At 30.9% G+C, this 72,089-nt stretch overlaps 3 protein-coding genes and 1 pseudogene across 11 annotated transcripts; 3 read left to right on the top strand and 1 right to left on the bottom strand.

The window, feature by feature from the left end:
• The first annotated feature begins 3,882 nt into the window (after positions 1–3,882).
• On the top strand, positions 3,883–4,284 carry LOC134722490 (complement C1q tumor necrosis factor-related protein 3-like). The gene has a single exon (XM_063586148.1). The coding sequence runs from the start codon at positions 3,883–3,885 to the stop codon at positions 4,282–4,284; it is 402 nt and encodes a 133-aa protein (XP_063442218.1).
• Positions 4,285–11,633: 7,349 nt separating this feature from the next.
• LOC134708318 (complement C1q-like protein 3) lies at positions 11,634–14,753 on the top strand (annotated as a pseudogene).
• Positions 14,754–19,550: 4,797 nt separating this feature from the next.
• On the bottom strand, positions 19,551–37,748 carry LOC134726133 (protein bicaudal D homolog 1-like). Of its 8 annotated transcripts, none has more exons than XR_010108623.1 (5): positions 37,412–37,748; positions 29,620–31,850; positions 28,297–28,332; positions 25,045–25,087; positions 19,551–21,919 (listed from the first exon to the last, which is right to left on the bottom strand). XR_010108623.1 is itself a non-coding variant. In XM_063590551.1 (5 exons), exons 1-4 carry the CDS (start codon positions 37,625–37,627, stop codon positions 25,076–25,078), a joined length of 2,406 nt encoding a protein of 801 aa, XP_063446621.1. In that variant the 5' UTR covers positions 37,628–37,748; the 3' UTR covers positions 19,551–21,919; positions 25,045–25,075. The 8 variants fall into 8 exon arrangements, 6 of the variants coding, with proteins under 6 accessions (XP_063446621.1, XP_063446628.1, XP_063446603.1 ...); XM_063590551.1 differs by having other exon boundaries at positions 29,709–31,850; XM_063590558.1 differs by lacking the exon at positions 28,297–28,332 and adding an exon at positions 27,158–27,197 and having other exon boundaries at positions 29,709–31,850.
• A 2,561-nt stretch (positions 37,749–40,309) lies between these two features.
• On the top strand, positions 40,310–69,229 carry LOC134726119 (lysine-specific demethylase 7B-like). 2 transcript variants are annotated; one of them, XM_063590518.1, is made up of 21 exons: positions 40,310–40,450; positions 42,025–42,110; positions 42,957–43,015; positions 43,748–43,806; positions 44,191–44,354; positions 46,344–46,485; positions 46,933–47,131; positions 47,918–48,168; positions 51,977–52,083; positions 52,258–52,352; positions 53,821–53,838; positions 57,290–57,385; positions 58,022–58,186; positions 59,104–59,261; positions 59,753–59,946; positions 60,399–60,618; positions 61,086–61,255; positions 61,853–61,936; positions 66,320–66,432; positions 67,058–67,217; positions 67,710–69,229. In XM_063590518.1, exons 1-21 carry the CDS (start codon positions 40,350–40,352, stop codon positions 67,790–67,792), a joined length of 2,724 nt encoding a protein of 907 aa, XP_063446588.1. In that variant the 5' UTR covers positions 40,310–40,349; the 3' UTR covers positions 67,793–69,229. The 2 variants fall into 2 exon arrangements, with proteins under 2 accessions (XP_063446588.1, XP_063446594.1); XM_063590524.1 differs by lacking the exon at positions 53,821–53,838.
• The last annotated feature ends 2,860 nt before the right edge of the window (positions 69,230–72,089 follow it).

Genomic DNA, 72,089 nt, shown 5'->3' with positions numbered 1-72,089 from the left:
TGTTAGTCTTGTATTATTTAAATTTTAGTTTCTTGTGTACAATTTGGAAATTAGTATGGCGTTCATTATCACTGAACTAGTATATATTTGTTTAGGGGCCAGCTGAAGGACGCCTCCGGGTGCGGGAATTTCTCGCTACATTAAAGACCTGTTGGTGACCTTCTGCTGTTGTTTTTTTATTTGGTCGGGTTGTTGTCTCTTTGACAAATTCCCCATTTCCATTCTCAATTTTATTAACTGTAAAAAAACCGACATTCCCTTATTAGCTACCGTTAATGCATTAATTATGCCCATTTGATTTAAATATAAAGTTCACCTTTCTCCGTCTTACCTGACTGCTTATTGATCATATTTGAAATATCTTCTTATGTTTCATGTGGGGCATAGCTGTCTTAACAACCACACAAACAAATCAACTGACTGTATGATTTATATATCAACTTTACTAGTAATTTATTGAAAAAATCACTTAAAAGACATGACCTACGTATTATTATTTATAAATGCCGTTGTTATTGCATTGATGGCATTGTACGTATACGTAAACGAAACTGAAAGTGGAATAGGGAACAATTCAGTCAAGCTTGATATAACAGGTAATGTTAACCAATTTCAAGACAAACAGTCAAGTGTGCATATGTTCAACTTATTAAAGAAAAATACATATAACTTTAATGAAGCACTTGGAATATCAAACATAACTATTATTAAAAGTATATGAAAATCACTGATGATAAAAAAAAATACATCTTAATATCGTTTTAATTTAAACTTAAGTCATTAAAATACGTCATGCAATTCTTGTATGTGTTAATGCAAGACTGACTTTGACATACATGAATCTATTTGTGGACACATTTTTTTTATTTTGACGTTTGGTTGCTGTTTGAATAATGTGTATTCAACAGTTCAGTTTTTTTTTTATAAACTTTGCCTTTGCAACTTGCTGCTTCGAATTCAGCTGTTGGCAATTTTTTTTTTTTTTTAATGAACGATATTTACTCTTCTTCTAATATTATATATAAGTAAACAGTGATTTGTGCTCGAGTGACGGTTATACATTCATTCAATTTTGTCACTGAGTATCAATTTTATTTGGACTCACTGCAAATATCATGCGAAATCATAAGACAAAAGAAAAAACCCTTTGCGTGGAGGGTAGGGAGCAAAGAAAGATAAACACACTGAAAGTAAGACGGACGGAATGTTTGACAACATGATGTCTTGTATCTTTATACAACTGATACTTCCATATTCGAAAACCTGTAGGTTTTAACCGTTTTTTAGATTTTGACCCTTTGTGTGTAACAAGTACAGGTCAACTTTACCCCACCTCTTTTGTCTGGCATTTAACAATGAGAAAACTTTTTACCCAGCTATAAAGACCCGAATATGTGAAACATTAAATGTAGAAAACTAAAGGCATAATTTATACAAGACAATCTACGAAAAACCATAATGACAGAAATGAAACAACCACAACCTCTGAATTACAGGCTCATGACTTGGGACAGGCATATTATTCTTTTGCTGGGTTTAAGGAAGCTGGCTTGTCATGTTTTGGAAATTTGGTCATAATTTCGGAGTCCTCTGGTTTTATCCATTGGAATGCATAAACAAATTTTGCCCGGTGACCCCCATTTTTCTTTTTATAATTCTTTTACATGTATAATTTTAAGCTGTCTGTTAAAGTCTTTTAAAATTTTAATTACTTTCTAATAGTTTTTGAGGACTTTAACTTGTCAATGATAAAGCTATGAAAAGTCAAGAGAGAATATTTTCCCGCCAAAATTTCAATGGCTTAAATATCGAAAACGAGCACGGCGACCTATATATCATTTTTGCTCTATGAATTCCTTTATTAATCCTCTTTCAATATAAACTTGTCTTTTGAAAAGTTAATTACTTTGAAACTGAGAAGCGAACTCCCTTAAAAGGAAAATAACTCCTTTCAGGGGAAACATAAACGGTTTCAATGATTTCAACCATTTTAATTCATTTTACTTTTAGCAATATCAGCCATGTTTGTTGTAGCACTGATGGCCATGTACGTATACGAGGATGAAAGCAAAATGTGGACAATTTCAGCCAAGCGCGATTTGACAGGTATATTGTAATTAGGTGTAATACAATTCAGGGATAAATAATAAATCGTAAAAGTATTACACTTCTTTTAAAGGCTGTGGGTTTTTTTTTATAAACAAAACATATACGAAACGATCGCGAGGGAACCAAAGTTTACAAGGACACAAATGTATAAATTGTGGAAATATATGGATATCACTGATGATAAAAGGAAATATATATAAACATCTTGAACATATTTAGTCATGAACATATGTCAAACAATGATTTTGTTGTGTTTGATACAAGGATTTGACTTAAGTATACAGATATACTTTGGTGGATACATACTTTTTGGTTTTTTCGTTGCGTTGGGTTGATATCTCAATAATGTATATCGTACCGTGTTTTGTATTTATAATATTGAAGAGGTGAAATGTCAATGTATAGCTGATAGAATACCCAATTTAACAACAAATGGCAGATCACTCATTATGCCCAATATCTTATTTCTTATTATCATATATATTAATTGATTACATCATTTATTACTATATAAAAAAAGAAAATAACAATTTATAAATTTCAACCTTTCAATGCGCTTTTCTGGGTTAACTTTTATCAGGAAAGCTCGAAGCCGAATATTTGGATACCAAGGATGTATGCATAAACAAAGACACATGTGAGATTTAATATTAGACCATTAAACCTTCATTTTTTTAACATTATTTTATTGGCATTACGAGTCTCATGGATTAAAACCTTTTCAGTTGGCTACATTGGATATTGAATTGCAAACAATAAACCTAAAAAAATTAACTTTCAATGAACAAAACCTACTAAATCGTGCAGTGTCAGTTACTCTGTATTTAACAAATAAAAAGATATGAGAATCAAGGAATAACAAAACGGTTTACTGGAGAATAGAAATTTGGCTACATATTGATTGCTCCCATCCGTCAATAAAACTCAGAACAAAAGAGACGTTCTTTTAACTGTTAGGGATGTATAAATACGGAGCTAAGTCCAGTCGGAAAGTATACGTAAAATGCGAAGCCTCGTGTAGCATGACCTCCTCTGCACGATTATGATCGCTTGCAAACAAGTTGAGGGGTCATTACGTTGCCTGCTTCGGTACAAAATTTCTTCTCCTATTCGTCTTGTCCGTTTTTTCCAATAGCTTTCAGAGTGTCCATCTTTCATCCCGGTCGAATATAAAGGCAAAATCTATCTATGTTGTTATCATCCTGAATAAACATGAAATGTTGAACGCAAAGCAAGCAACAATCAATCAAAAATGTAAGAAAAACATTTTCCGGTGGTCACAAAAACGTTCTCAAATTATGAACTGAATCGTAGGGAGTGTAAACATTAAGACATTGTTATTAATTCGGATGTCTCCATGGTGTAGAGGGGACACTACTTGAAAACCCATTTTCAAAACAATTTGCTGTAACGACCTAATAATTTACATATATAAATTAAACAGAAAACCACTTTCTTACTTCTGATGTGTATTGATGTTAAATGGAAAAAAACATGGTTACAAAAAAAAACTCACATCAAGCGCTTACCAATTTGCAGTCAACGTTTTTAACGTTTTGTTAGAACAATAAGGTGTTTTGAGAAAAACAATTGAAATAATAGTACTGTAATTACATTCCAAATAAACGTATTTTGTAATGTTTACTATGTAGTCTTGCTAATTTTGTTTTGTAAAAACTCATACTGCATGACAGATCCTTTCATCAGGGAATTGGATGAAAATACTTCTAAAGATCAAAAGATTCGTTAAGTCGGAGACGACCAAATTATCATATGAGGAATGATTTCTTTACCGGGACAAATCCAGCATTTTTCGCAACAGAAAAAGAACATATCAATTTAGGCAGTAATACGATCGTCAAGTTTGATACAGTGAAGACTAACATTGATAATGGTTATGACGTAATAACTGGAGTTTTTACCGCTCCACGTGCAGGAACGTATGAATTTTCCGAGAATTTCATCTCTGGTAATACTAATTTTCTTGAACTTAACTTGATGAAGAACAATGAATTTATTGTAAGAGGACACGCGGCACAAGCTATGTCAACGGCTGGTTCCCTTCGAGCTATCGTCGAATTAAATGACGGAGACCGGATATACATAAAACATCCTCGAAGTTCAGGAGTCCTTCATGGTGATCATTATTCAATGTTTTCAGGACATCTTATTTAGCACAAATGCAAGAACAGAAAATCATGAATTGATTTAATTCAGCAGTTAATCAATGCTAAAACGCCAATAAATGAATGTCGTTACGCACATCACATACTAAAGCATGTTTATCTATTGTCATAAAAAATCATAATATATCAAATAAAAATTAGTAGATTTAGCTAACCGAGTCCTTACATTTGAATAAAGTAGCATTCATTTTAGTGGAAAATTGTTTTAACGTTAATTTAGGTCTAAAAACAAATTGTTTGCTAGATCCTCTTTGCGATTAATGTAAGATAACTCTGGTTAATTTTCCCAACATTTAATCATTATTGGGAGGTAACATAATTTGGTTTTCATTTATATTCTTTTTCAAAAAGATTAAAATGATTTATGAAGGTTGCAATCGTAGTTTCTTACTAGAGTTTGAAGTTTCTGAAATAACATGGTGCTAATGGTGTTCTGTTTTTGTGTTTGTGCGCATGTGTATCTTCATTTGAATGTCTGCTTCATTTGAATTATGAAATAATTATTTACCCATATTACAACAATAAATGCCTTATACCATTATGCGGCTTAAAAAATAAACAATTACAGGAAAATATTGATGGATATTTCATTCCACTCTGGGCGCTTTTTGTCTTCTACTTTCTCGAAATTTCAGATATCTCATGGTCATCTAATTGTGATTTTTTCAATAATGTTTGGTCCCAATCATCTACTTAGTATCACAAAGTCTTGAATTTTCATTGGTTCTCTACTTGCATTAATCTGTCTGTTTATGGTTACAGCTCTTATTTGATTTAATGGGCTGCATTGGATAATTGCAATCTCCTTGCTGTCGTCGTCAATATTGTGTGCATCATTATGTGTATGTTGGTTCAGACAGGATGTACAAGGTACTCGGGATAGGACATCTGCATTAGTATGTTTCAGGCCAAAGCGGTGAATAACATTCAGATCATAGATACCTAGCTCCTGTAGCCTTGCAGTCCCTCCTGTATGTTTTCAGCCAACGGTCTGCAGCATTGTCTGTTCTTAAAAGTACATTTTGATCGTATAGATATGAATGACAATGTTTTAAAGCTAAAATGGCTACAATGAGTTCTAGTTATACAATAAGATTGTTCATGCCTTGATAAAGCATTACTCATGGTGACTGTCACATGTTCCTTTCCTTCGTGTTCTTGTGAAAGTTCAGTACCAACAACTTGTTAACTGGCATCATCGTTTAAAATAAAAATTTTACCTGGTACAGAATAAGCAGGGATGGGTGACGTTGTAAGTACCACTTTCAGGGTCAGAAATAAGTCTTCAAACTTCTCTTTCTTGATCAATTTTACCCCTTTCTCTCATATTTTATTTGATGGGCAGGATAGTTAGGGCAAATCATTCCACAAATCGTCTGTGATATGATGCTAGGCCTAAGAAACTACGAACATATCTGACAGTTTTTGGGACTGACCAGTTTTTTACAGATTCTTCTTTTCCTGGTTCAGTGCTTATAACTTCTTCTGATACAATAATACCGAAGAATTTTGCTTTCTTTTGGAAAATATCTACATTTTGAGGGTTTGAATATAAGATTAACCTATAAAAGGCGTTCAAAAACATGGTCAAGTCGCTTGACACATTCTTCAAATGTGGATCCAGGTACTATAAACTATAAATTCCCTCCATGTGAGACCCCTAAGGACATCTATTAAACGCTGAAAGGTACTTGGGCTGTTGCACAAACCAAATGGCATTACGACGAATTGGTTCAGACCTTGACTGGTTGAGAAAGCTGTTTTCTTTCTGTCGGAATCCAAACGCTCTACCTGCCAAAATCTTGAATTTAAATCCATCAAATCATATAGTTCAGATTTGGATAAAGCCCCAAAACAGTCATCTACTCGTCTTGCTGGGTATGCATCAACTCTGGATAACTGATTTAGGGACCTGAAATTCACACATACTCTTGTAGTTAGATCCGGCTTTGTAATTAGGACTAGAGCAATATGGATGAGACACAAATAGATTATACTTATGAAGTCTACTCCATATTACATACAAGTAGATATACTATAATAAGATTATGAGCAAGCATGTAAAGCGAACAATTTCATTAAAATTAATGCGAACCATAAGTAAACAGGATAAAAGAAAAAGAAGAATAGAAAAGGAGAAAAGAAAAAGAAGCAAATCATATTTTTCTTTGATGATCACTAAGGTTTGATGATCATCATCGTCCGTACCAGTAACAACAGAAGTAGTGATATTATACCTACGGAAATCTCTGCTTTTCTGTATCACTGACATAATTAAAAGACCTAGGCATGTCTGAAATTATAAGGTTTGATAAAGTGTGGACCAATAATGGAAACCAGTATGACCCGAATACAGGGGTTTTTCAAGCACATCTTAATGGTGTGTACCAGTTTTCGTTTACTGTGATGTCCAGGTATGGGAATCATTTGGAGGTACATTTACGGCAGAATGACACTCGTCTTATTGCTGTATATCCGGGCACTGTTTATAACGAAGGGACGGCAAACATGGTGTTGAATCTAAAAAAAAAAAGAGTGACAGAGTTTATGTTCAATGTGGAAAAAAAGTAAAAACACAAAAATATTAAACTTCGAGGAAAATTCAAAAAGAAAAATCAAAAATCAAAAGGCAAAATCAAAAGTCCAAACACATCAAACAAATGGATAACAACTGTCATATTCCTGACTTGGTACAGGTATTTTCTAATGTAGAAAATGGTGGATTGAACCTGGTTTTATAGCTAGCTAAACCTCTCACTTGTATGACAGTCGCATCAAATTCCATTCCATTGTCAACGATGCATGAACAAAACAAACATACTCAAAGAGTAAAAATGTCAAAAATAGGGGTACAGCAGTCAATATTCTGTTATCATCTTAATATCACTAGAACAGCAAGTAGTGCAGTATCCATTTATTCAGGCAATGGTTCCTGGTACAGCATGTTATCTTGTTATCTTATACATGCTTCAAAATAAAACAGTTGTTTGACAAGTGTGTTGCCTATATAACATGGTCTTAAAAAGTATAGGATGTTGTAAGCCATTGTGTTCTTTCCACTAAAACATCAAAATGAGACGTAGGTAAAAAGTGATTATTATCTTTTAATTATTTATAATTGTTACAAATTCGATCCCAGTGTCCAGCTTACCGTCTCTTCTTAAAATTAGCTACAACTTTTATAGACTCTGAGCTATTAAGACCTTTAACGGAGACCGTAAACAATACATCACATGCGGGAAAATTGATTGAATAGGATTATCAGTTTTCTTAACAAAGCTTGTTTGTTCTCTTCGCGGAATTCGGCTTCCTCCATCAATAAAAACTGACCGCCACGAACTCGCACAATAGTGCTGAAAGTGACGCTTAACATCAATCTATCAATCGACATATTAAATGTAAAATATCATTCTTATTTTACATAATTAGAGTAAAGTAGGATATAATGCAACATACGCTGGTTTAAATACTACTCAGTAAGAAAATGTTTTTCTTTAAGCAACTGACACGTTTTATCGAATGTAGGACAGAGAGTCACAGGACAAAAAGTCACGGACAAAAAGTCACAGGACAAAAAGTCACAATATATTTTTTCTAATTATTTTCTTTGAAGAAAAACTGCTTATTTCTACAAAAATTATTTGTATTTTTCTTGAACTATTGTATATAAACCAACTTTGTAAGCAAATTTATCAAAAAAAAATATCAAAGATGATCAAATAATTGTTAAAAAAAAATAATGTCAAAGTGGCTTGGCACTTAAATGGCTTCATGGTGCCAAGAAATATATCGTTTGCATGATTAAAATTAAATAAATCTTGATTTTTCAAGTATAATGACACATTTCCTAAACTTTAATATGAACATATGGATTAAAAAGTAAATGTTTCAAGACATTTCTCTTATATATACAAACAATTGTCAACAAATTATTTGTGACTTTTTGTCCTACTAAATTTGTGACTTTATGTCCTGTGACTTTCTGTCCGTTTACCGTTTAATCTCAACATTTTAGTGTGCGAAAGGTAATTGCTTTCTGAATTCGAGTATTTACTACATCTTGTGCTACTCTTATTAGATACATTGTATTAGAAATGTAATTGATTTATGTAATTTAAATAGGGAGAAAATTGAGAAGTTCCAAAACAAAAAGAGAGTTCTGCCTTTAGTACATTACTGACAAATACAAACGTTCTTGGTGCAACCGAAATTGTAAAATTCGACAAAGTTTTGACAAACTAGGGACACGATTATGACCCGTATACTGGAATATTTCAGACGGCTATTGAAGACGTGTATCGGTTCTCCTTCACAGTAATATCAAGGAGGGAAGAATTTATGTATGTTCTCTGGCAGGATGAAAACCGTTTGGTATCTGTTTATAATGAAAGAACGATTAATATGGTGTTAAATATGAACAGGGTCGAGAGAGTGTACGTCAAAAGTAGCGGAATCGGACATGGGTACATGTAAACAGGCAAAGATTACTGGTACAGCATTTTTCTTGATTTCTTATACTAGTACATACAATTAAATAAATAATTTGTCTAGTAATGAAATTGTGTTGTTGTTTATAGAAAATGGCAGGCTTTATCTAATAATTATTTCTTTATATTTATGTTAATATTAGTTGTCTTTGTCTCCATGCTGATTCTTCTCCGACAATTAATGAAAGTAATTTTTTTTAATTCCACTAATCATTTAAAAGTTATGATAATACTTTGAAATAAATGATAAAAACGAACCAACTTCACAAATAATACACGATTGTTTTAAAGTATATATTCTAAGTTCTGACGTTGTTTATCATCTTAATGCCGTGTTGTAGTGTTTTTTTATTTGTCTTTGTAAATTAGTATATTTACTATTTAGTTTATTTTTGGTAATAATCATTTGACCTGGCTCGATGGATGTGCATTCAATATTTGTGTTTTTGTGCTTTGGCACATTTTGTATTGTTGTCTTTTATTTTTGCAAATGTGCTTTGTCTATTATGCTTTTTGTTTAATTTTTTGTTGTTGTTGATAAATTTGTATGTTTTTTTTATAGTAAGTAAGATTGTGACACAATGTTGTCTGCATTGCACCTGTTTATTGCATTTTTGCCTACTAGTAGTATAGATATAAGAAAATGTGGTATGTCTGTTTGTTTTCTTTAAATGTTGTTGTCAAAGAGATGGAATTTTTTTCGAGTGTCAAACAAGTAAGATGTTTACCTACCTATAAAACCAGGTTTGATTCATAATTTTCTACATTAAAAAAATGGCTGTACATAGTTAGGAATATGACAGTTGTTATCCATTCGTTTAACGTGATTGAGCTTTTGCTACTAGTATGACATTAGGGACTTTCCGTATGGAATTTTTTTCAGAGTTCACTTTTTTTTACTTTTTTTTTTTATTAAACTTCTTATTTGTGCAGTCTACATTAAATGTACTATACCACTTCATTGAAAGTTGGATCCATGTCTTTCAAATACTAAGGTTTTAGCTTTTATGGTGAAAGTAAATCTAGTAAAGCGCTACTGACGCACGAAATTTAATAAAAGTTATTTTCAGTTAAACGGATCGTTATCCGCCGCTTGATAAATTCGGTGGATCACGTATTGTTTATGTATTAAATAGATTAAAATGGAACGTTTTCTACAGTAAAAAAGTGAATAATTAAAATAAAATTGAGAATGGAAATGAGGAATGTGTTAAAGAGACAACAGACCCGACAAAAGAGCAGATAAGAGCCGAAGACCACCAATGGGTCTTCAATGCAGCGAAAAAATCCTGCACCCGGTTGCGTGCTTCAGCTGCCCCTAAAATGAAGTACATTTGAAAAACACGGGAAGCAGAATCTGCTTACCCTTATAAAGCACATAAGATCACCATTAGTTTTTTTTGTGTAGACAAACCCTTCACCAACAATAAGTATTGTGTTTCTATCAGATCCAACGCTGGTTTATTTCAAACATGATTTTGTATTTTTAGGAGCGTTTTAGTTATATTTTGTTTTCTTTTAGTTATAATATAATTACATTAAATGTGTGTGTCATCATAATACTTTAGTTCGATTGGCTAACAGCAATCTTGCGTCATTCTGACATTAATCGTCATGTCAAAATGAACTGTATTTAACATTCATGATGACACACGTTTCCACAATAAAGTGCACAGGTAAACAAAAGAAAAACTTGATAGGAATCATGTGCTTTCATGATCAGGGCAAAAAAATCTAATTATAAATATTTAATGTTTCTTTTATTAATTTCATATGCTTGTAAAAGCGTTGAATGGGTGTACATTTAGAATGAAGCGATTTCTCGGTTCATACAAATTTTACTTCGGTAAGCGCTTTTACACTCAAATGAACTTCCAAAAAAGCATTCAATTCTTAATTCAAACTTGACAAATTCTGCAATTTATTACAGTTTGTGCTGTTTCAATAATCAAACGACAGACAAGACCCAATTATAAAAAGCTCAAATGACACACACGGATCTAATATGTTGTAAATAAATCAACATTGATACCAGGTTTGAAATTTTATATTTACGCAAGAACTGAAAATGGAAATTGGGATAGTATAATTCATGTGGATAATGGTCATACCTACATACAAGTTTTGCGGTTTTGGATATTTGCAATATGAAATATTACAAACTACAACGAATGAATCAGTAGAAAATCTGACATATGCTTTAAGATAGTTATCAAAGGTACCAGGATTATTCGATATTCTATTCGATAAGTTGTTGGTCGGATCGTTTTATACCGAGCGACAACACAAGCAGATAGCCGACCTAAAATCATGTTTCAATTGCTAATAATTGTTATCAGAGAGGAAATGTTCGAAGTAGAGGAATCTACACAGCGTTAGTTATGAAGCGATAATCGAACAGCAGAAAGACAGACATGATTCAATAACGTTGTTGTTAATTAAGGATGATCTTGTTTTAGAAAAAAAGGCGTGTATTTGTTGTTTTTTTGGGTTTTTTTTTGTTGTTGTTGTTTACTTAGGGTTTACAATATAAAGGGTCCGTCTACAAATTTGTTCGTGATTCACTGTAAAATTGGTCAATGGAAAAAAATAGATAAAAATTGCGAGGCGTTAAAAATTCTAAACAAAGGACTTTATGGATGTATTTGAATAGGTCTACCATTGACCAGTTAAGTCATTTCAAAATCTATCAGGAATGAAAGAACTCTACATGCTACCTTCTCATTTTCGTGATGAACCTTTCGTGACAAAAGTATATTAATGATCAAATTACAACAGCTGTGTAAAAAAACCTAGATATAAGTTTACCTAGTATATACTAAACAGTATATTGTGAACACTTGTGTAACCCAGTGGAGGTTTTAGCGTTGCACCATGAAATTGACAATTACTCTGTTTCTATTCGTTGCAGTTTGCCATCTGATATTGGCTGATCATGTTGACGGACGCTGTACTTTTAGTAAGTATAATTTAGATTTTTACTTTTAATTAACTTTATGCTTGTTATCCCTTTATTTCGTGAGTTTATACAAAGCGATTATGTCATACATGATATGGCTCATTCGTTTACCTCATATAAGCTTCTAGAAATATCATTGGTTACTAGCGAACCTGTGGAAACCATGTATATTTAAAATAAGGTCAGTGGGTGTGGTTTATTTGAAATAAACAGTAAGTAGTTGTTTTTGTTTTATAAGATTCTTATTGCTGCATTTGTTTTTGTATAACATATGCAAGTATAAAGTAAAATCACAAAAATACTGAACTCCAAGGAAAATTTAAAAAGGAAAGTCCCCAATCATATGGCAAAAACAAAAGTTTAAACACATCAATCGAATGGATAACAATTGTCATATTCCTGACTTGGTACAGGCATTTTCTTATGCAGAAAATGGTGGATTGAACCTGGTTTTATAGCTAGCTAAACCTCTCACTTGTATGACAGTCGCATCAAATTCCATTATATTGTCACCGATGCGTGAACACAACAAACAGACACAACAGGTAAAAATGTCAAAAATAGGGGTACAGCAGTCAACATTGTGTTATCATCTTAATCACTATAAAAACAACAAATGTAACGAAGAAGCATAAAAAGGCATGCATCAAAATTAACATCCTCATTTTGCTTATACTATTCGATTTTATTTATCTATGTAAAATGCACCCATAAAGGATGGAAGGTTTTAAGTACTGGTGTAAAATTGCGTGTTTGAAATTCGCACAGGTAGAGATTGGACAAAATATGTACTTTAATTGTTTACTTTTGCAACTTGTTACTTGGATGGAGAGTTGTCTCTTTGGCACTTATACCACATCTTCTTATATCTAAGTACATTCGTATTTGAAGAATTGCAAGTTGTTCTCAATCACCATGGTGAAAGTTGACTTCTGATGTAAGTTAATATTGTTACCCAATGACACTTAAAGCCAAAACACATCTTAAGCTTAACATACTTTTAAGCAATAGTTACATATTTTTTTCAAAATGCCAAGCTTATATATATATGCAAAAAGAATAGAAAAAAACCAATGAAAGATCTATCACCTAAAGACAAAAAAACATGTATTTTCATTTAAATGGAACATCGCGAGTTGTGTATCTGATAATTGAAATCACCAATGAAGTGGACGTTCAATTGTTAATAGTTAGTTGTCAACAACCTTAATATCAATTTTTCAATTTTTTGGTTCAATGTTGTTCGCTCACTCGAACTGAAACCTTCGACTAAAGCTAAATACAAATAGTTTTACACGAAACTAACATTGAAATTTGTCATTTGTATCGACAATCTCTATTATGTTTATTCCAGAGTGTTCGTTGATTGAGGATATTGTAGAAAAGATGTTGAAATCTAGAGGATCTGGTAAGTAGTTTTTGACATATTTAAACGAAATGGAATTTAAAAAAATGTTAATTAGATTTAAAATCACACATTCGCGAGTAGGATGAAACAAGAGCTATTTTAATTACCACTCATGTATGCAAGATGAAAAAAGACAAACTAAAATGTTTTATACCAACTCAATTCAACGCAATTTTAATCAATTCACTATTTTATCCAATCAAAATAATGGTTAACAAAAATTTGAAGTACGAAAAAGGACATGCATGAGCGTTCTGGATAAAATTTGAGCATTTATTGGTAAAAATCCACGAGCTTTATAAATGACGAGACTGGTTCGGGGCAAGATATCTTTTCTATTTTGTCCAATCAAGAACATAACTGAAAAAAATTGTGAAGTGTGAATAACAGCATTCATGGTACACTTGCTGATGTTGCAGCAACCTGAATAGTTAATATATAAACATTACCAAACAAATAATAAAGAGCTGTATTACAGTAAATAGGGTTCGAGTCGAATAGTCATTGACTTATAAGAATGCGTGTTCTTGTTTTGATCTATGACTCTTCTTTTAAGTTATTAGAACTAGTAATTGAATTATGTAGCAAGTGAAATAGGGGGAAACGTTAACTTGTTTACCGTACTAAAAAAAATTTTTGTTAGCCTTTTGGTCATGAATGTTTGTCTCTAATATTTAATTAACTGTGTATTTGTATTCAGATATCGCAGATCAAATTTATTCGTTCATTGTGTAATCATACGTTTTTTGATTGAGTTAAGTCTGCCAATTGATATTTTATCGTATGTTTTTATATGTTGTGATGTTATGCTATTGTTTCAGAAAAAGGGAGAAGGTTTGGGCCCATTAAAACGTTTAATCCCGCTGCAAATGTTTGCACCTGTCCTAAGTCAGGAATCTGATGTACAGTAGTTGTCGTTTGTTTATGTAATATATTCGTGTTTCTCGTTTCTCGTTTTGTTTATATAGATTAGACCGTTGGTTTTCCCGTTTGAATGGTTTTACACTAGTAATTTTGGGGCCCTTTATAGCTTGTTGTTCGGTGTGAGCCAAGGCTCCGTGTTGAAGGCCGTACTTTAACCTATAATGGTTTAATTTTTAGATTGTTATTTGGATGGAGAGTTGTCTCATTGGCACTCACACCACATCTTCCTATGTCTAGTCAAGATATTTCTTTTCCAGATAATTGCAGACTTCCAAAACCCAAAGAGATTCCTGCCTTTATTGCTTCACTAACTGATATAAAAGTTCTTGGTGCAACTGAAATTGTAAAGTTCAACAAAGTTTGGACAAACTGGAAACGATTATGACCCGAATACTGGGATATTTCGGGCACCTTTTAAAGGCGTGTATCAATTCTCCTTCACAGTAATGTCAACCATTGGGAAGCAGCTATTGGTTTATCTCTGGCAGAATCAAACCCGTTTGGTATCTGTATATCCTGGTACTGGTTTTAATGAAGGAACAGCTAATATGGTGTTAAATTTGGAAAAAGGCGACAGAGTATACGTCAAATGTGGCGGGAACGGATATGGATATATTCACACCGCCAAAGGCTATTGGTATAGCATGTTTTCTGGATATCTTATACATGCAATTAAATAAGTCTTACGATGAAATATGGTTCTTATTTATCACCGAAAGGCAGACTTTCTACTTCCCACAGACAATGACATTCCTTAAAATAAATGCTCGACTTTTTTCAAACAGTTAAGTCTTGTTTTCCGTTCATATACCTAAGAGAATCCTATATATAGGGTATAAGCAAACTAAACATTTTTGCTCTTGTCCCAAGTCAGAAGCCTCTGGCCTTTGTAAGTCTTGTATTATTTTTGATTTTAGTTTCTTGTTTACAATTTGGAGTTTAGTATGGCGTTCATTATCAATGAACTGGTATGGTCTAGTATATATTTGTTAAGGGGCCAGCTGAACAACGCCTCCGGGTGCGGGAATTTCTCGCTACATTGAAGACCTGTTGGTGACCTTCTGTTGTTGTCTTTTCCATGTTCGGGTTGTTGTCTATTTGACACATTCCCCACTTCCATTTTCAATTTTTTTTTAAATATTAATCAAAATATGATCATAGATCAACTGCAATAGATACTTGTTACGCTATATAACTTTTAATTAACTTTTGCCACAGTGCAACTTTCAAATTTAGTTTTAAAACTTAAGGATCTCAAAATTACTAAAAACGTATTTGTTTGAGTGCATTAATCTTTTAAAAGACTTTTTGGTAATATATGTACACCAATCTCTCTAACCACTTTGTTGTTTGTCTATTTGACATTCTCCGGATACCGTTTTGTTTAAAGTGGTTCTTGATATTGAGCTATAAACTTTCAAAGAGACCAGTTTAATCAAACTCTACTGATTGCCCTTTTTGCAAAATATTTAAGTACATGCCATAGCCATGGGTAAAATGAATTTGCATAAAGTGACAATATGTGGTAAAATCAATATAAAAGTAAAAAAACAAAAACATCGAACTCCAAGGAAAATACAAAAAGGAAAGTCCATAAGCAAATAGCAAAATCAGAAGCTCAAACAATTCAACGAATGGATAACAACTGTCATATTCCTGACATGTTACAGGCATTTTATGTATCTGCATAAAGGGAAAAAGAGAGGCAAAAAATACCAAACAGATCGAAAATAAACTGTCAACGCATGGTCAAAAAACAAAAAGACAAACAGACAACAATAGTACACAAGACACAACACAGAAAAATGAAGAATAAGCACCATGAACCCCACAAAAAGCGGGGGAATCTCATGTGCTCCGGAAGGGTAAGCAGATTCTGCCCCGCTTGTGACAACTTGTGGTAAAATAAGTAAAAAAGTATAATAACAAAAGTACCGAACTCTGAGGAAAATTCTAAGCGAATGGCAAAATCAAAAGCTCAAAAACATCACAGGCATTTTCTTATGTAGAAAATGGTGAATTAGAACTGGTTTTATATCAAGTGAAACCTCTCACTTGTATGTCAGTCGCATTAAATTCCATTATATTGACAATAATGTGTGAATAAAATAAACAGACATAATAGATAAAAATGTCGAAAATAGGGGTACATCAGTCAACATTGTGTTATAATCTTAATCACTATAAAAATTAAAAAAACATATTGATGACGCTCATTAACAAAGACGAAAGACAAGAATACGAAAATTAACCATAGCACAATAAAACAATGATAAAATTTATAAGTACCATGCCACGTCAAATATTGATATTACCATAATAATTTACAGAGACATATAAAAGAATAATATTACACGTTATTTAGATGATCAACAGCAATTTCAGTTCCTAGAATCTAAAAGTATAAAACCATCGTGTATTATTTGTGAAGTTGATACAGAATATTTATCAACACGTTCTAGATATTTTCCGATTATGTTTTTTTTAGAAAATGGACGAGATGTTCTTTGACATACCCCTATCTGGTTCCTCAGCTTTCTGACCAGACACCGATGACTTTAGATTTTCGTATAAATGAATATTTCAACTCTAAAATGACAAGTGCATATGCGGAATTTTTATTTTATTTTAATTTGAGGCAAATGTTTCCCGTTCCTGTAATTGAACAGAATACAAACATTGATGTACAAAGCAATAAAAGTGCTGAAATGTCTCGCCTGTTTTACTGATCACTGAATTCATGTTAAATGTGTTTATGAAGGTTTTATTACTGATACCTGTGAAACAGAATAATCCACAAAATCTTTACAATGACCAATGAACTATGAAAATGAAGTCAAGGTCAAACATGTACACCTTACAATAGTTCCAATCAACAAATATAGTTGACTTATTGCTTATAGTATCTGCTAAACTAACAAAAAGTATGAACTTAAGGTCATATGCACTTTGCAAGATAGACATCATTTAATACACCAAATATAGTTGACCTATTGTTTTAATTTCGTAAAAATTGTTAAACCCTCAGATTCTAAAGGGTCAAAATGGACAATGAAAATGAGGTCAGATTGTACTTGCTAGGACAAGTACACCTTACAATCATTCTAGATCATTCTATACACCTAATATGCTGGCTATTGCCTGTAGTATCTGAGACATAAATCATACAACAAAATCTAAAAATTCTCCAATGAACCATGAAATTTAGAGCAAGGTCAGACGAAACCTGCCAGTCTGACATTTTCATCTTATTATTTATTACATCAAATATGGCTGATAGTATCTGAGATAAGAACTAGACCATGTAAGTTTAACCTTGATCACTGATCCATGAAATGAGGTTTGGGTGCAGTGAACGTAGATCTATATACAAGGAACCCATATACCAAATATAGTTATCCTATTAAAATAAGTGAATTTTAACTTGACAATTTTTTTTTTCAAGCAGTCACTCAACCATAAATATGAGGTGAGGGACAATGACAGACAGAAACTTTGTAGTAAAAGGTAATTGAATAAAAAGAGTAAATCATTCAGGTCTTCTACGTTCCTAAATATGAAGCTTTGTACAAAGAGTTTACTCTGTCTCCACTGCCGCCCAATTATAGTCCCTTTTTATCACATTCTGGGACTTTTGTGGCAGGTGAGACAAAAAAAGTTAACAAGAACCTTCAGTTTCAGGTGTTCTGATGAAGTTCAAATATGGAATCTTAATTTTCTGTTCCTGTCAGAAAAGAAATAAGTGATCTATAAATTAACGGTACCAATTTTCTTGCACCAGATGTGCATTTCAACAATACATGTCTCTTCAGTGATGCTCTTGGCCAAAATATTTGAAATCCAAAGCTTATATAAAAGATGAAGAGCTATAATCCAAAAGGTCCAAAAAGTATAATCAAATCCGTGAAAGGAATCAGAGCTTTGCATGAGGGAGATACATTCCTTAATTTATAATAATTTCTAATATTTTGTAACAGCAAATTTTAACTAGATATCATTGAGATGGAAGCCATCTCTGTGGGCCCCGCTGTCAATAACGTTGGGTAAATAAATATAGTGTGAATCAAAATTGTAAGCGATGGACAGACTTTTGACCTAGGAAGTTGTACATACATCATGACACACCCTCTGGTGTTGGTTAAAATGGATGTCAAGTATAATATTTGAAATCAAAACGGTTCCCAAGATATAGAGCGGACACAATCTTCAACTCAGGACACAGGGTTGTCAACTAAAACCAAAGTTTTTTTTTACCTTGACCTTTGACCTAGGAAGTTGTACATACATCATGACACGCCCTCTGATGGTGGTTAAAATGGATGTCAAGTATAAACTTTGAAATAATAAAGGTTATCCAGATATGGAGTGGACACGATCTTTACCACAGGACACAGGGTTGTCAACTGAAACCAAAGTTTTTGACCTTGACTTTTGACCTAGGCAGTTGTACATACATCATGACACACCCTCTGGTGTTGGTTAATAAACATGTTAAGTATTAAGTATAAAATCAGAACGGTTATCTAGATATGTAGCGGACACGATCTTCATCACAGGACACAGGGTTGTCAACTGAAACCAAAGTTTTTGACCATGACCTTTGACCTAGAAAGTTGTACATACATCATGACACACCCTCTGGTGGTGGTTGATAAACATGTAAAGTATAAAGTATGAAATCATAATGGTTTTCTAGATATGGAGCGGACACAAAATTAAAGGGTTACGGACGGACGGACGGACGGACAGACTGATCACTATAGGGCGACCCGACTAAAAGTACTGGCTACTGGGCTGGTGATACCCTCAGGGACTAATAGTCCACCATCTATAATATGTAGATCAGTTTAATTGAATTATCCCAAAATGGCACTGTACATTAATGAGGCATGATGTGTATTGCTTTTATGTACAAGTGATTTACAATAATGGGTCAAAATCAATGCATCTTTTGTGTTCCTGTTTGAATGGTTTTACACAAGTAATTTTTGGGCACTTTATAGTTTGCTTGGCTTCTTGTTGAAGGCTGTACTTTGACCTATAACTTTTAAAAATCATGACTTGGATGGAGAGTTGTCATAGGCACTCATACCACATCTACTTATATCTATCTGATACTTCTTCTATCACATTTTCAACAAAAACATTATTTATAAATGCCTATGAAATAATTGTCAGTAAATAGGAACAGCCAAAAACAAAGTATGACCTAGCCCATTCTTATATACAATATGATGGTATCTAACCAGGAGTTGAAAAAAGACTTTATAATGCACAAGCAATAATTGACCAACTCACAAAAACCTTTAAGACTAGGCTAAATTTGAATGTAAATGCCTCCTATGTTACTTATCCTTGCTACCAGTATATCAATTAACTGGAGAACTCATATTTTAGCCACCAAAAAAAAACCAACCTTACAACACAACTTATTATTCAGAGAGTAAGATATTTAAATAAGAATGAAGATAAACACATTAAGTTTATATTTTTACTTTATGCATATTCAACATTTGCCCAGCAAAGACAAAACATACAAAACAAAACAAATGAATTATTTCTACATTTGATAAGAAACATGTTATGCATTTTCTTCTTTTTTTAACAAAATCTTATTGAAACTTTTTAATGATACCAAATTAACAAAATTCTGTTATTCATGAACAGATTTCCTTTTTGCATTACTTTGATTTTGGTTTCAAGAGACTTCTATAATAATACAGATATAAATAACAAAATATTTTTTTCAAATATAAAGTAAAGCTTGGTAGAATTCTACCAACTTCTAGTGTTTATCTAATAAAAGTTATATTTACTTTTATGTATATTCTTGTTAGTTCAACAAACAAGTGTTTTATTTCACTTATATTTTTTTTTCCAAATAATTTTTACTCCTAAAAATTGGAATCATTAAAAAGTTTTACTTAAAAAAGTTTTTGTAAGATATGATTCAAAAATGTTTTTTTAAGACATTTTATAAAATGTAATAAAAAACATGATAAAAATGTAAATGGATGATGATAAAATAACGATATAAATTAACATATTGCATTTTTGTATAGCTTTTTTTTGTTCTAAATTTAAACATACAACCTCACATTCTAGCAATCTCTTTCAAACACACAACCAGCATAGTGGTTACCATAGATACACATAGAAAGTATTAACAATATTTTTGAGTATATTAAATTAGTTTTGTGTATAAATACTGGACTAGCTTATAAATACATAATATATATACAATTGCAATAACAGTCAAATTTGTGCCATAAAAACAGATATTATATGTTAAAACTAATTAGCTACATGTTAAAACCAGATAGTTACTAATATAGCCTTGTGTTATAAATATTTTGAAGAAAATTAGATTCAAATATTTTTCAAAAGGATAATTTTCTGCAAAAAGTTCAAATAGTTTTATATGATGTCTTTATACTAATCATTTGCATCATGAGAGGTCAATACAAATGTGTTTTATTTAGGCAAAACTGTTGGTTTAATCTGCCTGCATGAAAATAGTGAAATTAACAATATGAAAGAATGAATAATCAAAGTTGTCTCCCTTTTTACAATCATCACTAGTACAAGCACTGTCAATAATAAGAAAAATTTAAAATGCCCTTTCAAAATATTGCACAGAAAGACATGCTCAATAGTTATTCAATAAAATATTTATCTGTTTTTATGGCACAGTCTATTCTATATGAGGTATTATAAAGTAAAGGTCTTTATTTTGACATGGGTTAGTTAATATCTTTGGTGGCAGCATGGCATTAAAAACAAACCAAGTACCCTTTAGACGACCTTGAACATAAATAAAATAATTTAATTATAAGACATCCCTGATGTCCACAAATTTTCCATTCAATGGAGACAAAATAAAATCTCAAAATTTTAAGCTAATGATATCAGCAATTTGTGCACAATTAAAAGCTTCTTGAATTTTACATCTTTGAGATCTCCCCTTTTAATTCAGCCTAGGAAATGACACACAAAATGCAATAAGCTCTTATATCACAGTGAAAAAAAATCTACATCTTTGGGGAGCATCTCATTACATTTGGAATGAGCCATGAATGGCAAAAAATTGAGTATACACATTAATTAAGTATATTATTTTTGTAATAAATATTTTGTATATTTTTAATACAAATATTGATTTTGCATATAAAATGATTGGTTAATACTGTACAAAATGAACTTTTCCTTCACCTTTTACTAACAAACCATTCCATATAAAAAGAGCATAACTAGAAATTCATACTCAAATAAAATAAACTTGTCATTTTTAAAATCGTGTTTACACTTACAACAAAATTATAGCATGTAAAATTTTAGCCAGATCTATATTGTTCAAAATGTGGTAAGAGTAAATAAAATCTAACAACCATATTGTAATTGTGATATAAAAAATCAATAATAGAATAATAGAATAATTGAAATCACTTTTTTCTTTCATTAAAATTAAAACCCATCTTGATCAAAACCATATAAAAAAATTATACTTTATAAATAAAATATTAAATCTATATGTTTAAAATTTCATTCTTATTAGTAGGCAAACATTATTATGCCAATAATCTGCTGGAATATAAATAAACTTGATCTGTGATCAGTAACATAACAAAATGAAAACATTCAATTATATCTATCCCCATTGAGTCCATATCAAAGGCATCTGTTTTTTATGAAACACAAGAAAGCGTTGACACATCTAACACAGCGCTGTACATCAACAAAATCTTTTCCCACACTACCACTATACACAAGACGGAATACATTCATCCTTTCTATTTCTTTCTTCATTTTTCAGTCTGTCCAATATTGTTATTCCCTTTATCTAGCACTGAAAATATAATAAACAATACTTTGTATTTATTATTTATACAATATATATAAAATTCAAATGCCAAACAAACAACCTTTTACTTTTTCATCACTAAAATATTTTCTAATTGCATCTCATAGTATCTATAAACAGTAAGACATTTTTCCAGTGAAATTAATGATATAACCATTCATTGAATTGAAAACAATTTATAGTTTTTATTTTACCCCTTTTAAAATATAACTTCATGCAATGGTTTATAGTTAGTTTGTTAAAAAGATACGGTGAGAGTGGATGTAAATATAATATCTTGAATATACAACTTTCAGTTCTGAAAATGGATATTATATATATATACTTTTGGTCCATAATAACCATTTCTCAGAAATCTCTTTTTTATCTGTAAATTTTGTTAACACTGAATGACAAAACTTTTCATTTATTTCCATTTATACATTGTTGCACTTTGAAAATCAAAATATATTAAAATACACTTTATATATTTCACTTCTACCCATTAAATAACAGTCCCCCTCTTTTTTAAATCCTTGATATGCCATTGCCCTGGTATTTTTAGAACAGGTTTCATAACATAAACAGCTGCTTAATGTGGTACCTTACAGTACATCTTATAAATAAAGATATTATCAATACAGATCTAGCAGAAACAAAAGATTTTCATGCTTCATGCAATTAATAAATCAGATATAATGTAAGTAAATTGGTAAGACAGTTATTGATGTATGAGATGGTTCTCAAGGGAAACAGAAGGTAGATAACAGTTTTCTTAAAATAACATCCCATACATATATATGTTTAATCTACAAATTATAATATTCCTGTTACAACTGTTTTCCCCAGGTGTTGATGTGTAATATGCAGGTCATGAAATCAAAATAGCAATTTATGATGTGGGACAAAATAAAGTTTGTTAAACAATGTTTTAATTGCATTGGCCATTGTCCTTCTGGATTTTTTTTTATGTATGATCAAATTTATTTTCCTGTTATCTAAATGACAAAATGCAAGTTTATTTAACCACTTAATTTTGTGCCACATCTGGCTAGTCTTTTTGTTATTATATCACTTGTAAATCATCCCAAGTATAAACCAGCGTAAACAAGTACATTTTGTACTATTCTCTTATTAAAGAAAGGGAAGTAACTCATAAAAGAGAATTTAGAATTCAGGAAATTCAGGAAATGACTGCTAAAAAAAGTCACTAGTAAATGTGATTTTTCTTTTATTGAATTAAAAATCTGAATTGTTAAAAAAAGACATTGTTTGAAATCACAATGGAAATATCAAAGAAAATCGTGACACTTTTACAGGAAAGACTTACTAAGAAAAAAAATCAATGACAACATTAGTAAACCCAGAGCAGAGCAACAACAATAGCAACCAAAAAGATAAAAATAAAGACTTTAATTGCTTAATGTTAAAAAAATTATTTTTTTTTAAATATTTTAACAAACCTAGTAGTTAGATGCACATGTTAATGAAAGGACTTTCTTAATGTTGTTTCAATACATGTAATTTTACAATCAAATGACGCCAAGGTACTATAAAGGAAGTTACCATATGTATGTATAAAATAATATATAAGTTGTGACAAACAAATAAAAAATGTGTTTATTTTAAATATGTGAGAAAACACAATATTCAACCAATGTTATGAATACAAATAACCAAGTGATACAAAACATGTAATAATTTCAAAATTATATCTAAAACACACCAATCTGCAAATAGTATGTTAAATGATGTGTATGTTAGGGAAACTGTATAAGTACATATTTAGTAATGCAGGCATATGCTGTCCGGAGATAAAAAATATTATACACATGTATTTCTTTATAGTTTGACCTTTCTGTATCAGACTGTATGAGCATGGCTGAAATGACTGGAAAGTTCAGTTGTTTTATTTGAAAAGTTGATTCTCTGTGAGCCATAATTACTAACAATTGTTCAGAAAAAACTTCAAAGATTATTAAATATTTGTATAAAATTGAAAAGAATTTCAATGAATTACATAAACATCAGAAGAGCTTCAAATCAGGTACATGTAGAATAAATGGAGTAATACATTTGTGGTAAGGTGTAGTATAATATCATTAGATAATAGAATGTAATTGGTTGTTCGATCAGGAACCACTGAACCTGATATCTTCCTTCACAATTTTCTGAAAACAAGTTAGACCAGCTTAATTTTGCACACGCAACATAACAGAAGTTCCAGTTGTAGCAATTATTGTTGAAAACAGATGGTATGAGGTAACTGTAACTGATGACTTCTATTCTAGAGAAGCAGAAAATGCCAAAGGGAAAGTCAAACTGACAATGCCAAGGCAATTAGGGAAAAAAAAACAGTCCACAAAACATAACATAGAAAACTAAAGACTGAGCATCACATATCCCTTACCCACGAGTTTTTTTTTTCCTTAACATTCTTTGAATAAACATTTTTTGACAGCGTTTTTACGCCTGATATGGAGCAACTGGGCCAAGAAACATGTATAAACATTACTTTTACTGTTTACACTGTGACCGTCTAAAACTAGAAATCTATGTATCCTCAAGGATAATTTCGCCCTCAGCTCTGTGGTGCCAAAAGGATAATTTCGGCTCGCGCCCCAGGGTGCCAAAAGAAAAATTTCGGTATGAAAGGGTTAAACAGGCATTGCCAAGATATATGGTGTAGACACAGAAAGTTAAAGGTTCGTAACCTTCCACCTGCTTCCAAATCTTATCTACTTCCTTCTTAAATATTCCCCATTGCTCTTAAAAGTTTCACTCAATTAAACTCTGAAAAAGGGGCTTGAACACTCATAACCATCATTACCCAGTCAGACATTTATATGGAAGTTGTATAGCAAACCACAATGCAATTTCACCTCAAAAACTATACATGTTACATGTTGTGGGCCTATTATGTCAACATTTTCAAGCAGAAGCAACCTAGTCTCTACTGCCACAAAAGCAATAGGAGCAATAATTCTGTTTTCCATCTGTACTCCACATGCATCCTACATCTTTCGGAAAACAAGAAAAAAGAACATGCCATTTGACAAGCAAACTAAACTTCTAGGAGAAACCATTGTTAAAGTAGGCTAAAGGCTTGGATGCGTCAAACAGAGTTATACCTTTTTTTACTTGGATTTTTATTTAGGAATATCAGAATTCATTCTGGAAATAAAGAAGAAATTAGTTAGAGTAAGGAAAATACAAAAAGTAAATAAAAAGAATTCATTTAAACAAATCTGTTTTGTCTTGCAAAAGGTAAAACCAATCTATGCACTTGCATTTCCAACTGTTATTTCTTTAAATTATAAACAATTTCAATAGTGAGAATTCATTTTTTATTTTGTGGTTACCAATTTTCTAGAATTGAGGAAAAGTAGTAATTTTATATTGTGTTTTGTGTATAAGCCTTTAGAAAATTTGTACTTTGAAAATTGATGCAATTCACTCAAATTTGTTTCCTATAAATAATATTATATTCCACACAACATAAATGATTGTTTACACTGATTAATGCACTTCTTAAATGATTTAAAATTGTTCTAGTATCCATGTAGCACATGCAGCCACCCAAAGTTGTAAATAGTCCCTAAAATGCATGGTTAAGTGAAAACTTAACCAATGGTGATGTTACCCATGAGTACTCTGAATGGCCTGCAGATATTTCTTAAAACTCTTTTATCCATAAATATGTTTGTACATGTATTACACATATCTTCATTCATATTTATAGACTTACATATAGTGCATGTACTTATCAAAGCAACAATAAAATAAATGTGTTACCATATGAACTTGTAACTTAATATGCTAATAAAACCATGCAGACAAATTTAAATCTGCTATTAATGTAGGTGGAAAATTTATTTTCAGAGCTTTTTTTTGCTGATTTTACAAAATGACTAATGGAAAAAGTCAAGCCCGTAGAATAATCTCAATCTTACCCTATAATTTTGGATCTCATTAGCTGAACATCAACTTCTAGTGGTAATTTGCAAAAAAAGTATGTTACCAACAGAGTTAACTAAATCCCCTATTACGGACCCCAAAAGAACTACTGTAGCCCCTTTTCTTTAATTTTTATTTGGGAGGGGTAGGGAGAGGGGGGGAGTATGCTTTTCCTTTAATGTTTTTTTTATTAGTTGCATGATGATGCATATAAGATGTATAATGGCTATTTAGACAATAGAATATCTGTTTATAAAATCATTAAATATTACTTAGACACTGAGACATTGACAGACCACAATCAGGTATTGTAAAAAAGCTAATTTGCCTCAATACTGTGTAATTTTTTTTTAAACACATACAACAAAATGAACTGTAAGAAAGTTTAATTTGCATGTTCTTTAAAGAAATATGCACCTGACTGTCACAAGCTGTTACTGCAGACAATTTCTGCTGATCAACTTGGACTGTATACATATATGTATGCTAAAAATATATATATGTAACATACATTCCTATTGAATGAGACGTAGATTAGCTAACTCACTCTACAGGAATCTAATAATATTGATACAAATGATGTGTGCATATTACATACTTAACATCACAAATCAATAATGAATGTTACTTTTTCATTTTTGCTGAATTGGTGATTGACAATATCTTATATTTATATATAAACCCTTTTTTCTCTCTTTAGTTTTGCTGGATTCAATTCTTATTCTTGGGACTTGACCTTTCCTTACTTAGAAATTACATAGGTTTCAAAAATCCAAGCAGCAGACAATGTTGGATAAAGACCAGATGCATGATTGCCTTGGATCTCTAAAATTTCTGAGAGAGGTAACAAACAAAACCCCAAGTTATTTGTTTCTCAACTCAATCATAGTGCAAGGAGATAACATTAGGGACAAAATGAATGACAGACAGACAGACACATAAGCAGACCACCTACCTAGTTTAGATAACATGACAATAGCAACTTAAAAGTGTTACAGTATATATGTGATGATGTCTTTCATTAAAGAGAAATTTAACAAACATTGATCAATGATAACATAACCCTGATAGATGAAATTTGAGTGCACAAATTGTACATTTCATGAAATCAATGAATACAATAAAAACAGCTGTTCAATAAAATAAAAGTCTTGCGTAAATTTCATAGACAAGAAAGGAAAAACAAAAGAATATACACATAAACAGCACATAAACATAATATACTCATGTTAGTGCAGACTGAAGCCACAAAAAAAGCTAAAATATATTATGAAGTTCAGTACATACTGTTATTTCCAGAACATGGATTAGAAAGATTGAAACAGACCTAGAAAAGGGAGATAATTTCACATAGTTTAGCCATACAAATCACCTTTTCACATGTTCATTATGACAATTCTAACTTAAACCTCCTTTTGATACATGTAATTATAATCACATGGGATTGTCTCCAACACATACTGTGGATTCATTTATTTTTGTACGTACCAATTTTTGTGGAAAAATGGTATTTTCGTGGATATTTGATTTCATGGTTTTGCAAAAGTTTGCACCCAAGCATTTGTACTTCGTTGAACATTTTCACCCACATTTTTCGTGGTTCACCCAGCCCTTACCCTTGAAATCCACGAAAAAATTGGTAACCCACTAAAAATAATGCATCCTCATTATTAGCTTTTTTTTGAAAAGTAAACACTACTTTCATACCTTGTTAGAATACAGGGTACTGACAACTGATATAATTAGAAATGATGACTCTTGCATCTTCCCATATCAGTAGGCCAATTTAGGCGGCATTGAACAATTTATCAAAGATCTAAAATATGTGTCCACTGACCCCTGACCTTTGGCTTTAGAGCCAATAAATTCTCATGTTTTGAGGCAATAAAGTCAATAGCTTGCTTATCAGATCAATTATTTCGCATCAGCAATTATTAACCAAGCATTGGCATTTTTATCAGAAAGGAAATTCACAATAATCCTCTTGAAATTTAGAATTTAGAAAACAAAGCCATCTGGAAAGTAGTGTACACATGATAATCCTTGAATACCAAAAACAATGGTCATTGATGACTCAATGTAAGAAGAAAAGAGAAAAAACTCAAATACCCTCGACTTTAGATGATCTGTACCTACAAATTTTATGTTTTCCTGTTGCATTCATATTTGTAGCCTTAATTTCTCTTCCCTTTATTACATTACTGAGACAGAAAAGGGATTTTCTTACAAAAATCCAAATGCTTACCAGGCAACCAGCCGCCAGTCCAGAAACTCATTTTAGATAACAAACTTGGGGAAATTATGAATTGTTGTTAAGCATGCAAACTATTTAAAGCCAAAATCAACAAGTTTAACTTCATAAAACACTAATTAGGACTCCCTTTTTTGGTAAAGCCTTAACATGCTTAAGGAGGCAGCTGACATACCTGTCTCCAAAAACGTTTAGGCCATTCAAAAGAAACCTGTAACACATGAATGATGTGTGCAAGTTATAACAGCCAACAGAATATACAATTTCACTTGCCCCATTTGTGAATTTGCCTTTATTTTCTTACATTTATCAATTTTCTGAATTTCTAAGATAGTCATTATAAACTGTCATATAAAAAGTGATAAATTTTAAAAGGACTTGTTGCAGATTCATCAAATTTCCTGCTATTACTGTGGATGATTCACTTAGAAATGTTTCTTAGAATTGAAGACAGTGTGCAATTGTAGCAGCCAACCTGTTTAACTATGATTAACTCAATATTCATGATATTCAAATGATGTTAGTGACATTACTGCTCATATGCTCATGGATATGCTCATGATGCTGAGGGAATCACTGAAGAACAGGATGATTGAACATTATCATTGTTATAACTCACTTGATTTATAAATGCAATCATGGTATTGACATTTACAGAGAAAGAAACAAAGAGAAATTGAAGAGTGAATCAATAAATACAACTATGAACATTCACAGTGAAATACCACTATTCTGTCAGATTAAATTGATTGAATCACTACATGTACAAGTTTATGTTTGTAAAAAGTCTTGCAACATTTAGGCCTGAGAGTTTTGGACAGGAAAAATTATGTTAAAACCCCAAAATTTACATCAGAATTTCAATCTGGACATCAAACTCTATTTTGACCTAAATATTTACCTACCCATAGTATATTTTAGAATAATAAATATATTGAGGGCTTTCAACAGCCAATTTCAATAATCGTAAGTGTGCATAGTTCAGCCTGAATTATAGTTTGCTCGAGCTCTAGTCTTGATCAGCTTCTAAGTTGTTTTTTTAGACAGAAACACAACTACATACAACAGTATATATATGTCATGTATGTGGATACTAAAATGAAAATGATATTTATGTGTATACAATAACAGTATACATTAATTTTGAACACACTATATCCCAATTGATTGTTAAACTTTACCCAAATTAGTTAAATCTTTTTTATTCATTTGGTTAGTTTTGAAAAGAATTCAATCTTTAAGAACTCCATGCGTGGTTGAGGTATTAATTTAGACTTTTTAAAATATCAAAAACACTTTTCCAAGAGAGCAAAAACACAATTTTTATCAAATTTTTCAATATATTATTTCAGAATTACTTTAGAAATTTTAGATATATTACTTTTATTAGAAAGAAGAGATGGTGTTACAAAGCTTGGTAAAGATATAAAGTGAATTTCTAGCTAGCACCCAGAAACCCGAGGACCATTCTAAAGAGACTAACCCTTTATCAACTTACCCTGGGGCCTAATAATCCCTCCTGCTATGGTATGATCGGCCAGAAGCCCTACCATAATCTTCATAATGTGAGTTGTGGTTGTGACTTACTTTGGAAGTCCCCATTTTATTGCGTCCGCCTTGTCCGCTTCTACGCATATTCCGACGTTCTCTGTCAAATTCCAGATCTTCCAACCTCTGTGTAAGGGTAAGTTTTTGTTGAATTGCCATTCGTAATAATGAATTCAATGTCTTCTTCTCTTCCTCTGCGCTCGCCAACTGTCTCTGCATTTCATCCAGTTGTGTGACATATTCATCACAACGCTGTGCAAACATTGCTCTTAGAGATGCAAATGTGGCTGCATCTTCTTTCAATGCTTTCAGTTCATTTCTCAGCTTCATCATTGTCTCAGTGACAATCACTTTTTCAGTGTCATATTTTTGTTTCAGATTAGCTAAAGCTACTTCAGCAGTTGATTTGTTTGCTTTGAGCACACTTCTCAATGTTGCTATTTGTTCTCGTTTTGTAGACAACATGGCTTTCAATTTAACAACTTGTTCTTGTAATTCCTGAACATCTGTATTCTCGTTATCGCCATTACGTTGTCGTGACACTTCCATCAAATGCTCTACTGCCCTCTTCAAGTATTTAACCTGATCGATGACGGTTTCTGTAAGTTTGTAACATGATATCGGATCACCTTTGATATCATCATAATTCTTCTTAGCTTTTGATTTGGTCTTCCTTGGTGATTTATCACTATTCTTTTTAGGGTTAGGGTCTTCTTTCTCTTCACTACTGCTACGTGAACCATCTCGAGACAACTGTGCCGCAGCTTTGGCATGATCAAGCATAACTCTGCTTGGTGTTTCACCATTCACTTCACATACAAGATGATAAAGCTGTGCCATTTCTTCTGTGGCCTTTACAAGTTCATCTTGAGTTGTATTCAAACTTCCCTGAGCCTCTGAAGCAGCCATTGTCATGGCTTTCAAATCTTTCTCTAAGTCTTTAATTGTATTTTCATACTGATTACACTTATTCCTGAGGTCCTCTAAAGCATGACCGAATTCTTTCTCGTCATATCTGACAGTACCGTGCTGACCTCTAGCTTGAAGGTTGTTAATCTCATCATTAAGGGTACTTATTTCAGAAAGGGCTTTGGAATATTTCCTTTCATTAACACGGAGATTCTTTTTCAGTTCCAGTAACGATTTCTTATCTGGATCAGTTTCATTGGCTATTAATTCATCTAAATCGGTTGAATCATCATCCATGCCAAGCTCCGTCTCTCTTTCCTTTATCACAGAATTTATATGAGATTTCAATTGATCGGCACGTTTCTTTTGTTCTATAAGGTCCTGCTGAGTATCCTCAATCAGCTTTTGAGCCTCATCTAAAGCTTTTTGAAGTTCACCTTTTTCTTGTTCACTTTGATCTAAAAGCTGTTCTAATTTTTTCACCTCGTTCTCTTGAATTTCACTTAGAATGTCATTCACTTTACCAGGACCTGGTTTAACGAGAGATTTTGTATCATCATTTTGGAAGTCTGCCTCTATCCTCCTTAATGCAGGATTATCGTGTTCACCCTGTCCTTCATCAGTATCATCAATAATTTCTGATCTACTATTTGGTAGTCCTTCACTGAGCCCGCTCATGTGAGCTAAATTACTTAAGTTAAACATAGATTCTTGATTAATTCTTTGGTCAAGTTCTTTCTTGAGTGAATGTTTTTGTTCTCGCTCATGTTGTAATGAATTTAATGCTTCTTCTAAATTTTTTTCAACAATTTTTTTCAAACTTGTATTTTCATCCAATTGAATGTTAAGATCGTCAAGTTCTTCATGAAGTCTTCGAATTTCATGTTTCATTCCTTCAAATTCAACCTGACTCTGTTTTAACTGAGAAACTGTTTTTTGGAGTGTAATGTTTTCTTCTTCGAGTTCAGCATAATCAGCCAAATTTCGATTTTCCCGTTTTCTGAACTCGGAAATGTCATTTTTGTATTGTCTTCTTTGATCTTCTAATGTATCAGTTTGTTGTTGTAATTCCAAAACTGCTTGATGTAATCGCTCATTTTCCGCTGAGCTCCGATCGAAGGACTGTTTGAATGATTTTAATTCAGTCTCAAGTTCATTGATTGATGTTTTATAACTTTCTTCCCTTGTAGCTGTTTCCTGTAGGAATGTGTCTTCATGGTGAATTCCACTTTTTTGTTGCTTACGAAATGTGTCCTGATGTTTGTTTAATGCCTACAATGGAAAAAAGAAGATGATTATAATTTATTCTTAATATGCACAAAATACATCAAACAAGCATAAAAATCATTTTATTAAAGCTTAATATTTGCTAAATGTGTAGTACTGTGACTTATACCCATATCTCCAAACTTGAACATTATAAATAATAAAATGTTTTGATACAAAATTATATCCATCAAGTCCTCATGAATTTTTCAAACATACATGTAAATGACTTTCAAGTGACATCAGTGTTCCAAATATTTGAATGTATAACATGTATGCATGTCGAACAGCTGCCAAATGTTAAAATTGTCTTTTTTCATTGGCACTCATACCATATCTTCTTCTATGTTTTTACCAGATTTTGTTCCTTATCATGTTTGTTCTTTTTTCTATGATTCTTTTTCACTTTTAATGCTAAGTAGTGAACATTTCAAATTACCAGGGCCGCATTCAATATCATAGCTGCTACCTAGATTTTGACTATTGAACGTGTAGCTATAGACTAGCTGCTACATAGATATTGTTAGCAGCTATGTAGCCTCTATGTAGCTGCTACCATATTGAACTCAACCCAGTACTGATGGCAATTCAATATACCTACACAAAATTTAAAGGTGATTAAGAGCTAGGTAAATTGCATTATTGAACACTTATCTGGATTGTTACAAACCCTAAGTTAACTTCCTTAAATATCTTTACTATGGTATGTTGTAAGGTTACTGTCTAATTGATGTATAGCCATCATCTCCATTAATTCACATTAACACATTTATAACTTTTCTTTGAACAAATTTGCAGAAAATTAGGAGATATAGATGACTTAATTTTACACTTTTCATCTGGTATTAAACACATTGCACAAAATCTAAGTGAATTTGTATACTGATGAAAGTTTTTCAGATCTCTCTTGATATCTGATTCTATTATTTCTATTGATCAAGATGCAAACTTAAGATTAAATGTTCATCAATCATGTAGTAAGTTTGATACAGGTTTTATGTTCATTCATACAGTAAAAGAAGATACTCTTTTAAAGTCTTTTATCAGGTTTATAGCTTTCTCTTTACATTTGTGGTTGCTACAGTGTATAAAGTAAGGAAAGAGTAAATGGAGAGAAGGTGTCAGTGTTTTCCATTTCATTTTTTTTCTTTTAAGGGTAAATGTTTGTACTCTTTTTATGAGGTGTGGAGGGGTTATATATAAACCCTCTATGGAAAACAGAGTACAAAAAAGTCAAACAGGGAAGTGACAAAACTCCAATCCCTACCCTGTCTGCACCCTCTGCAGTAAGAACTAAATAAGAATGTATCAGTATTACCCCTTATTGTCAACACTATAATTTATGTGATACACTTAAACTGTCATCACTGACATGTTAACTAGTACCTGTACTATACTGGACATTGTACGTATAATCAAATAAATAAACATATTATTTTTGGTGGTTTGCTCAACAGACACAATGACAGACATTTTTTTTTAACATGACATAATGGTTTGATCTAATGTGTTAGTATTTAGTTTATGATATACAGGTTTAAGCTTGTAGCTTATTTCTGTCAGACATTTGTTTATTAGGCATGTTTAGTAAATCAAATAATTCTTTTATCTTTAAATCATTGGGCTTGACCACAATGTGAAAAGTAGTTTCTTTTAGGGTTAGCTATAGATCTAAGGCAAAAATTACTTTTTGTATGTCTACATGGAGATGTAGGAGTTGGTCTAGAATGCTTATATTTGCCAAGCAAAGGAATAAAACCAGAAAAGATGTCATTATACATGTACATGTATGCATGGACCTACATAATAGTCCTTAGACTAGAGTGAGTCATAACCATACAGTACATGTTTAAGTCTCCTAATCTGGAAAAGTTGCAAATAAATCTAACAAAGATAAGTTGATAAACATCTGCCATCATCAGCCAATGTTAAAATGGAATAAAAACTATGATATATATAAACAAAGACTATCCCTGATGAGCATGATGAGGCGTTTAATTTCTCTTGACATATAGGAAATGCAGCGCGCACATACATATGTTTTCAAGAACGAAAATATATATACTTGTTTCCTTCTTCCTGGCAGAGAAAAATATAGGTTAGGTTGTTACAATTAATGTTTAATAATAATTTCATTTTTGACAATTTTTTTTACATATTAACATAATTTATTCTTATAGGGAAATTTTCTGGATAGTACTTAAATAAAAAGGTTGGATTTCAACAGCGCTTTTCTTAAAGTATTCATAAAATGTGTAAAGAGTAGGCATTCAATTTTATAGGTTTGCAAGGCAGGCTGGTACCAAAAGTATATTTTTAGCATTTATTAAAACCATACAAGGGACAATGTATTAGAACATTTATTTTCAAAACAATCAATGAGTACATAATCATACAAGTTGTGTAACACAAGGTGCAGTAATATGCATTAATAAGGTAGCGAAATGTATTTATTGATTGTATGATTTAATCAATAATATTATTAAGCATAATTCCAATAATCATAAAAATGCTATGATCAACCAGATCATATGTTTATATATACATGTTCAAACATTTTAAAATTTATTTAGATTATAATCCTGTATTACTTTCATTTCACTAATGTAATCAAAAGAAATTATATAATATATATTTAAACACATTAAGAAGCCCTCTTGATCTGGACTTGTGAACCATGAAATATCTTATTTTAATATTATATCATTTAAATACAATTTGGTTTAAAGATTTAAAATCAAAGAGATGGGAAAATATTCCAACAATGAATGATCTTCCCTTATTTGGAATAAAATTTCTGAAATGAAATATAATCATGATTTGAATTATGAATACATAAGCTGTTTAGCCCAAACTTATGGTTGGCAGTGCATAAGATATGTATAAATACAAGCAGATACATCCCATTAATAACACATGTGTTACATGTTAAACTACAACACATCAAAAACTACACCCGTAGCCTTATGAGTTAAACAGACATAAAGGTTCATTCATATTTGTTAACACATAACTTTAAAGTTTACCTGAATCTTTAGAAATAAATTAAACAACCAACACCTTCTGCCTACATCTTTTTATTCAGGTCATGTGAAGAAAAAATATTCCATTATATTGCTTATAAGGATAGGTAGATTTAAGATGTAGGTTGCTTAAAATTATAATTATGTCACACATATATCAGTAAATTTACGGAGATGTGGGGTACTTTTAGTACACAACACAATATCTTGCAGAGTTCTAAAATTCTTTTTTCCCTTGTATTCTTAAATAACAAAATTGAGTCGGTCCTTGCAAAATTTTGTTGGCCAAAACCTTGGGGCTACATCTTTTCTAGAACTTGTATTTTGTTATTAAAATCTCACACAAAAACAGGATCTATTGATTATTATTTGCTGAATTTACATTGACAAATATTTCATGCAAACATAGGACATGTTATAATTTAAAACAGAGACATGAGACTGGACATGGCTTCCGGTGATAAGAAAAAGACTTGAGTTTCTAATTCATAATCAATAATAACATTGAAAAGAAAGATAAATGTATAAATGAATTAAAATCTGTGTCCACTGGACACTGACTGGACACTAAATTGCCCCATTTGTCAATATGTAAAAGATAGATTCAGCAATTTTTCAATTCATAACATGACATTCCTCGAGAAAAAGTGAAACCCCAAAATTCTAACTCATCTGTGCTTGGAGGTATTATTAACCATTGTGTACAAGTTTCATGACATTTGGTTGAGACAAACTAAAGTTAAAAATCTGAAACTAATTTAAGAACATACAGACAGGAATAGATGGACAAGGGTAAAACTTAAAGCCTTCTCTGTCATGGTGTGGCCATCACAAAAGGTTTTTATTTAAAAACATTTTAAATCATCTAATATTTTTCCTTTGCCTCACAATGGAACATAACATTACAGGTACCATTGCCAGCTTGTAAATCGTGTTTTTAACATGCACCAAAACAAAGTGTGCTTAAAAATGTATCCAAACAATCAACAATAAACTTATCCCTGTCACCACAAAACCACTGCACGAAAAAACAAATGCACATTTTATAAATGTATTATAATTTATACCCATGCAGGATGATTTAAAAGCTCCTGTAAAATAATATTCATGTATATAAGAACCAACAATTAATAGAGTAATACAAACAATACCAGGGTATATGTGTTCATGAAATGCGTCCAATGACCCTAGCTTGTCTGGCAAAACAGCTGTTAGACAGACTATAGAATCTAAAGCCTTCTTGGTTAATTTCTTCAAAAGTGTACATCAAAATATGTGATTGCTTAACAACGGAAATTCATCCAATGATATAATGCTATTTTCATTTTAGGTACGCACAATAAAATCACCTTTATACCTTTAAGGGCTTTTTTAAAGATTCTGAAACAGACAATTCTCAACAGTAGATGTCAACAAGTGTTTGCTTTTGATCAAGATAGCTGATTGAAAGTCTAAAAGACCCCACTTATTTTTGTCGCATAATCATCAAAGCCATATGATGCAGTGCAAAGCAAAAATTTCAAAAGCATATCAAGAAATTTTCCCTTTCAAAGGGGGACATCTTTTATTTCTTGAATCTTAAAGTCATATGAAACGAGTGACCAGTGAAAAATAATGTTATTCCAATGCATACAAACATCATAAACTTAGTCTTCTGTGCATGATCTTATAATTTTTTTCATAAATTTTGTATAATCGTCAATTTTTTTTTCAATCGGTCAGTGTTGTTGTGAAAATATGGCAGGTAATTAAAGTTCGTATTTTGAAGCCGAAGTTAAACGATTGTCACCTGTTTGTCAACAATCAACAAAAAGCATGGATATTGACCACGTGTTTAACATGTACAATCAGATAATTATAGTTTATTTTAAGGACATCCATGCATATTGCGATCACCGGATTTTTACGAGATGGGTCACACGGAGGTCACTTTGAATACGGAAAATATGTTTGGGAATTGCTTCCTGGAAGGAATTAACATAAAGTAAACTTCTTCTAAATATGAACAAATTAAAGAATTTTCTCCAGAAAAAAGTATATGTACATAAGTTTTATAATAAAAACTCCATTGAGTTAAGCATATGCATTATTTTTTTTAATTTGAGGTTTCTTATGACTTTAAAGTAAATAATTCCATCTAAACCACAGTTTTTTGCCCTGCTTTGTTGTTTTCAAACTCTGATACAAATTTGAATGCAATATTCAATGTTTGGTTTTAGTGGACATTCAATTTCACTAATGATTAATCAAGGAATGTGATTGATTGATCATAAGGATAATCTCAAGGTACATAATCAGTTAAAACGTTTTCTGGTTCAATTCAAACCAATTAATGCTGTTAATGTTTTAAATCTGCTAAAATGCAAGATGATCTGAAGAATCAAAAATATGTAATAGTACGTTTAAATGTCTTCAAATACGACACGCGGAATAGCAAAATTCAATATTCAACTCTGAGATATTCCCCCAACTTGACGACAGCTAGTCATAAGAAGGGCATTGACGCACCCAAATCTCTGTGAAAACAATAAATATAATATTTACCTCTTTAGCTGTGTCTAGTTCTTGCTTTAATGTTTCATATTGTGTCTCTATTTCTTCGATTTGCTGTTGAAGTTGCTGTTTTTCCTCTAACACTGCAAGTCCGTACTCAGCGGCTTGCACCTTTTCTTGTGTCGTCTCGGCAAGTTCTGTCTGCAGTCGCTCGACTTCCCGCCTCAACTCTTCAACAGACTGGTCGGCACTACTTGGATCTGACATTTTTAACCTAAAGAGGACTTAAATTATTCAAATAACACGAAAATTGGAAGAAAGTTTCAAGGGCAGACTCCCCCATACTATACAGTCGCCATCTTATTAATTTATGCAGCTATGTTGTCATGTGACAAGACTTGTCTTTATATGGAAACCCTAATTAACTTTAATGCTAACCGTGTTTATGTTGAGTTTTTAAAAATTAATCCTATTTTATATCGAGATCTGGTCCCCATAATGTACATCAAAAAGAAAAAGATTAAAGTAAATATTAAGACAAGTCACCTATCACCAGTTGTTTACAATATATTGATCTTGGATAATAATGTAAATTATGCAAATTCTTATGGCATTAGGACATTAGGCCCTATGATTTATCATATGATCGGTATACTCACTGGAACATGATACATATATTGACTGGTACTATTTTAACTAACTAATGTTAGTAGAATAGTGCCAAATATTCCCAGGATATGTCAAGGGAAAGAAAACTCGCATTTGTTTTAAAACAAATTAGTACTATCAGAGACATATACTCTATGTATTATATATATGTCTCTGGTCTCTCTGAGATGTCTCTGCTGGTACTATGAATGATTCACTCGAGGATACACTAAAGCATGTTATGTAAAATAAAAGAAACAGGGGCGGATCCAGCCATGTTAAACCGGGGGTGGGGACATCAAAGGATAAAGGGTGTTCATTCAAATGCATTGTACGTCTAAAAAATAATGGAGGGTTCAAAACCTAGGAACCCCTAGATCCGCCACTGAGATAGTCTATATCAAAATTCCATTTTAAATAAGTGATTACCACTAACAGACGTGTCATCAGAAACATATATTCTGGTACATGCAAAACTTGAACAACACATAAAAAAAACATAAAAACTTGTTTTCACTTTGCATCAAAAACCCACATTTTGTAAGTTTTAACTGGGACTATTACACAAGTATGATATATACGAGTCCTAGGTTAATTATAACTAAAAAAAAACTTCGTTCTATCTGAGACTACTATAACAGTAGTCTCAGGTTCTATGACTTATTCTAATTCTATAACAATTTATATGTGATATAGAAATCTCAGGTGAGTTGGAGAAATAAGGGCACGAACAAATATTTTCTTTCTTTTGCTAATATGAGCAAAAATATGTTCCAATATTTGACACATCCGGATGTGTCATCAATATAAATGATTGCTGTTACATTTTTGAGATTTGCAATCAAATCTTCACATTATATTATAATGTCACAGGTTGAACTGAACAAAAAAATAGAATAAGTCGCCTCACCTGGTGATGGTTGTTTCATGAATGCAGGAGTAGAATCTGTTTCGATGTTGAAACGTCGTACTGTCTATAACTTTTTGAAGCAAAAATGTTGTGAAATTATGATTTCTTTGTTAATCAAAGAAATGCATATTCATTTGTGATATTATCTCAATTATGATAACTCTGATTTTAATTAAGTGTCATATAGTTCAATTAACAACTTTTACTAGTTTGATTGTTAAATTTGTTCTTAATTAAAAGATTGTTGTCATTTCTAAAAGCAATTGTCAAATGTCAATATTACTCGAAATAAACATAAAAAAGGAGGAAGAGGAAAGCAAAAAAAATTAGTGTTGATATTTAATCGAAGACATTGAAATGGCATATTGTATGTTTCGCAATTGAATTTGACATTTTGATACAACAAAATCTCTTGATTATTATTTTAATAAATGTTTCATTTTTTTTTACATAATTAAGGCCGTTAGTTTTCTCGTTTGAATTGTTTTACATTGTCTCATCGGGGCCTTTTATAGCTGACTATGCGGTATGGGCTTTGCTCATTGTTGAAGGCCGTACGGTGACCTATAGTTGTTAATGTTTGTGTCATTTTGGTCTTTTGTGGATAGTTGTCTCATCAAAGTTGGCAATCATACCACATCTTCTTTTTTATATGAATGTTATGGATAATCGAATATCATATTTTGAAAATAATTCAGAACTAAATAAAAGAGTACACAAAACGCCTATTTCTAGAATAAGAAATAACCTTTAAGAACTTTGAATGGATAGTCACATGTTATACTATATTTTCGAAGGTAGATAGAAAACGGCGGATAGCAAAAACATATTGCACGGTTATTTTAAGAATATATCTAAACAATCTAATCAAAATATAGATATCTGACTTCGTTATACTACTCATATGAAGTATATTAAACCAGAGACATATAATACATTGTCTCTGGTTTCAGGTAAAAAAAAAGAAGTAAAATCACAAAAATACTGAACTCCGAGGAAAATTCAAAACGGAAAGTCCCTAATCAAATAGCAAAATCAAAGGATATTAGCCTGGTATCCCGGCCCGATATCTAGCTGACAAGATTAGCCAGGACCCCAGGCTAAAAGGATATATATCATTGTATCGACATCATACAAAGGCTATAATTGTATAGTATAGTTTTATATAAAAGTCGAATCAGGAAAGTAATCCTTACAAAATGTTTTTTTTATTATAAACAATCTTTTAAATTTATCTGTGAGAAAAAAACCTTAGATACGACTTTACAAGTGTTTATTTAAATATTCAGTGTACTCTCGTGATTGTCTACACCGTAAACCGGAACTATTTAGTCGCTGTTCCGATAATATTTTTAGCAGGTGCCCGTTTAAAATCCCGATCCAATTAAATTTATTGCGCAGGCGCACAACGATTTCCCGTTCTCAAACAATATGGCCGAAACTGAGACGGTCTATTGTTTATGTCGAAAACCTTATGACGAGTCTGAGTTTATGATAGAATGCGATATTTGCAGAGACTGGTTTCATGGAAGGTTAATCATCTTATAGATTTATATATTTTGCCACGCAATAACAGTCCCTAACTCATAATTTTAGTCGTTGTTTATACATGTCAGTGTTCCTGACAGATGACAGACCCATAATTTTTAAAGTAAAACTATGTATTATTGTTTAAAAGCGGCATTGCTTTTATCAAACCATGCATTATCACACTAGGTGAGAGATAAACCAATTCCAAGGCTGTTTGACGGCACCAGAAGCGACGAAGCAGCGCATCTATTTTGGACGGACAAATATCCACTTTTTGATATGGGACGAGCTCTGACATCCCACGGCCCCAGCTTGTCTGGCAAAACAGCCATTGGACGTCAGAGTAATCATGGACTAGTCTGTGCACAACTAACCACAATTTTTTAAGTGAGCTGGGTTTGTTCTGCTTTAAATCAATGAAGCAATTGAATTTTCAATCAGATCAAATATTTTGTCAGTGCTGGTCTTTTTGTCAAAACAGATTCAAGCAGAGTTTGCAAAATAGTCAGTCCTGACTGCCAAAATAAACCTCTGATCAGTATTACTATTTTGATTGCTAGTGGTGAATCCAGGTCCGTTCGCGCCCAATCACGTTTGCACCCATTCACATGGGCACCCTACATGTACGCACCCAAAGTCAGTTTGCGCCCAAATATTATTTAAACTCTCATATACTATGAAATACAAATCGTACATTGTATCTTCATATCTTTTTTTTTTGGTAAAAAAATTATCCTGATGGAGTAAAAATTTTATTGGTTGTGTGGTTAATAATTTGTAAACGATTTGAAAAGTGAATTGTTATAAATATTTAGCCATCATATTGTCATACTTGTCCAAACACACATGAGATCAAAGGAGACTAGCTGTTAAAAACAATTATCTTTCATGTTTTTATTTAAAATCTTCAACGTTTTAGACAGTCACATACCAAGCTAAATATATGCAGTTAATTAAATCAAAGCATTAGTTAAAAGAATTAAAACAACAATCATGATTTTTAAACCCATTAAAAATAAGACCAAATTAGTCTGTGTATAAATACCAATTAGCAGTAATCATACATAATTAAGATTTTAAAATAATTAATCATCAAATTAAAAAAAAAAATGTATGATAATTCCACAAACTTTATTCAAGAGAATAAAATTATCTGGTATATACATATAAAAAAATATCTAATAATTCAACTGAAATTCTAATACAAATTGGGCGCAAACGTGTAGGGTGCGAACGGACTTCGTGGGCGAACATGTGAGGATGGTATGTGTGGGGTGCGAAAGTATATTGGGAGCGAATGGACCTGATACTGCTGGTGGAAGTCTTGATGACTGATGCTTAAACAGCCATTGCTAATACCTGTCAACTTGTTTAGGTTCTAATCCTTTTATTTACGTGTGATGAAAAATTCTTAGGGTCACCTCATTTCTAAAATTTTCACTCCCTTATTATTGTCTTGTTTCATAGAAATTAATTAAAGTTATGGTAATTTTGAAAATATGGAACAGATAGATATAATAATCAAAAAGGGTATTGTTTTGAATTTTTATGCAAAGTGTTTTCATTTAATTTTTAGCTGTGTAGGTGTGCAAGAACATCAGGCATCAGATATTGAAATATACCATTGTCCAAACTGCCAGCTTACACATGGTCCTCTTCTCTGTAAGTACACACATTACGCCAAAAAAATATATATGCATGTTTCCTGTTACATGTTTGAAAAATACAGGGTGGTTAGGTATGGATTTTTATTTTTATTTTACCATACATTTTTTTTCCATTAAGTCTATGGGCGATACAATCAGACTTTAACAGTGCTTATTGAATTTTTTTTTTTTTAGGGTAGGCTATTTTTTAAATAAAAAAAATTGTCAGGGTAGGTTAATAGAAAACACACATCTTTTTTTAGTTTGGCCTTATATCCAGTTCAAATGACAGTCACACTTCAAAATCCATTGCAAATTCCACCATACATTTTGACCAGATGGAAAATATTTCTTTTTATGAAAGAAATAAAGGCACATTAATTTAGGCAATAACCATGATAACTAATCAACATAAAAAAAAAACATTTTCTCTGAAGTCTTGCCTTTTAAGAAGGGCATTAAAGAATGATTTACACTAAACATTGGAAGTTTGTTTTTTTAAACATTAAATAATAAAAGATTTTAGCAGCCACTCTCACAATTTTCTGAACATGTTTTAGTTTTCATTACTAATATAGACCACATCTGAAACTTCAATTAAAAGTACTACTTAAAGATAAACATTATGCCTAATAAATCCTGTTATGCACTCTAGCATTTTCCATTTGCACATTGGTGAAGCTCATCTTTTTTTAAAATCTGCTATATGGAGCAAATTGATATGATTCATTACTGTGCAAAACCCATTGTGTTTATGGAATATCTGTTTTGCTAGTGAATTCATTTGTCAAAAGATTTCAAAATATAGAATTGTAGCATTATCTTTTTTGACAGCTGTATACATGTATTTTGATTTTTTCAGTGAAAAAGAGACAAAATTTCCACAGACATGATTATTCTGAAGCTGACGTCGCGAATAAGGTATAAATAATAATTTAACAAAAAAATGTACCACATCAATAAACACTCATATACGAATATTTTAATCAAGAAAGATTTCTCAATTTTGAAATAAGGAGATTGGGTATTATTGCCAATGAGACAACTCTCCAACACAGACCAAATGACACAAAAAATAGCCATTAAGGTTACTGTAATGTCTTCATCAATGAGAAAATCTCATACCGCATAGTAACTTAGGAAAGGTAACAAAAAGACAAACTTCAAACCATTCAAGAAGTCTGATAATGTATAAATAGAATTGAGAATGGAAACGGGGAATGTGTCAAAGAGGAAAAACAACTTGTCAAGAGCAGAAAACAACCTTATGACAACACTTTCCTGTACCATGTCAGAAATATGGTAGTTGTTTTCTAATAGTTTGTTTCTATGTATGTTGCATTGTCGTTTAATTTTTGTTGCACTTGGAGTTTTTCTGTTGTTTCGGTTTTTTTTCTTTTTATAGTTGATGTGTTTCCCAGGGTTTTAGTTTGTAACCAGGATTGGTTTTCTCTCAATCAATTTACCGTATGACTTTTGAACATCGGTATACTACTGTCACCTTTATTTACTGTGGTAAAAATTGGGAATTAAAAGAAAACAACAATAACAGCAGGCATCAACATTACATTTGCTGAATTTAAATCAGATAATAATGAAAATATTTAAAATACCCTTGAAAATTTTTTTAAATGATTTTTTTCTTCTTTTCAGGCTGTTCAAACAGGAACTGTTGTATTTATTAAAGAATTAAAAAACAGAACATTTCCCAGGTAATTTGTTTTATGATTTTATTGTACAATTATATTCTGAATCATTTATTTCTGTATATGATAGAAAAGAAACAAAGGCCAGGCTTATACAGTGCAAAAACATAATTGTCTAGGTCAACTTAGCTTTAGGAAATTGCCATCTTAATTTTTTGTTCATCGACTTCATAAATGGCATTAACTTGTAAGTATTCTGTTTCTATTGTTTGGGGATTTGTACTTGAAATTAAGCCAACACAGTGTCAGATGGTATTTTATACTTCAACAATTCATCCATTAATGTTGGACAAATATTTTGATTATTTCCCTTCTATACAACACTGATCATGTTATTATACCAGTGAAGAGAATTTTTCAAGGCTTGTTTATTAACCTTTGTTTTTACAGTGGAGATGAACTTCCTTTATTACGACTGCATGGCAGTGAGCTGATACCAGAGTTCTTTAATAAAAATGGTCTTGATACTCCAATATTGGTAGAAAAAAAAGATGGCATGAATTTAACAGTTCCACCAAGTACATTCACAATTCAGGATGTTGAAAATAATGTTGGTAAGTAAAAGATGCTGATAACATTAAATATGTACCTATATGGTGAAGACCTGGATCTCAATAAATTTGTATGAGTTGTGTCTCTTAAAATAGTTCTATTGCCATAAACTATATAGTAAAAAAAAATGTTTAAAACTTCAAAACAAGATCAGAATAAATTTCTTTACTAAATAGTCAGTTCCTGCTTATATCAAAACTGCTTCACTATGTTTTTTTTTATGATAAAATCTTCAACAAGAAAAAAATCCCAGGGTTGTTCAAGCTTCTGAGGGTGTTTGAATAAAGAATTTTAAACAAAAACTGGGTTACTAAATTATTCTTCTAACTATTACATTCGTGTGTTACCTCAGACAACCTTTTTAAGAAAATCAAGTTTTTCAGTTTTTATACAGTAATGTTTCTGAATTTTTTTACTTATTAGGCCACACCTATTTAATTTCTTGTTCTACGGATTTTTGGACTCCAAAATTTGGGGCGAGCGATTTGAAAATTTAAATAAAAAAAATTATTTTGCAAATTCTTGAGGCGAGCTTGAAAAGTAAAGGCGTGCGATTATAATTTTTTTTTGTAAACATAAAATAGTAGCTTTCGACAATATTAAAACTTGATTTATCACTTGTACTTTGACATTTCTTTAATTTCTGAAGTATTTTTTCCCTGTTCACCAAGAAAGAATTAAATCTTGTCTTTGTATGTGTGACTGACAATGAGACAATTCTCCATCTAAGTCATAGTTTGGGGCAACCCCTTAATGTTATTAATATCCCTTTTTCATGTTTTATGAGTGATCAATGTAAGTTATAATATATTTGTTTGTACAAAAGGGCTCATATTTTCTCATAGAACTATACATCTATCTCGTATTAAATGGTCAAAACATGTCCAAGAATTTTGTAATATTGCTGGACTTTAACCATGTTAACACATTTACTTTAACAGTTTAACATTATTCAAAATAAGTGGACCCCTCTTTTAGAAAAAGTTATTTAAAATATGATGTAACTCTCCTCTTTTTGAGTACAAAATTCTAAGTTTTCAAAGGTTTTCAATAGAAGAACTATACAAATCCTCGGTATTTCTATTTTCTTTTCTACATCAGTAAAATAACCCCTTGTCTGAGGGAGGGTTGTTCTTAACCTGATAATAACAAACACAGGTTAAAAGTACGACCTTTTACACGAGGCTTTGATACAGACCAAACAACAAGCTAAACAGGGCCCCAAAATTATTAGCGTACACAATTCAAACAGGAAAACCAACGATCTAACTTATATATCCAAACGGGAAAATACCAATGAACAACATCAATAAACGATAACTGCTGAACGACAGGCCCTTGAATCAATCAGGACAGGTGCATAAACATGCAGCGGCTATGGATAGTTTTGTTCGCCAGCATACAATATAATTGCCGTTGAAGGCAAATCCTTCAGAAGTTCTTTGTACTTTATTCTAACAACGAACATGTTTTGATAGGGAATATAAGTAAGGGGGAGAGAAACCAATTTTTTGTTCTTTACCGGTATATATTTCCGCTTTCATAAATTTATATCGGGCAACATCTTTGGATAAATAGGTTTCATGCTGAAACAAATATTCTCACAGATATTTAAGAAGTGTGGTGGTGTTCTTTTATGTTTAAAATCGTTATATACAGGTTAGACTGTGATTTTAAAAATAAATGTTGATATATTTTTATAATATTTACAAAAAAAAACGGTGTAGGAAATGGACATGATTACATTTCCGGATGCGGGAAGCGGGAATATAAAAAAATTTAAAAAAATCTGTTTTGAGAAAAATAGGTGCGGGCGGGTCCGTCGAACAAGGAATCCAATTGGTGTGGCCTTATGTTTGAGTAATAAAGTCTTTGAGTATATATTGATGAGATTTTCAAACAAGATGTGATTTTTTTTTTCTGAAATGAATTCTTGAAATACAGTATGTATTGTGTTTCTTTTCACAAATTTATAAATTCTTACATTTCAGGTTCCATGCGAGAAATTGATGTGATTGATGTCTCTAAACAGGAAGATTGTAAAATGTTAATGAGAGAATGGACAGAGTATTACAACAGTCCAAACAGAGCAAAGATATTTAATGTTATTAGTTTAGAATTCTCAAAAACAAAGTAAGCTTAAATTGGTGAAAAGAATGATATATAAAAAGTGTGTTGTTCGAAATATATGTGTGTTTGCTTTTAAAGTTTGTCTTTTTAACAAGTATAGGATAAACAGATCCAAAATAAGAGAAATTTGTTCATAGAGATGTTAGAACAATGCAGGTCTTTATCAAGCAAAACACAGACAATGTCATATAATAATGAATCACACCACAATTCTTCTTGATTGAAAACAAATTGCTTAACTGTCAGAAAAAATACTGCATGCATAATCACTATAAAACTTCTTCTTGTCCGAGTGGTTCCCATAAAGAAAGACCAAAAAGTAGGACTTCAAGGTCAGAATGATACTTTTATTTATATTTAAAACATGAGTTTTTGCAAAACTCATGAAATTTTCTACTACTACTATAACTGTTATATTATTCATCCAAAATTTAAATTATTGTTTTTTAGACTTTCAGAGTTAGTTACACCTCCAGTAATTGTAAGGCAGTTGAGCTGGGTATCAAACTTATGGCCTGACCAATTACCAGAGGATTGTACCTACACACGACCAGAAGTACAGAAATACTGTCTGATGGGCGTGAAAGATAGTTTTACAGACTTCCATATAGACTTTGGTGGGACATCAGTTTGGTATCATGTGTTATGGGTATGTAAAAGATTTGCATGTTTGTTTGTTGCATTAAATTTGGAAAAAAATAAAACTTACACAAAAAATCTAATGGACTGACGTGTATGCTGTAGAAAAAAAACGACAAAAAAACAACAAAAACTTGCATGACATTGTAATACTAATTATAAAGACTGTTTAATTTCCATATATTATAGAGCATTTAAGGGGCCACAGGGAATCTCCACATATCTTTTACTGTAGATCCAAATATATTTTACACTTATATAAGTTTTGTGCCTTTTAAATTGAAAAAAACATCATCAAAGATACCAGGTTGAAACTTTTGTTTGCCAGACACAAACTGTCAAAATAACATTAGAAAGTTTTAAGGTATGGTTTTTTTTTACAATACAAATGAGATGCAAACTTGACCATATAAATGATTTGTATAAATTGAAAAGTGTTGATATCATGAGGGATTTTTGTCTTTCCTTGACAAAGTTACAGAGGGGAGACTAATATACAAATGTAGCATGTTGTTTTTGGCCCCAGCATGAACAATTTGTTTAGGTTTGTGATTAGGTCAGTTTAAGGTGAACTAATAGTAAGTTGATTGTTGAAAGGAGCATAGTAAATAGTAGTCAACTTGTCTTTCAACAAGTGTAGTTACACAATTTGACAATATCAAAGAAGCAAGTAGGGGAGATAATTCAACTTAAATTTTGACTGAAAATTAAAAAAAAAAACTGCAGGACAAGATATCATAGAAAACACTGTGTTCACATGTAAAGAATATAAATGTTGAATGATTTATATTTGCAGGGTGAAAAAGTATTTTACATGATCAGACCAACATCATCAAATGTTTCCTTGTATGAGAGTTGGGTATCTTCATCGAACCAGAGCGAGACATTCTTTGGTGATCAGGTTGATGTATGTTATAAATGTGTAGTTAAACAGGGACAGACATTCTTCATTCCTACAGGATGGATTCATGCTGTCTTAACTCCAATAGATTCATTAGTTTTTGGCGGAAATTTTCTTCATGATTACAACATACCATTACAGTTACAGTAAGTGTTACAACAAATACCATATAAATAAGAAGATGTGGTATGAGTGCCAATGAGACAACTATCCATCCAAGTCACAATGTGTAAAAAGTAAACACTAACTGTAAACACACTTATTTTTTCGCGACTTTCGCGAGTAGAAATATAACGCTTATATAAATCTTCGCGAATATGTCAAACTTTAATCGTTACTTGTTCAACTACTTCAAGTAAATTTGAAAATCGCGAAATGGGATAAAAAGGTCTTAACGCAAAATAAAGTATCTGAGATTTATCAATGTCAAAAAGATACATATAAACCAGGCAACGATATTTTAAGTTGTCAGTTCAATTATATTGAAGGTTATTTAAAAAATTGTTAGATTCCGAATTTTGTACTTCTCATAAATATAAATTAGATGATTGGGGTAACTCAATCATAGATTTACATTGAGTTTAATGTTTGCAGAATTACATTCATCTTTTTGATATTTTTTATGCCACACCTAGGGGCATTATGTTTTTCGGTCTGTGCTTCCGTTCGTCGGTCTGTCCTGCTTCAGGTTAAAGTTTTTGGTCAAGGTAGTTTTTGATGAAGTTGAAGTCCAATCAACTTGAAACTTGATACACATGTTCCCTATGATATGATCTTTCCAATTGAAAACCAAATTAGAGTTTTGACTGCAGATTATGGTCCACTGAACATAGAAAATGATAGTGCCAGTGGGGCATCCATGTACTATGGACCCATTCTTGTTTTTTTGTGGGTTTTTTTAATATATCTTGATATTATTGAAACAGAAGTGATCACTCCCAAAGAAGTTGGTTGACACATCGTTTAAACAATAGATTTTTATGAAATTTGTTTTTCTAAACCAAATTTGGGGGTATAAAAAAATGGGGAAGCTAAACTGAATTGAGCCTGCTGCCCTGATACTATATATATTATAAAAAGCTTTGTTGGCAAATGAGACAACTATCCACCAGAAACCAAATGGCGTAGATTTAACCAACAATAGGTCACTGTACAGCTTCAACAATGAGCAAAACCCATACCGCATAGTATCTATAAAAGGTCCTGACATGACAAAATATAAAACAATTTAAACAAGAAAACCAATGCCTTGATTTATGTACAAAACAATAAACAAAAAAACAAATATGAAATACAGCAACAATAACCACTGGAGTAGGTTTCACCAAAAAAATTACGACTGAGATTGATCATAAGTATACTGTACTGTTCATGACTTACGTTAATCTTATTCGTATGTTTTTTTGTGAAACCGACTTCTGAATTTCAGGTTCCTAATTTTGACAGGCACATTTGGAATAGTATCTATAAAAGGTCCTGACATGACAAAATATAAAACAATTTAAACAAGAAAACCAATGCCTTGATTTATGTACAAAACAATAAACAAAAAAACAAATATGAAATACAGCAACAATAACCACTGGAGTAGGTGTAAAACATGTTTGCTAAACTGGGACAGCAAGAGCTCAACACAAGAACAAACTGTTCAAATCAGTTGAAAAAGGCTTGACTGTTCAGATCAATACAAAGCACCAAAAAAAAACCTGATAAAAAGACTAACAACTGATAACCAATCTAAGAGTTCTCGCAGTTACTGAAATCTAGTCCAAAGCCAATAACAACAAGTAAAAAAATCCTGTTTTCAAGGCAAAAAACTAGATTATACAAATATGAATAAAAAAATACAAATGGTTACTATGTTTTATTGATATGTGTCATACATGATTGTATGTTTTATTGATATATCATAATGTGTCATACATGATTGTATGTTTTATTGATGTATGTCATACATGATTGTATGTTTTATTGATGTATGTCATACATGATTGTATGTTTTATTGATGTATGTCATACATGATTGTATGTTTTATTGATGTATGTCATACATGATTGTATGTTTTATTGATATGTGTCATACATGATTGTATGTTTTATTGATGTATGTCATACATGATTGTATGTTTTATTGATGTATGTCATACATGATTGTATGTTTATTGGTGTATGTCATACATGATTGTATGTTTTATTGATGTATGTCATACATGATTGTATGTTTTATTGATGTATGTCATACATGATTGTATGTTTTATTGATGTATGTCATACATGATTGTATGTTTTATTGATGTATGTCATACATGATTGTATGTTTATTGGTGTATGTCATACATGATTGTATGTTTTGTTGATGTATGTCATACATGATTGTATGTTTTATTGATGTATGTCATACATGATTGTATGTTTTATTGATGTATGTCATACATGATTGTATGTTTTATTGATGTATGTCATACATGATTGTATGTTTATTGGTGTATGTCATACATGATTGTATGTTTTGTTGATGTATGTCATACATGATTGTATGTTTATTGGTGTATGTCATACATGATTGTATGTTTATTGGTGTATGTCATACATGATTGTATGTTTTATTGATATATCATAATGTGTCATACATGATTGTATGTTTTATTGGTGTATGTCATACATGATTGTATGTTTTATTGATATATCATAATGTGTCATACATGATTGTATGTTTTATTGATGTATGTCATACATGATTGTATGTTTTATTGATGTATGTCATACATGATTGTATATTTTATTGGTGTATGTCATACATGATTGTATGTTTTATTGATGTATGTCATACATGATTGTATGTTTATTGGTGTATGTCATACATGATTGTATGTTTATTGGTGTATGTCATACATGATTGTATGTTTTATTGATATATCATAATGTGTCATACATGATTGTATGTTTTATTGGTGTATGTCATACATGATTGTATGTTTTATTGATATATCATAATGTGTCATACATGATTGTATGTTTTATTGATGTATGTCATACATGATTGTATGTTTTATTGATGTATGTCATACATGATTGTATATTTTATTGGTGTATGTCATACATGATTGTATGTTTTATTGATGTATGTCATACATGATTGTATGTTTTATTGATGTATGTCATACATGATTGTATGTTTTATTGGTGTATGTCATACATGATTGTATGTTTTATTGATGTATGTCATACATGATTGTATGTTTTATTGATACATCATAATGTGTCATACATGATTGTATGTTTTATTGATGTATGTCATACATGATTGTATGTTTTATTGATATATCATAATGTGTCATACATGATTGTATGTTTTATTGGTGTATGTCATACATGATTGTATGTTTTATTGATATGTGTCATACATGATTGGATGTTTTATTGATGTATGTCATACATGATTGTATGTTTTATTGATATATCATAATGTGTCATACATGATTGTATGTTTTATTGATATATGTCATACATGATTGTATGTTTTATTGATATATCATAATGTGTCATACATGATTGTATGTTTTATTGATGTATGTCATACATGATTGTATGTTTTATTGATATATCATAATGTGTCATACATGATTGTATGTTTTATTGATATATGTCATACATGATTGTATGTTTTATTGATGTATGTCATACATGATTGTATGTTTTATTGATATATCATAATGTGTCATACATGATTGTATGTTTTATTGATATATCATAATGTGTCATACATGATTGTATGTTTTATTGATATATCATAATGTGTCATACATGATTGTATGTTTTATTGATATGTGTCATACATGATTGTATGTTTTATTGATATGTGTTATACATGATTGTATGTTTTATTGATATGTGTCATACGTGATTGTATGTTTTATTGATATGTGTCATACATAATTGTATGTTTTATTTCAGGGTGTATGATATAGAGAAAAGAGTAGGAACACCACAAAAGTTTTTATTTCCTAGTTTTGAAACAACAAACTGGTATGCAGCAAAACACATCTATGATTTAATAAAAGGTAAGAATTAAACTGGATTCGGAACACTGTGATTATTAAAGTAATTAGAGTTTTTTACACAATATTTACAAGTTTTTGACATTGGATTGTTATGTTTTTTAACCCTTGTCCTAAGGTTCAAAATCAAAATCTCTTTCGAAGTATATGCCAGGAAAGTTTTACATGTACTTTCAGACTATACAGAAGAGGGAAGAATACCTCCCGATTACCTTGTACAGGGGGCCAAGGCCCTGGGGTCACATCTGAAGTCTTGGACACAAAGAAAAGATGTAAGTGTTTATCTCAATTTACGTGTAAAAACATGATTGCTGTGTTAACTGTAATGGTGGCTGTACAAATAATATCTGTGTATAAAGGATGGCATAAAGAAAAAGCGTCCGTTCTAGTACATATATTTATACTGAATAACTCAAACTTAATTAATAATGAACCGTAGCAGTAGGTTTAATGTCTTCAATAATAATAAAAATATATAAAAAAATTACATTATAGATAGAAATGTAATTTTTGTCATCTGCTGCCTAGACCATAATACTAATCTCAGATCTAATCTAAAAGAATAATATTAAAAATTAGAATGTCAAATATAAATTTAATAAATATATTTTTTTTAAATAAAATTATCTTAAATTGTGAAAGCAAATATTTATTATTTGTAGAGTGGATAGTTCTTAATGCCCTATAAAATGAGATGACCAATGTTTGAAAAATTTGTAACCAACTTTTATATCAAATTAGAACATTGTAAAGGTAAATAGTTGCCTTCTTAAAAAGATTTTATCCAGTTTAAAAGAAAAATGTATGACTGTGACTGACATTCTATAAATTTACAAAAATCAGTTTTGTTCACAATTTATTTTTCATAGGTCAAACTTCTTAAAAGCATAACATGAATTAATGTTTCTTTGTTATTTGTGTTTGAACAATTGTTAATTCCTTTAAAGCATCAACCTTTATATTTTCTTTGAATACAAAAATTAGTGTTTAGGTTTGCACCTAAAAGAAATAAAAAAAGTTCTATAAATATTTAAATTTTTGTTCATTTCACGCTAAAAAGAATAGTTTTACATATGGTCAATATTGACCATGAAATTCCCTCTTATTTCAGTTTTATAGTAAAAAATCTATATTTTATTAAATTAATAATGATAAAATGTTATAATGTTTTGGCACATTTGCAAAGTGATGGTATTGTTATGAATTTACTATACTGTACTTAAACAAATGAAGATCTTAATAAGGCTGATTAAGACCTAACCACAGACAATTTTGTGTATCACATATGAGAAACCACAAGTATAAATTAACGTAAATTTCAGTAAGATTTGTAATTTATTTTGTACTTTAATAGTCTGTTGCTTTTCTTACAGCAAGAAATAGTACTTTGAAATACATTTAACAGTAAATCTAGAATGTTCTCATGCTTTTGAAGCTATCAGCACTATCTAAAGCAAACTGTTACTGCAAATAAAAGATATGATTTTTTTTAATCGCAAATTTACTTATGCAACTAAATTTTGAATTTTTAGATTTGGTCACATTTAAGTGTCAGATTTAGGCCTATTTTTGGTCTAACTCCTTTAGATTAATTTAAAAGATAAATGCAATGATTAAATTTGGATAATTTATAAACTTTGTCTGTCAGTACATGTATTGGTAAAGGGTTTGAATGAATTCTTGTCTCGCTATAAATATCTTCATTCATTATTTTCTTTTTCTTTGATGCTGACTTTACAGCTCAACAACCTCCATCTCGTGAGTTTATTTATTTACAGGCGTATATACTTATCTTAATGTCTGTTGTGCTCGTGATTTGCTTCCTATTTTCGTTCCCTGGTCACATGGGGATCATGTGATCCTTATTACATAGCATGTGTTTATAGCCTGTAATAACCTTTTGACCTTTTTGGCAGGCTTACACTATAATTGCTATTTATAGAAGTAGATAATAAAAAAATTCTGGGAAAAAGTAGTAGTTTTGTTTCTATTTTTAGAATGGTGGATAAGACACTTTGCTATTGCCTACTGCACTACTAATTGTGTATGATATATATATATATATATTAATTGTTCATGTTTTGTAATTCTAATTATTATATTTGTCTGTTTTATATATAATCCAAAAGTACTTGTGTTTTAAAACTAAAACATTTACCTTGTTTTTGCTGTTAATCCTAATTTAAATGAACAGAAATTTTAGTAGCTTTTAGTTTTTCTGTGCTTCTAGATTGTTGGTTCTATTTTCATTTCACTTGTACATTTCTTTCTTTTTATTCTTTATTTTAATGTACAAACTGGAAGGAGAAACTATTTTTTAAGGTGAAGGATACTGTTCATTATCTTTCTATCCTATTTGGTACCGTTAATTTTATTATTATGCACCAACTGGAAAAAGAACTTTTTATGCCCCACCTACGATAGTAGAGGGGCATTATGTTTTCTGGTCTGTGCATCTGTTCGTCCTTCCGTCCGTCTGCTTCAGGTTAAAGTTTTCGGTCAAGGTAGTTTTTGATGAAGCTGAAGTCCAATCAACTTGAAACTTTGTACACATGTGCCCTATGATATGATCTTTCTAATTTAAATGCCAAATTAGAGTTTTGACCCCAATTTCACTGTTCACTGAACATAGAATATGATAGTGCAAATTTCTGGTTAAAGTTTTTGGTGAAGTTGAAGTTCAATCAACTTGAAACTTAGTATACATGTTCCCTATGATATGATCTTTTTAATTTAAATGCTAAATTATAGTTTTTACCCCAATTGCACAGTCCACTAAACATAGAAAATAATAGTGCGAGTGGGGCATCCGTGTACTTTGGACACATTCTTGTTTTTAAATGAGGTTAGGAATATGAAAATTAATTTCCTTTTCAATTATGAAAAATGAAAATTAGAATGACTCAATTTGGTTTCAGTGTACCTCTTTTTTATCTACCCAATTTTGTTTTTGACTACCAAAGATTTTCTTCATAACTTGTGTATAGCTGTTATCAATTCAATCTATTAAACACCAAGCACAATGACAGGAAACTTTTCACGCATTTTTTGTATTTCCACACATTTGATGTTGTTATTGTTTGTTTTGAAATCACCACTTCAATTTTATTTTAGAACTAAGACTTTAACAGACTTGATTTTAAGTTTTGCATTGAAACTTTCAAATGTAAATAGTGAAATTCTTCCAGTCTTAAAGATGGACTTTCTGTTTTGGAATTTGAATCAATTTAAAATGTGATGGATTATAACTTTTGAAAAAAAATGTGATAATTTTGATTAATAGTCTGAAAAACTGAACAGGTCAGCTTAGAGTCTTTAAGAATTTGACTTTAAAAAGGTTAACATTGATTTTATTTAGTATTGTATTGCTTGTACTAAAAAAAATGTTTATTCATCATAATGGACAATTTTTTCCAAAGGAACATTTATGTAAAATGAATGTCTTCAACTATAAGTCTTTAGTCAACGTCAGGTTACCATTACTTGTACGAATAAAAGATGCAGAGAATATGTCAAGAAGCAGCAACCCAACAATGATTACAAAAAATCCCATAGAAGTCACCTTCAGTTTTAAGAAACAATATGTCAGGCACTAAATGGAACTAAGGCTAGAAAAGTTTCACTCAAAATATACATCATAAAGGTCAATAAACAGTTTTCAAAAAACAATATGTTAAGTATATTATGGCCTTTAGTATGTAATCTAATTTTAATGATCAACAGCAGTTTCCTTGCAAAACAAAAAGAACCAAGATTTTGACCCCATACTTTTATAGGCAAACAGTGTCAAGGTTCATAATTTTTGACAGTCACATGAATTTGTAGCAGAGTTGCACTTTTGACTAGAGTCTGTGATTAGTCATATTCTATTAATCTGCATAGATGATTGTCAATTAATTTTTTTTTTAAATGTTACATTGAAATTTATAAGAAGTCAAAACATGAAATGGTTTTAGTATTATAGTTTCATGGTGAAGGGCTCCAAAATTTCCATTTCAGTATACTCATTTGTATAAATATATGCATGTGCTTCAAGTTAAAAGGAACTTATTTTCTAATAATACTCTTGACTTTATGCTATTTGCATTGTTAAAACCTAGTCCGAAAATTAATTGTTATTGAATCCAACATTTTTGAGTGATTGTTTGATACACATGATATAGGGAATCATGAGTCTCCATGTTCTAGCTAGGGTTAAGGACAGCAGTTTTAAGATAAAAGTGTGTGTTAATTTTGATACTATGCTTCTTGATTCTTGGCTTTAAAGATGACAGCTATGTCATATTTAGAGATACTGAAGGCAGAGGGGAGTGGCATCGCTCTTTTATGTGTAGCTAGGACACTGACTACCAGGTTATCTGTAATTTTTTGCTTTTTGAATCAGCTAGATTTCAAGATTTTTAAATCACAGGATATAGTGATAATTTTATATCTGATTGGTTAGTTTATCCATTTATTTGTCTGTCTATTTTGTATCCACTAGGACTTTACATAAAATAAACATAAGACTCTGACATATTAAAAAAAAAAGGGGGGGGGGGGGCATGTTTGCATCATCTGGTCCTTTTTCTATTTGTAGTAATTTCCTCAATATTGTTATCTGTCCCATGATGTGGTATATGTTTTCATGATGGAGAAATTATCCAAAAACTTACATTTAAAATACATATGAAAAGTATATATACAGTAATCTTTTTTGTGCGTGTGAATTTTACAATGTTATTATGTCTACAATATCCCTTTTTAAATATGTCCAAAAAAAATACAATGCTGATGTTAACATTAATGTTAAGAGATTGATTGCCTTCATTTAAAATTATTATCTTGAAACTGCTAATAGTTATATAAACAATACAAAATGAAAATAACACTTATAAATTTCATGCATCCAAAAAGCTTTTCTGTTTTATATTATTTCATGAATTGCTAGATAAAGTCAAGCAATGTGAAGAAAGGTCCAGAATATATCAACTTGATAAGTAATGTCACACCATAAAAGTGAGGAAATAACTAATTGAAGCAAAATACAAAAAGTAGTAATGGTGAAAATAAAGATATTATTCATGAATGTACATGTATTATGATTTGAATAATTTATAAACAAAGTTAAGACTAATTTAGCAAGCATGATTTTAGATTTTAAAAAAAAATTTCATTGTTGTTTCTTATATTTGTTTTTAGCTATAATTTTATCCTATGTTTTGTGTAGTTTGTGAAAGATGCCAAACACGACCTTCCAGAACATGTGCAATATGGACGTCTGTTGAAAGAACTGTCAAAAGAAGTCAAATCTATTGAAAATACGGTAAGATTTGTGAAGAATGTGGTAAAATTGTGTTTGGTATTATTTCAAAATTGTTTTGTGGAGAGGTTGTTATACAACTGTAGATAAAAGAAATAAATATAAGGACCCTGCTACAAGAATGCAGGAACTTTATAGTTTAAACTTTGTCTGTCCACAATATGTGTAAATGCAAAAACTTTAAAAGTATAGGTAGTTCATTTTTGTCGAGCCTTTGACTTTAGTAAAACAAAAAACAAAAAACATAGTGATCCTACATTCTGTCATCGTTGTTGGCGGCAGCAGTGTCCACAAGTATTCACTCTGTGGTTAAAGTTCTTGAAATTTAAATAACTTTCATAAACTATCCTGGATTTCTACCAAACTTGGACAGAAGCTTGTTTATTATCAAAAGCTAGTATTTAGGAGGAATTTGGTAAAAATATATTTCCTGTTTTTCTGTATATATATATATGGACTTAGTTTTTACTTCCAGTTAAAATTACATACAGTCTGCTGTTAATGTTCTTAAAACATTTAATAGATTCATAAAGAAGGTGAGACACTAGGTTCTGCAGAACCCTTACAAATTTTGTAATACCTATATGAATGCCTTCTGTATTTTTTTAATGATTTGTTTGATAACTGTTTTTGTTGCAGATAAAAAGTAGTCCTGTGAAAGTGAAAGAGAAAGTAAAGAAAAAGAAGAAAAACAACATGCCAACACCTAAACAGATGGTGAATATAGATCTGTTACATCAGCATACTCAGGAGAAATTACAGGAGTTACAACATGATGAGAAGATAGGGGTGTATAACTTTAAAGTAAGTTATTTATTTGATTTTCATTCAATTGTATTTTTACAACTATTTCATGAAAAAGATATAGAAAAGTCTATCAAAACCTTAATTTTGCCAATAATTATTTCTCAATAACAATCACATGTCTTTCTTTTTATGGCCCCGCAACGAAGTTGTCGGTGCCATATAGTTTTACCCTTGTCCGAAATTCCGAAATTCCGTCATTCCGTCATTCCGCAACAAACCATTATACAGAGTTTTTTTCTAAACACCTTCAGATATTGGGCTGATTTTTGGTATGTGAGTTAACCATGATGTGTTACAGATCAAGTTTAAGTTTTGTTCCGCTCTGCTAATTTTTGTCGAAATTACGGGCTTTGGACTTCACAAAAATCACAGTTATACAGACTTTTTTTCTATACGCCTCCAGCTTTTGAGCTCACTTTAGATATGTGAGACTACCATCATGTTTGTGTCCACATGTGTTATTCAAATTGCAGATTTTTCAACTTTTTTTGGACGGGGCCATTCGTGTCGCTTTGACACATCTAGTTTTAATAGTTTTATTGCTGTAGTTACCAATTATGTCAATCAATCATATATGATTTTATGGCCTCTATGGGTCCTCTAATTTGGGCAATAAAATTATTCTATTCTATTCTAAATAGTTCTGATGTGAAATAATTAATTTGTAAGTTATACATTATGGATTGAAAAGAAGTAATTTATATAAATGTTGATGGTATTGATTTTTATCATGTTTATATGAATGCACTGATGAAAAATTGAATATTTGAAATGTATTCAACACATAAATATTTTGTTCAACTACATGTTTGCAAAATATGTCCACAAACTTTTTATATACTTATGATAATGAATTCACATTGAACATTTTTTAACGTCCATATCTATAAGGCAAATATACTTGTTTTTTTCAGGATGAAGAAGATGAGAACACTCCAGCTTCTCTGAAAGTAAGAATTCCTAAAGCAGGTGCTTACATGGAAATGAAACAGGAAGTAAAATCTGATCCAGATGATCTCTCAGGGAAATCTGTCGGTTTGAAGCTCAAGGTGTCTAATGGGAAAATTATTAGGTGAGAAACATTTCATTATGATTTAGAATGAAGATGAAATTTTTCAAGATCCTTAACACTTCCTTCAACCATAAGGACACGCTATACAAATTACATGTAGTAAATAAACTCATCATAGATACCAGGATTGAAATGTACGGCAGACACATGTTTTGTCAACAAAAAAAATCGTCTGACGCTTAGAATGGTAAAAAAAAAATTTAAAAAATGCAAAGTTGAAGAGTATTGAGGAACCGATATTCCTGTAAGGATAATCATATGATTAAAAATTAAAATAAGGGCTGACAAGTTAAAGAGCTCAGTAGTTAAAACCCCTTATGAGAGAATTATTCTGTTGAAGGTTTTCAAGAAACATTTTTCAAAACTTATATTATCAAGGACTTAACTCATCATTTTTGCATTAATGATTGTAAAAATACATATACAAAGTCAAGATTTGCATATACGTGGGAGGATAGAACTAGCATTAGACTTTTTTTTCTTTGTTACAGTGATATAGGTAAAAAGAAATCTCAGGGAACTAAAAAATTTCAGCCGTTGATCGGTGATGCAGGTGCTGATGAGGATAGTGATGTGGATAATCTGGTTGTGGACGAGAATCCTAAACGTGGGAAACGGCAATCTGCACCTCCCCCGTCATCGGCAACAACAATGAAACAAGGATCTCTCAAGCTCAAATTATCTTGTAAGTTGAAATTATTATATTAGTGTAACTAGTTTCTTTTCAGATCAAATTATTTGTATCTTGTCCCAGACAAAATAGCTCAGGTTAGCTGTTTCCTGTGAAGACAACTTTTAATTTAACTGTTAAAATTAGTGATGAAGTCAGTTCAATGAGAACACTCAGTGTATTTTGATTGAAGTTGTTTGAAAATTCATGATGTGAGGAACATATAAAAAGATTGGTATAACTGAATTTTCCAATCAAAACTATTATGAATAATAATCCATTAAAATGAAAAGGTGCATTGAGTTTTACTTTTTAGCTAGAAGTAGCTCATATAATGTTAAAACCTTAAATAACACAAAGGTTGAACCGGTTCAGCAAATCTCTTGCTGGTGTATTACATTGAAGTTTCTAAGAAGACTGCAACTATACTTTTACAAATGGAAATCAATTATAAACTTTTGTTTTAGTCCATGGTAAACCAATGCCTCCAGGCACATCTAGTCAAGAAAGTAGTCAAGAAAGTAGTCAGGAGTCAGAAAGTGCAGCAAGTCAGAGTGAATCAGAGGGTCTAGAGGATCGAACCAACCTTCCAACAATAAGAGGAGGACTCAATGGTAGTATAGCAGATATTCTAGAGGCCAGTGGCTATGGTACAGAGACAACATTTACTGTTGATGAGGATGTTGGGTAAGTACATACAATCTGAGGTTACTTGTCTCTGGGACAAACATACAAGAGTGTATAGGATCAGTAATTTCAGTTAGATAGGACTGAATGACCTAGAATTACCATGATGAATAATTTCATAATTTATTATGGCTCTGTTTATATTCTAGATATTTCAGTAATTTATAATTTATGCACCATATTCTTTAGATACCATCATGGCTTGTTTCTAAATAACAAAGGCTGCACTCAGTATAACTGTTAATATTTCTTTTTTATACGGGAAAATCTTACATTTCTAATTCTGTTTATGACGAAGTTCCATCATTTTGTAAAACATTTATTTGCTTTCCAAAATCAGGAGTTGCGCAGGATATTTATTACCAAGACGGCTAGATGTCTGTTCTTTCTGCTTGTCCTTCATTCTATCACTCCCCTTCCCTTAATCAATATACAAGTTAAATGATTAGTGTATATATGTTTTGTAGAAGAGCCTCACCAAGTATGAGAGAAGCTATTCAGGGAATGCTATCCATGAGCCAAATGAATGAAATTGAATTGTTTTCCAAAGGAGGTAAATCCAGACAACATCAAAGATCTCAGCTAGTTATTGATGAAGAAGAAAGATTACAGAATTGTTATAAAGATGATGAATTCAGTAGGTTTATCTTCCATCCTGTTCATAATTAAAATTATTCAAATTTAGACTAGTTATTGATGAAGAAGAAAGATCACAGAATTGTTGACTGATGATTTATTTCTTCATATAAGAACGTTTCTATATGTTATGGCAACAAAATTATATGTTTATCAACATGGGCTAGATATTTGACCTCATCTTAAGCACTCTAAGAGACAAGATAAGGACTTGTTTCCTTGCATTGTCATGAAATCCTTACTCCATTTTGAAGGTTATCAAGAGAGAAAACGAGTCCGGATATCATAGCATATGACATTTACAATGCACCCTGTTGTAGACTACTTGAATCTTTCCTAAAGGTGTCCCTCTACACCTAAGGGACATAACTCTCTATTTCTCATAGGCGAATCTCTTTGAAATCTTTATTTGTGTGTTTAATAAATACTAGGGCAAATTTATTTATTTTTGTTTGTTCCGATTTCAGTATTATGTGGTATTATTAACATGTCAGAACTTTTTTGGAATTTGGTCACTGATTGGGGTGTTGTCTCATTGGCAATCATATCACATCTTATTTTTACATCTAAGATGAAGACATTTCTTTTACTGTTACAGTATATCCTGACCTTGAAATGTCAGATGAAGAAGAAGGTGGAAGAGGAAAGAAGTCAAAGCATGATGATAATTGGAATCCTAAAGGTAAATATTTACTCAACTCACAGTACAATCTCTGAATATTGGGTAACATTCAATCTCAGACAAAGCAACTAGTCAAAAGAATCCTTTCTTTAAAAAAAAAGAACTTGCTGGAAGATGAATTAATTACTGCCTAAATTTGGGTCAACACAATGAAAGTGTATTAATAATACTAATTTGAGTTAAGTTTTAAAATCAGACACAGATGACTTTTTTTGGTTAGAAGAATTGTTTAAAACAATATTATTTAACATTTTACATTGCATAGAAGTTTCATACAATTCTGTAAAGGACAAGGTATGATAAGGGCCGTTTTTGGCCCCCCTTTTTCCAGAATTTTGAAACTTTAAAGTTGAAACCCATCACACTTGTTTAATGAACTTCAGTATCTGTTCGTCCCTGTAGAACCTTATTTTTAGGTGTTATGTACTCACATATGTTCAAACTTAGACCTTGAAAAGGCTTAAACGAAGAAAAGTGTAAGAAATCTACCATTTTGCCATGTTCGGCGACAAAATTTGACATTAGCGCCAACGTAGACCATCTTGAAATTTTTAATCATCAACTGTACTCTTCTGTATCTTTCCCATAATAAAATATCTCGGTGGTCTACGTTGGCGCTCATGTTTAAAAATTTGAAAATTAATCCGATTGTTTACATTATTTTGGCAAGTCATTGAAATACGTCATAGGGAACGGCACGGGTAAGAAATTATTCCTGGATACAATTCGATCAGAATATTACACGTACGGATAATATTACGCCGTATCCAGTAATCAAGACAGGTCACTCTCTTAAAGATATATGTTGTACGTTAAATTAGACCCATGTAAATCAAAAAAGTCTAACACTGTGCAGCCAAATACAGAGTTGTGTCCCTTGAAATATGGTGAATTAATTTTTATTCATGATTATTTTCAAATATTCAACGAGATCTAACAAATGAATTTGATAATAAATTCACAATATATTCAAACTCTTTTTGTAGTTCTGAAGAAAATCATTTCATCAAAACTAATATATTTTGCACTTTGAAGTTTTCTATTTAACCATCTACAGAAAAATAGATTTGTGTATCACATCAATTTCGTTAAACTCAATTTGGTTAAACTCATATTGATGGATTTATTGTGAAAAACAAAACATTACATTCACTCTGTGGTTAAATTTTTTTAAATTTTAATAACTTTCTTAAACTATCCTGGGTTTGTACCAAACATGGACAGAAGCTTGTTTATGATCATAAGATAGTATCCAGAAGTAAATTTTGTAAAAAAAATAATTCATTTTTTCCGTATTTTACTTTTAAATGGACTTAGTTTTTCTGCGAGAAAAAATTACATTCACTCTGTGGTTAAATTTTTTTAAATTTTAATAACTTTCTTAAACTATCCTGGGTTTGTACCAAACATGGACAGAAGCTTGTTTATGATCATAAGATAGTATCCAGAAGTAAATTTTGTAAAAAAAATAATTCATTTTTTCCGTATTTTACTTTTAAATGGACTTAGTTTTTCTGCGGGAAAAAATTACATTCACTCTGTGGTTAAAGTTTTTTAAATTTTAATAACTTTCTTAAACTATCCTAAGTTTGTACCAAACTTGGACAGAAGCTTATTTATGTTCATAAGATAGTATCCAGAAGTAAGTTTTGTAAAAAGATAACTCCATTTTTTCTGTATTTTATTTTAAATGGACTTAGATTTTCTTCCAGTTAACATAATATACAGTCTGCAGTTAAAGTTTTCAAAACATTTTATTAGATTCATTAACTATCCTAGATATTTACCAAACTTGGACAGAAGGTTCTTACTATCATAAGATAGTATCAAGAGGAATATTTTTATTGATTTTTTTCCTCATTGTTGTTGAGCCTGCAATTTACAGCAAAAGTAGGCGAGACACTGGGTTCCGCGGAACCCTTACAAATTTTTTTTTATAATTTTTTCTTTAAATGTCCGGTATATTGACGCGTTAACTTTAAGTAGAAGCTATATATATAAAGAGTCGTTTACAGAGGCGGATATAGGGGAGGAGGGCAGGGGGCCCGGGCCCCCTTTTGAGAAATAAAATGGTTGCTTTTATAGAGAAGCACTGAAGTGTGACAAAATCGCGCCCCCTCTTAGGCAGCCAGTGGGCCTTCACTTATGAAAATTTCTGGATTTTTGTTATTCTTCAAATATTCTTAAAATGTCAGGCTTTTGGACTTAGTCAATATTTCTTGCTACTTAAAAAACAATTATAGTAGTTGTTGAATTTTCACCAAAAACAGTAGTTGAACTTGTTTTCCCTCTCACATGCTATATATATTATTGAAGACACAAATTGCACTTCTAGTACTACAGTTCAATGTCCCTGATACAATAAATAAGATTTTTTAGTAATTTCAAATATTTATTCGATACCGGAAAGGTTGAACTTGGTGACTACTACAGCCGATATCATTGAGTGTGAAGTCAAAGGTAATATCTTTAGTTAGTTTGCTTGTTAGATGAACCATAGAGTCATTGTTAGGTCAGGTTAACTACCCTCCTTTAAAAATATACTACTCAAGCAGATTACCAATCTTTCTATGTGATGGACTATGCTACTTCGAAAAGAGGGTAGTAAACCTGACATAATAATGCCTTCGCGGTTCAGCTAACAAGCAAGCTTACCACAGACCTTACCTTTGGCAACACACTCAAATCGGCTGTAAATCTTGAAAATTGAAACCTTTTGGCTGAACATTCAGACATTCAGAACGAAAATAATAAATAGATCAACATTGAAAGAAGAAATTAAGGTTGAAAACGAATGCACCCGCACGTGCGGGGGTCGAACTCACAACTTCAGTGTTGACTAGCTAGTGATTACAAAAGTAACTTCTTAGACCACTCGGCCACCAAGACCCTTTAATGATCTTTAATGAAGTATGTCTACGTTTCTTATCAAATTAAAATGTTTTTGGGTATAACATACTACTTACCAATAACTGTTTCATTAAAAAAGCATAACATTTTGGATAAGATAAGGAGATGTGGTATGATTGCGAATGATTCTATACACCTGCGATCAATGCGCTAATTTCAGGATATAGCTGGTCCCTACTCAAATATGTATACTAGTTCAGTCATACTAAACTCTGAATTATACACAAGAAACTAAAATTAAAAATCATAAAACACTAACAAAGATTAGAGGCTCCTGACTTAAGTGCTGCGGGGTTAAGCAATTTTTTTTGAGATATCAACCCTGTTTTTGGTAACAGCATATGATTTAATATTTATTTCATCAAGATAAAAATATAATACCAAAAAACCTACTTCGGTATACAAAAAAAACCAACAGAATTATTTAATCGTTGCTAAGCACTGTTTTAGTTGCTAATCTTTATATCAGCATGATATACGATTGATTTACTTTCATTTATTTCTTCTAGTTATTCTTGCATGTTGGACCTTTCTATAAACCTGGTTTTACTCTAATTTGTACAATCAAAAATCAAAAGGGTTTTTTTTGTAGTTCAATTTGATTTCTATCTTTTCGGCTGTTGCTAAGCAACTTTTAGGTTGCTATGGTCAATTTCATTTAATTGAAAAAATAATGATGACTCAGACATCATATATACGAAAGAAAAATCATTTACGTAGCTAAATCTATAAATATTGCTATATTTATACCTCATATGGCCGCAATTACAAATTTTTGAACCGTGCTAGGCAATATTTTTGTTGCTAGGTTGCGGCTAAGCATTTTTTTTAAACTGAAATTGAAGTGACTTTTCCTTTGCAAACTCAAGTTATTGTTAAACAAACAATACTATTTTGAATTATGCTAATGTGTAATGAGAAAGCAGTGCATATGTGATAATTTGGCTATTTATTAAAACCGTTGCTAGGCAACCTTCCTTTCACCGGAACATAAAAAAAATCATAGCTTTTAGGAGTTTCTATTCTAAGTCTATCAATGATGTATATATAAACTTATTTTGAAAGGGGGCCAAAAACGCCTCTTATCATACCTTTGATTGGGTCAGTTATTACAAAAGTTTTATTTTATTTCTGTATTTTAAAATGTCATATCTATATTACTGGGCATGCTCTTCATGACAACATTAAAACAATACTTTTGAAAACAAACGAAAGTTTTTTATCTATGTTATCTAACTTGTAATTTCATTTGCTTCAGATCTTCATACATGTAAGTTATTACTTACACAGAGAATCTATTGATTTCCACAATCATGTAAAATATATACTGTATTTGATGTATTTGTTCTCTGTCTATGTAGGGTTTGTGTCTATTATTATAATATTGTCTGATTATAATTTAAAAAAAATTTGGCATTATATTTTTTTGTTATATTTAAATATTGACTTGATATTTTTAATGTTTTCTTTCAGCTCGTGTACAAGTAACAATACCTAAGGGAGAAAGGCCACACAGAGAGGGGGTACGGAAGGAGGCAGTTGAACAGATCTTAGCAGCCGCAGCAGCAAAGCCAGCTCCAATACAGGTTCTTATTTTTTAATATACATTGTTAAGTCAACTCTAACATACATTGACAATTTTGAATTTAATATGACAAGTCATGCAAGCAGAAGGTCTTGGATGCTATACAACATATATGAAGCCACCTTTTTTATTCCGAAAACCTTTACCTGTGTTTAGATTTTCTTATTGACCCTATATGATAGCTTATAAGGTTATTTTCAAGGCTGTGACATTTTGTTGTGGAAGGGAGACAAACCATTCCAACATTTTGTTGTCATCAGCTGGGTCACTTTAAGGTACAGTCTGTGGTTAAAGGGTTTTTAAAACATCAGTAATTTGGTCAAACTTTTTTGAAATGTATAAAAGTTCGACAAGAGTTTTTTAAATGATCTCAAGTCTGTATTTAAATCAAAATTTTGAACAGATTTTTTTCAGTATTACCCCAATAGAAGTTGCTTGTTTTTATTTTTGCAGTTGATCTAAAGATATTGTCTTGAACTAAAGTTTATAAGACATCAATGACTTTTTCTTAACCTCAGAATTTTATGAAACTTTATAGACTGAAGTTTCTTCAAGATCAAGAAACAGTTTCTAAAGGAAGAATTGTTTACAGTATTTAAGTGATATATTATATTTATTATACCTAGAAACCAAAGAAGATCAGAAAGAGAAGTAAATCAGAAACATTACCAGAACCCATATCTATGCCAGGAACAGCCTTATCATCAAGTTCAGGTTCAGCCTTCCGTCCAAATCTGTCAAAACCTCAACCAACGACACCAACCAGTCCGGAAAGTCCTACCAAACGTAAGTCTTTAAGAGTACTATTTTTTTTTAAATCATATGGAAATAATTTGCATATCTCATACAATAAGAATTAAGTTGCTGGTGTATGGTCTGATTGTCAGGTGTACATTTTGGTCTGACTGGATTTAATGTACTGTGGCCTCATTTCATGGTCATTGGTCAATGTTATTTTTTGTGGAAAGGTCTGTTTCAAAGATGCTATAAGCAATAGGTCAACTAAATGTTGTGTGTTCAAGGTCTGTAAGGTGTGCCTGATAGTCTGCAAGGGTTAAGTTGACCTTGACATGAATTTCATTGCATAGTTATAATGTAGTTTTAAAACATCAACAAAAAGTTCAATCATGGTCACTACAACAGGTCATTCTTTGCAGCATGTGTATTCTCAAGTAATTGAATAAATGGAAAATATGAAAACTAATGGAATATCTCTTACATGACTTTCTCCACAGATTGTTTTATTGGTGCCAAATTATAATGTTTTGTCTTTTTCAGCCAAGAAACCTAAAAAAGGTCAAGCGACAGCCAAACAAAGACTTGGAAAAATTCTGAAAATTCACAAACTAGGAATGTTTTAACTACCTCATCATGTTATAAGGAAGTGTGTCTATGTGTGTGTGTATGTGTATGGTTTTGTATATATTATGAAAAATCTATGCAATTTTAAATTACTTTGGTGAAATTAGAATATTTATCAATGAAATGGATTCATTTAAAAAAAAAAGAAGAAGAGAAGCAGGTGAAATTATTATCAATTTTAATGTATCACCTTTATGCATTTTTTCAATTGGCCAAATTTCGGTTCTCTATATTCACAATTAGATCAAGAGATATCTTTTTTTTTTTTTTAAGTTTTTTAAAGTTTTTTTGTTGCTTTTGATGCATTTTGCCTGGTGCAAGAAAACATATAGGTTGAGTTTCCCTTAAAAAATTCTCTTGAATTTATTGAATGATGTTATAATTATGTCATAAATGAAATTCTATTTTTATTCTATCTTCAAATTCAAGGGGTCAAAGTTTAGATATGTGTAAAATATTTGTTTTGTTTTAAAATTGAACTGGTCTTTAGTCAAGTTAACAGTATTAATGGACATTTGAAGTTTATAGCAAAAATACTGAAATTCACATATTTGAAACATGTAATTTGATATAAAAACATATCTTTAAACTGTAAATCAATACACTATAAGTATTATCAAATAATTTATTTTTTTTTTTTTTTTTCAGAGGTAAAGGCAATTTATTCATATTTTTTTCTCTCAAGTTGTAGTAGTTTTTTTCAGTAACTATTTACTACCAGTAAAAAAACACTATAAACCTAATAGATTTTTATATAATCAGGTGACCTTATTTGCTGTTCATTAAATGGTTGCGTGCTTAAAAAATGTCAGTATTTTTTGCATATCATTTTAATAACAATGAAATTGAAAATTTAAATAAATTTAACCCTATGACATCAATACTATGTGGGCATTCTAACTAAATGCTCAAAGGTTAAAAAAAAAAGAATAGAAAAAATGGCATCCATAAATAACAAAATGTATCTACATCAAAAATATTTTTGAACACTTTTATGCCCTTGATGTATTAAAATTTTGAATATCTTAAATGCATTGACTTTTTTTTAACATTTGTTACAATTATATGTAATTAAGACCCCAATAACTTTGATAGTTAAAAACATACCTTCAATCTTGTTTTTATATTGCTTTCAAATCACTGCTTCCCACACCCTTTAAAAAGGAAATAACAAATGTTAAAGAATATTAATTTTATAGTTCTATGTTTTTTTGGAGGGAAAGTTTTATAAAAATGAAATCATAAAACACACACACACACACACCATTGATAGACATTGTGCTATAAGTATTCTCAGTATTAAAAGATCTCAACCATTATCTCATATCAGGTATAGTTTAACATTTGCCAATATTTTATCAGTCAAAATAAATAAAATAATTAATTATTTTCATAATTTAACACTGAACAGAATGTTGTATCATGGAAATATTAAATCATATGACTTTTCGGTTAGGGCTATTCTATTGGAATTTGTATTTTTTGGATATGGGTTGTATGACGTGTAATTTATGGTAAAAATATGTAGGTTGTTGAAGGATTACATACCCATCCACATTCATTTTATAGGAACAGCCCTTAGCAGCGAAAAATTAACAGTGCAATAATCTAGGGTAGCTAAAATAAATTTGTTTAATTGGATGAAATTAAACTATGCAGCATATTAAAGGCATTTAACAATTTTAATATAGAATTATTGCACCTAAAATCACTATCTTTTTATCAGTTTTTGTTGACGGTTTACCTTCAATTTTATCATTAGCTAATTTTACAGTTAGTTATATGGTATTGAAATTGATATTAAAAAATTTGAACCTGTTTGAGATGTATTAAAAGATTTGCATGGGTTATATTATAGCTGATTAAGTTTTAATACTCAATGATATCAAATACCTAATGATAGGGAAAAAAATGAAATTTACTGCATGCAAGAATTTGTTTAAATTATGTATTACTTATGCTGTTATATATATATACAGAGAGAATAAATTAAATGTAAAAAATTTCTCAACTACTAGTTGCTTAACTTTGAGTACAGATTTCATATTATATTCATATTCAGATTTTTGTACTGCATATGTGTTAAAATTTAAGCTGTGTGTTATATATATTTATTTGAAATTCTTAAACTTCATTCTCTTTATTTATTTTAATGTTTGAAGGCTTCATATCTGTTAATCTTTAGACCAAGATAGCATGAACAAATTATTTAGATACTTACAAATACAATTTTTAAGTTGAAGCAGATCTAAACATCTATTTTTGAAGGAAACTTCTCTGTTTTCTTCCCCTTTGGTAAATATTTAACAGAATAAAATGATGAGGTTAAATATTCTTAAAAGTCTTCTAAAAAGATAGAGTGAAGAATGTTTCTTTAAATTTTATTCTTACCAGCTATCACAATAATGATTTTTAATTGAATGAAAATATTGGATGCAAAAGATCTTAAAACCATAAGGTGTTTGCATGTGTAAAAAAAATTGTGCTCATTAACCCTTTCCTCAATGGAATTTTATTTTTTACATACTTGATTTGCATAGGATTTTCAATAATATGCTGAAAATATGCTTTAAAGTATTAATGCATAGCAAAAAACAAATATTTAATCAAATAAATTTAGGTCAGATATTCCTATGAATATCCTTTTCATATTGGATACAAGTTTTAGTAAGTCTGATGCAGACATTTCATAGTCAAAGTGTTTCAATTAAAGTACTACACAGACATCAAAGACGTCATTATGGAGGAAAGAGTTAAAAGCCAACTTTGTTATTAAATTACCGCATATGAAAATCAACCTTCAATTATCTCTAGTTGAGATATATAAATGGTGGAATTTATATGGACAATTTCTGGGTAAAGTTTTCATTGTTTATAAATTGGGAGTGATTTCCAATAGATAAGATTAACCTTTAATGTGTTATATAATTTTCCTATAAGTTAATTCTTTACAGATTTTAATAAAATAAAGTGTCTTACTATTTTTAAGGTGCTATAAATCTTATTAAGCCATGGGATTAGGTCTGTTTAGAGTTTTCTTTGCACATCAGCATACATACATACAGCAAAACCCAAAATTACTACCATTGCTGGCAATTACTTTTTGCAACTTTCCAACATTCATATCTTATTAACGTTCCAGTAAAAAAATCAAAAAAAATCAACCAAAGTCAGTTGGTAATAAAAATTGACATTACAATCATTTGTTTCCCAGGTTTTTTTTTACTTTATAGATCTGTTCTTATTCGTGATGCACATTTGATTGATTCTGATTTTTACCAATATATTAGTTGATCAGTATTTATATGTTTTTTCTGTGTTTTGATCCAGTAATACTTTGTTCTGTTATAGTGATGAGTTATTATTGTAGTCCTATTTATAGATTTTAACAGTATTTTTTGTGGTTGTTAGTTAATGTATAGTGTTTATTTATAGCTGGTATGGTAACATTTTATAAGTAGACTGTAGTAGAAATCAGAAGACAGTTATCTTCCTTTAATTATCTAATAGTTGTGAACATTTAGTAAATACCTCCCTTTAATTATCAACATTTGGTAATTATCTCCCCTTATTTATCAATATTTCTTTTCATCTCCCTTGACTAAATATTAGAAATATTAATTCAGGTATTCTTCCTATGCATTCTAAAATAAGGTGTAAAGAGGAATCCTGCTGTTTATTTGACAGTCCCTTCACAAATAATTTTTTGGTTTTGATAATAACCCAAGCCTTTTTTAGATGGTCAGATTAACATAAATGTATACCTATTAAAATCTATTTCTAAAAAGAATTATGTCAGCATTTATCACAGTCATTGTGAACAAATTCCTTGACATATTATAACTCGAAAAGCTTCAGAATTAATATTACATTAATGATTTATTTTCTGAGGAGTTGAAATTGTCCTGATTTGCCTATTTGTTAGGTTTTTCTTTGGTTTTTTTCTTTGTTTTGATTTTCTTAAAGATACAATTTATGTGAGGGTTATTTCTGGAAATTTTATTTTTATGGGGCTAATTTTAAAGCCAATGGTTAAAAATTCCTTGTTACTGTATCTCCTGTGTTAGGGAACCTGGAAAATGAATATAACAAACTTATCTATTTAACAATATTTATTAGAAAAAAGACTGTTTTAAGAAAATAGTCATTGTGAAACTTGTATGATTTTATTTCATTCCATTTGTTGTGATCTATAAACAAATTCCAATTAGCTCTGAATTTTCAGATAGTCACATTTATATGAAAATTTCAAGTAGAAATATGACTGATTACAATATACAATACAATATAAGACAC

Source organism: Mytilus trossulus, chromosome 1, assembly GCF_036588685.1.
Source record: "Mytilus trossulus isolate FHL-02 chromosome 1, PNRI_Mtr1.1.1.hap1, whole genome shotgun sequence".
Taxonomy (NCBI): Eukaryota; Metazoa; Mollusca; class Bivalvia; order Mytilida; family Mytilidae; genus Mytilus; species Mytilus trossulus.
This window is presented reverse-complemented; position numbering and strand designations above follow the sequence as displayed.

Bases quoted from the DNA above. Each gene is read 5' to 3' on its own strand.
- LOC134722490 (XM_063586148.1), top strand. From the start codon at position 3,883: ATGAGGAATGATTTCTTTACCGGGACAAATCCAGCATTTTTCGCAACA.
- LOC134726133 (XM_063590533.1), bottom strand. From the start codon at position 37,627: ATGTCAGATCCAAGTAGTGCCGACCAGTCTGTTGAAGAGTTGAGGCGG. The intron at 31,851-37,411 runs GTAAATATTATA...TTTCCATTGTAG, and splicing joins AACTAGACACAGCTAAAGAG to GCATTAAACAAACATCAGGA. The intron at 27,198-29,708 runs GTAAGTCACAAC...TCCCTTTTCTAG, and splicing joins ATAAAATGGGGACTTCCAAA to GTCTGTTTCAATCTTTCTAA.
- LOC134726119 (XM_063590518.1), top strand. From the start codon at position 40,350: ATGGCCGAAACTGAGACGGTCTATTGTTTATGTCGAAAACCTTATGAC. The intron at 58,187-59,103 runs GTAAGTTATTTA...TGTTTTTTTCAG, and splicing joins TAGGGGTGTATAACTTTAAA to GATGAAGAAGATGAGAACAC. The intron at 59,262-59,752 runs GTGAGAAACATT...TCTTTGTTACAG, and splicing joins TCTAATGGGAAAATTATTAG to TGATATAGGTAAAAAGAAAT.